The sequence below is a fragment of the Crotalus tigris genome, unplaced genomic scaffold (assembly GCF_016545835.1).
Source record: "Crotalus tigris isolate CLP2741 ecotype Arizona unplaced genomic scaffold, ASM1654583v1 scf7180000024359.8030256, whole genome shotgun sequence".
In the NCBI taxonomy this organism is placed as follows: Eukaryota; Metazoa; Chordata; class Lepidosauria; order Squamata; family Viperidae; genus Crotalus; species Crotalus tigris.
The window spans coordinates 5415712-5487800 of record NW_024100528.1 but is presented as its reverse complement, the minus strand read 5'-3'; positions in this window follow the sequence as shown (position 1 = coordinate 5487800).

Sequence of the window (72089 nt, the reverse complement as noted above, 5' to 3'; positions counted from 1 at the left end):
TGGACTGGCTGGGTAGATCAGTGCCCATGTCTGTGAGCGTAGCAGTCCCAGAAAGGCTGAGAAACAATTCCTCAAGCAAGTTCTGTTCTGTGGGCAAGGTCCCTCCAGTTAGTGGTGACCTAACCACGATTGAGTCGTCCTGCATATCTCTGTGAGTCTTGTTAGACCGAAGCGACTCAGACGCGCCACACCTGTCAGTCAGCTCCTAGCTCTCCTCTCTGTCGGCGGCCAGGGTCCGATTAGCCTGCCACCGATGCAATTGGTCAATGTGGCAGCACAACACATCTTCCAGGATCACTTCTTATGATAGTGGTCCTGACACCTTGCAAACCACAGCTACCATCCATGGTGTCCCTTGACCATAGTTCCTTGCCCAAACTCGGTCGCCCACTTGCAAATTCCTCGGGGGCTTGGGCTGTGCTGTCTCTGTTGCTCAATCTGGATGGAGACGGTCTAGCTTCATAGTCAGCCAATGTCTCCATCTCAGTTCCGCTGGGCTATAGCCCGTTGAAGTGCACGGAGTTGTGTGTTGGCAGAGCAAGAAGTCTGCCAACCGATGATGCCAATCGCCCTGTGTTATTCTTTTAAGCGCTTCCTTGGTTGTCCTGACCATCCATTCCACTTGACCATTAGAGGCTGGGTGAAAGGGGGCAGATGTAGCATGTCTAACCATGTTAGTCCTTAAGAAGGGCTGAAATTCAGCAGCAGTAAATTGTGCCCCATTATCTGATACAATTATATCAGTTAAGCAAAGATTGTGTGGCAAAGATTCTGCACAGTTCCTGGATGGTCCTGGCAGTAGTCATAGTAGGGACAGGTGCTACCTCAAGCCACTTGGAGTAACTGTCCACTACAATGAGGAACACCTGTCTTTGGAAGGGTCCTGCGTAGTCTATGTAAATCCTAGACCAGGGGGTTTGCGTAGTCTCCCAGCGATGTACTGGGACTTGAGGCATTTCAAGTCTGGTCTGCTGGCAAACCTAGCATCCTTTCACTTGAGCTTCTATATCCTTATCCAATCCTGGCCACCAGAGGTAGCTTCTCGTGAGTGCCTTCATCCTGACTATTCCAGAATGTCCCTCAGGCAGAGATTCTAAGACTCTTGCTCTTAATGTGTGTGGGACTATAACCCTACTTCCCCATAGAATGCATCCCTTGTATGCAGATAGCTCTGATGAAGCTGTGAAATTCTGTCCCAGGACTGGTTCCTGGCCACCCTCTCAGCACCCAGTTCAAAACACAACTGAGTGTTTTGTCAGTGGCTGTTTCAGCAGCCACATCCCCTGCATGAAGGGGAGATTCTGGCAGATCCTGGATTGACAGGATGCATGTAACAGGTGCAGGGTCTGGTTCTGAATTAGGCAGGGGCAACCTGCTGAGTGCGTCAGCATGGCTCATTTCCTTGCCCGGCTTATGGACTAACCTGTAATTGTAGGCTGCCATAAAGATTGACCACCTCAGCATCCCTGGAGAAAGGATCTGAGGAGTAAAGAGGCTTGTGGTCTGTAAAGACCGTAAATGGGCGACCATAAAGGAAATCATGGAATTTCTTTATTCTAGCTACTATGGCTAATGCCTCCTTATCAATTTGAGCATAATTTCTTTCCACAGGGGAAAGTGTCCTTGAATAATATGCTATGGGAGCTTGCCTCCCGTCAGCCATTAAATGGCTCAAAACTGCTCCTATCCCATATGATGAAGATCACATGCAATAGTGATAGGCAGTTTTTCGTTAAAGTGTGTTAACACAGAATCTGAAGGAAGCAGTGATTTGACTGCTTTGAAACTTTTTTCTTAGGTGCTAGTCCACTGCCATGGTGCCCTTTTATCCAACAGCCTATGCAGGAGCTCTGCTAATGCTGCCTTGTGAAGAAGGAAGGCATGGTAGAAATTTAGTAACCCTAAAAATGCTTGCAGCTCCCCCTTTGACTTAGGTCAGGGAGCCTGCAGAATAGTCTTAAGCTTTGAATCAGCGGGGTATATTTTGGCAGCATCAATTCAGAAACTGAGGAACTCTGTGGAGTTCACTCCTATTTGACATTTTTCTCTTTTGAGCTTCAGCCCCGCTTTGCAGAAGCGCTGAAGAACAGCCCTTAGACCAGTGGTTCTCAACCTTTTTAATGCTGCGACCCCAACCAGTCGTAAGTTGAGGACTACCCAACCGGTCGTAAGTCGAGGACTACCCAACTGGTAATAAGACGAGGACTACCCAACCGGTAGTAAGTCGAGGACTTTCCCTGCATGGGAGCACCACACATGCGTGGTGCCACTCCCTGCGCCGGCCGAGGCGTAGCTGGCAAGCGGCAAAGATGGAGCAGGCCGACCACTGGCTGGGCCACCAGCTGGCCCAGCCCAAGAGAGGTAAGGCACCCGCCGGTCCCCATGCACACCAGCAACCCTCCCTGCGCCCACCGGCCTCCCACCTCCCACCCCTGGCCCTCTTTTACTTACATTTTAAGTAGTTGCTTAGCAGGGAGGGGTGGAAACTTCCAGACAGCTCGCCTTCGCTACAGACAATTTGCAGCGTTTGCAGAATGGAACTTTTGGCAGGCTCAGCAGGGCAGAGACAGCCTGGACAATTCCTATTGGCTTTTGAAAGCCAATAGAATTAGACTCTATTTAAGAGAGTCTATTCTACTGGCTTTCAAAAGCCAATAGAATAAAAGGGAGTAGCACAGCTAAGGAAAAGGGGAAAAAAATGGCGGACTGCGTTGTTTGGCGACTCCCGTGAAATGGTCGTTCGACTCCAAATGGGGTTGCGACCCACAGGTTGAGAACCGCTGCCTTAGACATTCTGCTAGTATTTCTGCTGACTCCCCAGCAATTAGAATGTTGTCAAAATAAGGACACACACCTGGAATATTTTTGAGCATGCGTTTCATCACACTCTGAAAGAGCCCTGGGCTACACTGGCCTCAAACTGCAGGTGACGAACTTGAATGCCCCTCTATGAGTAACTATGTTTGTGCCTCAGCAGAGGCATCATCCACAGGCAGTTGCTGATATGCCTGTGCCAGGTCCAGCTTTGCAAATAAGCGACCTCCCTGTAATGATGCCAGGATGTGGCTAACTACAAGTATTGGATACGCATGCTGCTGAAGTGCCTTATTAATAGTGCACTTATAATCAGTGCAGATACGCACCTCTCCATTAGGCTTAACCGGTGTGACTATGGGGGTTTCCCACACACTGCTGTCAACAGGTTGCAACACTCAGTGTTGAACAAGCTTGTCTAACTCTGCATCTATCTTGGGTTTAAGGGCAAAAGGCACTCTATGAGGCTTTACCCTGATTGGGGTTACGGTTGGATCAAGGTGGAGAGCAATTGGTGTTCCTTTGTATTTTCCTAAGCTGGGGCTGATTACATCAGCAAATTCCTGGCAGAAAGCTGCCAAATCCACTGTTTGGGTTCTATTGATGCCAGTCACATGGATGCCCAGGGCATCAAACCAGTCTAAGCTGATGTTAAGGGGACCCTCAAACTCTTTGAACTTCACTTTTAAAATAGCTTCGCCTTTAACCGCTATGTGGGAATTTTGAAAATCTGTCAACATTAGATTTGATGGCTTGAGTCTGACTCGTTTCTCTCCATGTCTGCAGACGTAATTAAAAGTTTTGTAGGAAATTATAGACATAGTTGATCCAGTGTCCAGTTCCATAAAACATGGAACTCCTTGGAGCCTGACTTTGAATCTAAGCTTTTCTTTGAGGGGGCAATGGGCTCTTGTTCTAAGGATGCTCCTCCTTCCGGAGCAATATCCTACTCTGTTTTGCCCTGGGGCCCATTTACCTTTCCTAGGGAAGTCTTCTGGTGGAGATTCCCTCTGGCGACCTTTACAGATGATAGCAATGTGGCCCTGTTTGCTACATGCTCGGCACACAGCTGTATGAAACCTGCATTCAGAGCACTGGTGCCGTCCTCCGCAGCCAGGACAGCTAGGGAAGAAGGCTGCCTTGTCAAATGGCCACTGCCTTCTTCCTGGAAGCTTCTGCACCTGGTTGATCTCAATGTCCTCTTCTGGGTTGTCTGCTCTTTCTGAGTCTTCATGATGAATGGCTATCTGGCTGGAGGAATTCTTTCAGGGTCGTAAAGCCTTGACGACTCCACCTGTGGCCTCTTCTGCCATCACTTCTTTCAATGTGTCTTGGAACGTCAAGGTCTCCTTTGCAAACAGCCTCTGCTTCTCAGGCCGCATACCAGTCGGTCCCTGAGCCAATCCTCCAATCATGAAATTTGCAGAGCCTGGATGCCTGTCTCAGGGCAGCCATGAATTCAGCTGCTGTTCTCTCTGCTCGAACATGTGTCTCCATGCGATGATGGACAGTCTTGGTTCGAAGTGTTCTTTGAGTCTTCTTTTCAAGTCAGTGAACTGACTCCAAAGTAGCAGGAGCAACTAGATTCTCTGCTATATCAAAAGTTGCTTGGCCGCATACGCACAAGGTTGCAGCTTATAAACCACATTCCCTGACCTGGTTCGCTCTAAGGTAGTTTTTGACCCTGGAGATATACAAACTCCATTGTTCTGGGTCGAATTCAGATAGCTTGCCTACTTTGGCCATGGCTGGTTGTTATTGCGTCTCCAATGCCTTATGCTGCTAAGGGCTTCTGTGTGAATCCCAGGGACAGATCCCTTAGGATTGTGATGCCTCAAGCGTTGCTTGCTGGCAGGCAGAAGGGGGGAAAGCTTGTTCCTATCAGGGCACTGATGCCTGGTCTTACCCGTTAGTGAATCTTAGCTCTTAGTCCTCCAGCTCTTTCTTCCTTAGCAGCATAATCCCACCTTCATCGCCACTGTTGTGTAGTGAGAACGGTGAGGCATTGAAGACACAGGAGTGAAAGTAACAGCTCGTTTATTCAATCCACACAGAAGCAGATCTAGCAGCCACTTGACTCATATTTATACGGACCGCCACTAGGCGGCAGTCAATGATTTTAAAGCATACATTCCCACCTAAAACACAGGCTTGCAATATATACAGACAGACAGCTAAGGATTTAAATTGACCCACTTAGTTAACCGTTTTTATAACAGACCTTATGAAATTGGGTTAATATACAACAAGGACCATCAAACACATGACACCAATTAGATTAGAGAAAATGTTTAAAAATGTATCAGATATGTGTTGGAAATGTAAACAACAACCAGACACTTATTACCATCTCTGGTGGATATGTCCTAATGTTAAAAAGTTTTGGTTTAAGATCCATATGTGGCTAGAAGAGATTATCAAAATACAGATAGAATTTAAACCAGAACTCTGTTTGTTAGGGATATTAGGTTTGAATTATGGAAAAGAGAATGAGTATTTAATATTGCATGTGCTGACAGCCGCAAGAATAATATTTGCCCAATTTTGGAAAAATGAAAATTTACCATCTGACCAGGCTATAATAACAAAAATACTCGAATGTGCAGAAATGGATAGACTGACTTTAGAAATAAAAGAGAAAGAAGACACAATTTACTTTAAAACATGGGTAAAATTTTATTATTGGTTAGAAACACGCTAGAGTGAGAAAAGGTTATGAAATTTAAAGAGATAATTGATAATTTGTATTTATATTCCATGATTATTTGTATGAATTTGTTCTTATTTCTTCTTCTTCCTCTTTGTATATTTGTGATCTTAAATAATATGGTAAACTATAATTAATATGTAATATATTATTATTTTAAAGTGATTATAATTAATTAATATTAAGCATTGTTAAGTAGTGAAATGAATGAGATTTATTGACTAATTTGTTATTTACATGATTATATGGAAAGTTGTTTAATAATAGAGTAATTATTAAGATTTAATATGTAAACCCGGACTGGTAGATTTGCTGAAGCTATGTTATTTTGTGGGATTAATCCCACTTTTGTGTTACCCCTTTCCCCTGGTCTAACTTTTTGTATGTTTCCCGTTGTCTTATCCTTTTTGACCCTATCCCTTTATTACCTTTAAAAAACTCAATAAAATATTTATTAAAAACAACAACAACAACAAGGACCATCAAAGAGCAGACTAACCACTTTTTTTTCTTACCTCTTTTTATTGCCAAAAAATTGCAGAGGAATAAAAGTAGTAATAAAAGTAAAGGAGGACCATATTGAAATGGATTGTGGCATCAATTAATTTTAATTTTGATTTTATTATAGCACTTTCTATTCCCTCCCCCCCTTTTCTTGCTGGCATTGTTTGAATTGCTGTATATCAAGATGTAATGTAATTCCAAAGGTCTTGTTGAGAAAATTTATGATGTCACACTTCTCACCTAAGTGATTACTATAGATTTTCTGGCAGTTTTAAACCAACACTTAATTTTCCTTTTCTTTTTCTCTGTAGTCCCACAGCTGAGAGTGACAGTTGCAACTGATATGTTACAATGCTATAATCAGTTTCCATCTGTAGTAGATCTAAAGGCACCTTTGTACCACTTGAATGCAAAGGTAGAATTTTACTTTGTGACTTAAGCCTTTTCAGTCTGTAGAGATTCTAACAATAGCCATGCTAGTTTAGGAAGTTGAAATCCACATAACTGGAAAATTGTTCTTGTTTGGGATAACTTACGCAAATCATATTCTGTGCCTAATTTTAATTCTTGACAAAGTGGTCTCTTAGCTTAAATGGTTTGCAAAGGTGCATCATGTGTTGCACATTAATAATCCAAAGTAAATCTATCCTGTTGTTGTTATTATGATCATGATAATTAGTCAAACTTATGACTGCACCTCAGGGAAAAGGAGTCCTGGGCTGTGTACTTTCCATAGGAAATGATGTCTAAATACACATTTCCCAAGACACCTAATATCCAAAGTCATCTGTTTCAACCTTGAAGGTAGCAAAGGACAGATGCTTTACAGAGATTCCCTTCAACTCTTACTACAGTCACAGAATTTTCCCTTGCACCTAAACAGAAAACAAAATGGTCTTGGCAAGTGTTTTTTTCTGCCTTGTCACATGTTATTGCATTATTTTTGTCCCCTGCTCATTGGTGAGACAGTTCTTAGTTGCTGTCCTTAATCATCACAGTGTTGGGCTATTTTTCCCCTTAATCTGTTGATATTAAAAAGCAGCTGAGGGGTGAATCACATTCCTTAGGTTCTGCAGGGATTTGGAACACAGGCAAGGGGGCTAGAAAGATAATACAATGGGACAGAAACCTTCATGCTGACATTGTTTTCTGTTTACTGAAGAATGAGTTGAGAACAGTTGAACTCAGTAATCAGAAAGCCCGATTAGGCATCTGAATTTGGGGAAAAGAAAAAAATGGCAGTAGAACATTGTGACAGCACATTGTACATAGGTATAAACTTCTGGGTTTCATTGCCATCATCAACTCACATGGATTAAGATATTTCCAATATATACATAAAACATGTAGACTTAAACTAAACCAAACCTTTTAGATGAATCAGACAAGAATTCAGATTATGAATGCACAACTTTTCACTCTCTGCTTTGGCCTTCTATTATACTATGACTTTATTTACAATCTCCCTTTTATCACTTTCCTAAATGTAAATGATATCATCATTTTTTGTTTTTAATTGCATATGTTACCTTAACACAGAATGTATATCTTTGTGATTAATTATAGAGTTAGAGAAAGATAGAAAATCTATAACAGGCAATTTCTTTTTTAAAATCAGCTCGATGTGCAGTGAATATAGTGACAATGAATAACATTATTTCTTAGATTACATTATCTCCATTACACTTTATAATATTTATCAACATTCTAAAAATAGAAGTCCCAGTGCAGAAAATCTAACCTAATGTAAAAGTCTGAGATAATTTTTTAAAACTACAATACAAAAATATTTATTTTTTCAGTTTATGTCGTATCTACTTATTTTTTTAATAATATTTTTTTATTTTTCCAAACTCTCCCCCATACATATACCGTGATATTTATCAGATGTTAACATACATTCTTTTTACATTCATATATAAGATACTTCTAATAAAATGAAATAAATACATACACATGACTTTTGGTGTTGCTTGCCCATTTCCCCTTTCACTGTATCCACACTCCTTCTTCTCTGCCTTCTTTCTCCCTTTCTTCTCTTCCCTACTTCCCTCTTCTTTCTCTCCTCTTCTCTTTCCTTCACCATTCTCCTCCCCTTTCTCCCCATTTCTCCTCTTCTCCTCCAACCTTCCTACTTCCTTCTCCTCTCTTTTACTCTTTTCTCTCTCCTCTCCTTTCTTTCCTCTCATCCCTCTTCAGATATAATTCAGGGGTAATGTCCGAGCAACTTATAATAATAATAGTAAAGTTGGAAGGGACCTTGGAGGTCATCTAGTCCAACCCCCTGCTCGGGCAGGAAACCCTACACCATTTCGGACAAATGGCTGTCCAGTCTCTTCTTAAAAACTTCCAGTGTTGGAGCATTTAATGCTTCTGGAGGCAAGCTGTTCCACTGATTAATTGTTCTCACTGTCAGGAAGTTTCTCCTTAGTTCTAGGTTGCTTCTCTCCTTGATTAGTTTCAACCCGTTGCTTCTTGTCCTGCCTTCAGGTGCTTTGGAAAATAGCTTAATTCCATCTTCTTTATGGCAGCCCCTGAGATATTGGAATACTGCTATCATGTCCCCCCTTGTCCTTCTCTTCGTTAAACTAGACATACCCAATTCTCGCAACCGTTACTTATATGTTTTAGCCTCCAGTCCCATAATCATCTTTGTTGCTCTTCTCTGTACTCTTTCTAGAGTCTCAACATCTTTTTTACATCGTGGTGACCAAAACTGGATGCAGTATTCCAAGTGTGGCCTTACCAAGGCATTGAAGAGTGGTATTAATACTTCGCGTGATCTTGATTCTATCCCTCTGTTAATGCAGCCTAGTACTGTGTTGGCCTTTTTGGCAGCTGCTTCTCTCTCCAAATTTCCCTATCTGTATTATATACAATAAGATTAATTTTATCTTACATTAATAGTTCTATTTATCTAACCTTCTTGATATATACTTCTATAAATATTTATACAACCTCCAGTTATTCAATACTGTGTCGCCTGGGTCTCCCTCCTTATCTGCTCCTTCTTCTTCCATCTAAATTGATGTTAACTATCTTTTAACCGTATTCTCTTTTCAGCCAATCATAAAAAGTTCCCCAGATTCCATAGTAGTCTTACTCTGTCTTATCTTTAATTGTCATTGTTAGCCTATTCATTTCTGCACATTCCAGTATTTTCCCAATCACCTCTCCTCTGGGGGGGCTTTCAGTGCTTTCCAATTTTGTGCAAACACAATCCTGGCTGCTGTAATTATATGCATAATTAAATATGTTTTCTCTTTATTGTATTTCCCTGGTAGAATACCCAACAGGAATATTTCTGGTCTTAGTTCTATACGTTGTTGTATCATCTTTTCTAACCATGTTCTACTTATATTCCAATAAGTTTTAGCTTCTACACACGTCCACCACATATGGTAGAAGGAACCTGGTATCTGATGATATTTCCAACATTTCATAGACCTGTCCTTAAACATTTTAGCTAATCTTTCTGGAGACATGTGCCATCTGTAAAACATTTTGTACATATTTTCTTTATACGCAGTTGCCATTGTCAATTTATAGTTTCTTTCCCATAGTTGCTGCCATCTATCTAATTCAATTGTGTATCCAAAATTCCTTGTCCATTTTATCATTGTCTCTTTCACTTGTTCCTTCTCTAACTCCATATGTAGTAGATAACTGTACATTTTTAAATCCATTTTTCTTCCATTCCTGTGAGTATTTCATTTAACTCTGTTGTCCCCAAATTAACACCATCTATTTTAACATCTTTTTCATATCTAGATTGTATTTGCATTCTCATGTACCAATCCATCTTTATTCCTTGTTCCTCTAATTGTTGTTTGGTTTTCAACTCCCCCATATCTGTTAGTAAGTCTTTATATCTTATAATGTTTTTGTAATTGTCCAGGCTGTCTCTGCCCTGCTGAGCCTGCCAAAAATCCCATTCTGCAAACGGTGCTGCACCAGCTGAGTAGTCCTCGACTTATGACCGGTTGAGTAGTCCTCGACTTACAACTGGTTGGGGGTCGCAGCATTAAAAAGGTTGAGAACCACTGCATTAGAAGTATTAAATAGATGTATAAGACAGAATAAAGACATAAAAGGGATGAAAATTAAGAGGAAAGAATATAAGCTACAAGCATTCGCAGACAATTTAGTATTTATTTTGGAGGAACCATTAGAGACAGGACCTGTATTAATAGAACAAATAGAAAAATATGGCGAGGTAGCTGGGTTGAAAATTAATAAAGATAAAACCAAAATATTAGTGAAAAATATTACTGAAAAACAAAAAAAAAGAACTGGTGGGAAAATTAGATATATAGATTGCAAAGAAGGTAAAATATTTAAGGATCCACCTGACAGCAAGATGCACAACAATTAAAGAGGATAATTTTCATAAATTGAAAAGACAAATTGAAGTAGATTTGGATAAATGGAAAAATGTACAACTATCATTAATGGGAAGGATTGCGATAATCAAAATGAATATACTACCATGATTATTGTTTTTGTTTTCAACAATACCAATAAGATTAGATAAGAAATATTTTGAGGGGCTTAATAAAATAATCTTGAAATATATTTGGCAGAGAAAAAAGGCAAGGATTAATCTAAAAAGGTTAGTCACTTGAGTACTTAAAGCTTCTAGAACAAATTTAAAAACAATTTAACACCTAGATTAAGACGAAGAAAATTGGATATGATTGAAATCTTTACCTTTTTTTTCTTGTAAAAATTTTTATTTTCAATTTTACAATACATAACGATCTTACAAATACTTCAGATAAAAAACAAAACAAATTGACACATACCACATTCGGTCTTGCCCGCCCATTTCCCCCCAAACCGCATCCCACCTCAAACCAACTTACTTCTTTCCCTCTTTTTCTTCACTCACCCCCTCTCCTCCTTCACCTCAACCTTCCTACATACTTCTCACCTTCTTCTCCTCCCTCTTGATGCGGTCCAGGGGAAATGCCCGAGCAATTCCTCTCTCAAAATTAAAACATTAATATTATATACAATAAAACTATTTCTACTTTATCTGAACCACTTAAACTTCACCCATCCACCCCCACCCCCCTCCCCCCACCCCCCTCCCGCCCCCGACTTCCCAGAGCAAAATACAGGATTATACAAACATATTAAACATAATCTATTTAAGTTTACTAATTATACAATAAACAAAATCATAAAAACCCTTAACTCTCTTCAAATTTTGACATCATAAGTTTATAAACAAAATCATTACTCATAGAATAAGTGAAACTTTGTAGTTCCATATTTCTTCTGAACATATTCTATCCATCTTCTCCATACATTAAAATATCTCTCTTGTGAATGGTCCTTTAAATAAGCAGAAATTTTAGCCATTTCTGCTAAATTAGAAACCTTAAATACCCATTCTTCTAAAGAAGGCAGAGTATCCATCTTCCAATATTGACCCACCAGTAATCTTGCTGCTGAAATCTTTACCTTTATTACTTATTTTTGCTCATTAGTGGCAAAGAACAAATGCTTTTTATGTATTACTTAATTTTTTCAAAACAAAATAATTAGAATAATATATGGTTCGAGGTGGGCAGCTTGGAGTGAGATGCAGTGTTGTACACTGATGTTTAATAGTATATTCTGTGGTACAAAATGTCTGTGAGAAATTAATTAAGAATTTATTTAGATATTCTTCAAGTTCTACTGGGCTTTAATTCATTTTGTAATTTTACTTTAAAAAATTTTAGAAGTGGGCACCAATGACTTTCTGAAAATTTCCACCAATGTTTGCAGATTGGGTAGATTTTTCTTTTTCTGAATTTCTACATTTTGAGAAATATTGTAAAGTTTCTCAATGGCAGGACTCACTTTATTAGTGAATGGACAGTTGAAAAAAACCAAAGAGAGAACTCATGAAAATTTTGATTTAATTGCAATGTAGGAAGTTTAGATAAGTAATGGACAACAAAGGCAACAAAGTACACATATATCACGCTGCTCTTTTAATGTGCATGAACATCTCAATGTACCACTGGTATTTTTTCAATATTTTCTTCTGCTTTAAAAATGATGTAAAAATCATTTTCACCGAAATCAATAAGAATTATTAAAGAAAAAAATATAGTAGAACTTTTCTGCCTGGTGTTTTGGTCCTCAACAATTGATGCTCTGAATGCCCTTCCCTCAGACCTTTTAGTTGTTTTCACAGTGGCATGGCGAGTGGTATGAAGGACAGGATCTTCTTTTCCCCAGTATGCTGCTATGTTGGACACCGGGTTGTAAGTGCAATGTACTTAGTCATCCTAGTGTGGAAAATATATGTCTTTAAGGAATACCATTAGACAATCTAATTTTGAATTCAGACTTAATACATAATTTAGTCCAAAATGGTAGAAATATACTGGAAAATTCTAGATCATTTTATCTGAGTAATGGTCTCAATGGAGCAGAGATGTTTTGTCATTGCTTGGGCTTACATAACTACAATTGTTAAGCATCTTTGGTTCACTGTGATTGCCCTCTAACAAATTATTTTTCATCATATTGACAGAGCAGGAACAGAAATGCAGGGGGAAAAAAGACCTACAGTAGCTTTCATTGCAAAATTCTCAACATTCTTAAAGCATCAAAAGCTATGATTGACCATAGGCAAGTTAGTACACATTTTGCATCTGGATGGGAAGAGAGATATGAGTATCCATATAAATTCATTTTTTACTATCCATGTTTAAAAGAAAATAGTAATATCCATTTTATTCAATTAAGTAATTATATGTCATCTAGTTGGTGTTAATTGCTAGTGACAACACTGATAGACTTTTCCCAGGATGGCTTATCCCCTACCTTGACATTTGGGTTTTCCATCATCAATATAATCAAGTTTACCCCTCTTTTGCTAGTTGGCTGGTTTTTTCTTCTTCTTCATGTTATCGTTTTCAGCATTATAGACTTCTCAAGAGAACAAGGTCTTTGTGTAATGTATTCAAATATAATAATTTGATGTCCCTCCAATCAAAATTATGCATTTATTTATTTATATTCTAGCTATCTACTGTTCAAAAGCATCAATATTTTATCCTTCATATTTTTCTTTCATACAGTATCACAGGAAAAAAATCATTTGATCTTTTTTTCTAGACAGATTCTATCTAAATATATAAATCTTTTTCAAGGACTCCATTGCTGTCCTACTAATGGCTAGTCTTCAATGTCTTTGATTGCTGATTCCTTTATAGTTGGTAATTGTTTTTGAAAGACAGAAGCTGTACACTACTTCATGTCTCATTGTCACTTTAAGGCTGATTGTTATACCTGTTGTTATTAGTTTGATCTTCTCTGTATTTAATTGTAGTGAAATATATTTTAAACATGCATGTTAACTTTCATTATAGAGTTTACAGACATTTGTATTTTCAGGTAACAGTAGTATCATCAGCATATTATAGATTATTCATACCCCAATTTTGAAAGTGTAACCATCTTATTCCAATCCAATATTACTTAATATGTATTCAGCATATAGTTTTAATAAATGGGAGAGTTTATACAGCTTGGCATCACTTATATACCCATGTTCTGACCAGGCTATGGATTCCTATCATGTATACAGATTGACATAGTCAATCAATCTAAGGCCTTTCTATAAACCACATATTGACTTCTTTTTGTTTATTGACTTTTCTTAATTATATCATCAATAATGTATTTTCTTCCTGCAGCTTTTCTAAAATCAGCTCCAACATCTGGCATCATCTACCCATGTAGGCAGTGGTGGAATGTAAATACCTGAACAACCAGTTCTCTTATTTGATGCAAGCCTGGGCCTCCGAGGCCTAGAACGGACTTCTGGAAATGGCATCCACACACTTCTGGTGCACAGTTCTAGGCCTGGGAGGCCTCCTTTGGGCCTCTGAGGCCTAGACTGGACTTCTGGAAGCCAGCCCGTTCTTCAAATGCAGCAAAATTTAGCTACCAGTTCTACTGAACCGGTGCAAACCGGCTGAATACCACCATTGCATGTAGGGCTCTAATATGTTTGATTATCCTAAGCACTATTTTTCTTGTACAAAAATTAAGAATATTTTATAATAACTTGTATACTCCACTAGTCATCTTTTTTTTTTAATTGGCAATTTTCATATTTATTCTGACCTAGTTTTCTTCTAGGTCTTCTTTCTAGGTCTTTGGCAGTCTTTTTCCACATTCATCCTTAAAAAAAATTATTTGATTTTATTCTACAATTTCTTAGATTACTTATCAATACGGTTTAGAACTTCAAAGCAATTCCTGATATTCTTTTTCATAATGGTGGTATACAAGATCATACCATGTAAACTGGTTTTCTTCTTTAGCTCAAACTGGAGCCTGCACATGATCTAGTCCACTGTCAGTCCTTGACATGTCTTTACTGTTGTAACTGAGCTCTTCTATGTCCAATCATGCTATTAATTTGATTCTGAGTATCAGTGTAGTGATGTGCAAGTATATATATATGTGTGTGTCCATATTTTGATTGTCTGAATAGCTTGTTAACAATGAAGAAAACACTGGCTTGGCAGAAATTAATGTTAGTCCCCTACTACATTCAGTGTTCAGCCACAAACAACACATCTTTGCATGTTCTATAAATTTTAGATTGAGCTTGATGACAAAACACATCAATTCATTTTCTTCTGCATCAGTAGTTGCAACATAAACTTGGCTATTCATCACATTAAAAGTTATCTACAAAGTCTGATTAATATTGTTGGATTATTGGCTGCATTATATCCTGTATTCTTTATATTTTGCTTGATTATGAAAGCAGAAGCATTCCTTCTTTGTTTCTCACGTTCTGAGTAGTAAATAATATTATCTTCTGATTAAAAGTGTCTAATTCCAGTCCATTTCAATTCTCTGATGCCCCAAATCCCTGTTTATAATCATTTAATTTCATCTTTCATGTGTTGCTTGTGTTTCTTAGATTCCAGGTTGCCATTGTAATTCCTTCTTTGCAGCTTTGGACTTTCTTTTCCTGCATAGCAGCATAAAGTAACTAGATATCTTGAAGGCTTTAATCTGGCTATATTATAGACATGATACTATTCCAAAAATACCTCAGCTTTTCCTCTGTAGTACATTGAATGTCACCCAATGTGAAAGATCCATATCTGTTGTCAATCACTTTATACTGTCTGTTCATGTGGTTTTCTTGCTAAAATATAGTAGTGGTTTACCACTGCCTTCTCCCGGCACAGTGTTAATGGATGCCTTTGCTATTGTAACTAAAGTGATCATCTATCTTCAGCATTTTCCTTTATTGCTACTGCCTGAAATGTGTTGGGATAACCTTCATGTCTTAGATGACCCAGCTGAATGTACAGATTTTTGGCATAGGCTACTGATGTTCCTCACTTATTCTTCCAGGGAGAGTTCCTGCCAGAATTCTGCAATATTGTTGGGCCTGAGAAGTATCTTGTTTAAAAGTTTCATAAAAGCAAAATAAAACAAAAACTTTTTAAAATCTAGATCCAATTTTACTTTCCCAAACCTGTGAGACATGGCTTTCCCTAATGTTTTTCCCTTGTGTAAATTCCCCCAAATTTGTTTTTAATAACATGTAGAAAAAATAATGGTAGTAAAAAATTGATTGTTGTGATCAATATCTTTGCTGTAGTAGATTCTATTTTGGTGAATCTTTCAGATATGTTCCCATTTGATTCCATGCTTTTCTAGATATCTATGATCATGCTCCCACAGATGACCTAGGGAAGGCTAGAAGACAGACAGAGGTCAAAAGCCAGAAGATCAAGTAAGGAATAATTGGTCCTTGTTAGTGGGAAACCTGAAGCTCTAGATTGTAAGTGAAACTCCTTTTCAGAACCCATTTCTATTTCATTTCTATCTATCTCCTCTGATCTAAAAACAAATCTCACTTTTCCCTGGGTTCTGCCATACTCCCAAGAGGAAGGGGGGATATGCCTGGGAGCTTCCTCTATTTGCTACAATGTAACCTTTTGCTTTGTTTATTGCTTCTGTGTCCACTGATCACTACAATATAACAATTTGCTTCCTACACTGCATCTCTCTCTGAACTTTCTTCTCCCTAACCTGTCAGCTAGGAAAAGGGGGGGGGGGAGAAAGAAATACAACCTCCAGAGCCTGGCCTATTTCTATAGTCTCAAAAGGAGGTGTGAAGAGCTGCTTGAACAGCATGCTACGACTGGAGCCAGACCAATGTTATCGCCCTTTTCCACGGTGGACTTAACACCTGGGGATTGGCCGGTCTGAACCGTCCAGATGAACTGTGGGGTGGGGTTTGCTTGGAGACACTTTAAAGTATCGATCTGTAAAGGAATCCCTCAGATCCTGTCTATTATGCCTGCTATCAACTACTTTTAATAAAAGTTCCTGTTGGAGGAAATTGTCTCCAAGAGTTCTGCTTTCTTAAGATGTGGGATTGAAGTGGGTCCTTACACTCCTATGAGCATCCTTCAGATCCCTAAGAACAATGCAATAATACATCAAGACTCAGAAGTCTGAGACTACTGAAGTTTGAAATGGCAGAATATGGGAATAACATTAGGAAATTTCTGTTCCTCCTGAATAGACCTGCATTCTGAACTGAAAAAATGCAATCCAGCGAGGTTATAATAAAGGTTTTAAAACCCGGTACATTTAGCTTACAGTTTGGAAATGAACCACATTGGAAATATTATTTTCATTTTGTAAGCCATGATCTGGCTCTTAACTTACTTTGCTCTTATCTTTTATCCTATGATATTCAAACACTCTTATATTTTGCCTGAAGCCAGAATTATTATTAAACCTTGTCTCAATTTGCTAATATTCTTTCCTATTTGGCTAGAAAGAAGACTCAATATAAGTGAGCCCTATTTGTCTGCCAAGACTCCTGTGATAGAATACTTCTATGTAAGGCCACTTACTCACCACTAAATTATATTCAAATGCTACATCCAGTCATTCAACATTTCCAAAATTATTAGTCAAGTATTTGCTGTTTTTTTAGTACAGGAAAAGCATAGCCCATGTTCAATGTTCGATACATTTTATGTCTTGGAAAATATTTACAAAATGTGAGCTTGACATCTGAAGGCCACATCACAGGCCTCTGAACTGGGACTTCTACTATCGCAACCCAATTTGAATTTGACAATTCAAATTATATAAATTGACTTGTTGCTTCAATTGTAGAATTACTACAATAAGTGGAATCCATTCCAAGGACAAATGCCTCCTTAGAGTGACAGAGCACAGCAATCAGAAGCAGCAGGCTTCAAATAGCCAGCCACATTGCATGAAAGGCAAAGAAAACAGAATTGGTTAGGGGTTTTTTTTTTTTTTTGATAATGAAGTGAAACTATTTAACAAGGCAAAATCATCTTCTGAAGCTTTATTAATAAGTCTGAGACACCCATCTGCACATTTAGAAACAGTGCATCAAGAGACCCACTTAACATATTGCTCCATCTGGTCTTGTATATGGGATTCCAGCCATGTTTCTGAACCATGCCAAAGCCTTGGACAAATTCAGAGTTATTGCATATCTTAGGGATATAGCTAATGCCTCTTGGTCCTATCTATGCTATGAGCCAAAGCTGCCCTAACTAGATTTTCTGGTACATCTGCAAAGCAATGCACTGATATTATGAAGGAAGACACAAAGGTAGTTTCTCCAAGGGTGGAAAAAGGAAAACAACTGAGCCTTCTAACAGCTGGCATTGAAACAGTATTTTCTGAATCTTGCCAATTTTTTTAATTGCCAAAGAGTTTCAGGTTACTATTGGAATAAAATTTATTGCACCTAGGCTAAGAGTGTAACAACATTTTCAACTCTGTCATATATATATTCTGGGTGCCTTACTACTATCTCAGTAGAACTCCCTCCCAGCATTTAGAAAGGGAATAGAAACTCTCCACACTTTGCTGGTTGTTAAAAAGTGTCTCTTTTCTCCTTGTTTAGAAAGGTATATAAAGTGCACTTGGGGCCAGATGCTGTTTGAGAAACTGCTGGATTCCTCAAGGAGGGATCTATCCCTTTATGGAAACAGACCAGCTGATCAGGCTAGGGATGAAGATAATTACCCAGCTGAGAAGAATGATTGGATGCGGGAAGCAACCCTATGTTAATTGCTGAACTAGCAAGGAAGTTAGAAAGGAGAAGATACAGTTAACAAGAGGAAGCTTAAAGGTGGCTCTCTGAATATGCTAATTAACCTGGATGGCTTCTGGGAGGAGAAGATGCTGACTGGCATATATGCATATTAAACTATTAGAATCGTTGCAAGAAAAGGCTCTCTCAGGGAGGCAGCATGAGAAATTACTCCTTCGGCTTAAGTGGCTTGGAATAATGAGTCCTGTGCAGGCATTTAGTCTGCAGATGTGATAGCTAGTAGGGGGCAATAGTGTACATTCAATCCCTGCCCCATTAGCTACTTCCCTATCCTTCTTGTTCATTATACCATACTGAGCAGCAAATTCTAGATAGGAGTTATTTTTCCAAACGTTTAAATGTGAGCACAGTACAGTCATTATGAATTCTATGGAAAAGTCTATTTGGTTCAATGGTGAATAGGACAAGGCCAGCTTATGTGTGTGTGTGTGTATGGCTAGGTCTAAAGTATAAATGTGCCCCCATCTTGATTGTGTTACCTTTCTAGCACCTGCTGTAGAGGCAAAATGCCTGCAAATGGGTATTATTTCCAGAAAAGGGCTGTTCAAGCTCTCATGATGATATCTGACTAGGTTCCTTCATGATGATGATAGTAGGGTAAACAGATATTCTTGGTAACTGCTTGAAAATGCACAGCACAGTTATGTATGGTTTTTATCTTGAACGGGGCTAACCACAGAATTCTAGGAACTCTAGGCTAAACTGAGAAATAAAAAAAATCCTAAAATTTAATCTTTTTAAAACTACATGGATTAATCCTTTTTAAAATTGTCTATGAAAGAAAAATATGGTGAAACATTTCTGAGTTTTTAAAAACATATTTGGGCAACAGAACATCATAATTTCATGCCAACATAAGAATTATAATACCATATGCCCATAAGAATTATAATATATTAATCATCAATAATTTTTAAGTTATTTCAGGGAACTCTTCCATGTGGAACCCCTTCTCCCTGAAGGTATTTGCCCCTCTGCCCATCTTACTGAAAGAGATAAAAAGATCTCCTGCATTAAATGTTGCCCTCTGATGAGACCTTGGAGGCACACTTTCTTGGTGGCTGCCCTAGATCTTTGGAATAGTCACTGACCCTTTTACCCTTCCAAAATGCTGTGGACAACAGGCTGTCCTCTCAAACACTGGGCTAAGATGGGGATTGTATTATGAGGATATTTGGTCTGGTGTTTTGGGAAAAAGGTACCTTTGTTTTTAAACTATGTTTATGTATTGTTGTGAGCTGCCTAGAGTCACTGTATGAGATAGACAGCCATTTAAACCATTGGATAGGTGGTCATTTAAGTCCACTAACTAACTAACTAAAATCATTATTCAGCTATTCAAACCTATATTGGCTATGTGTACACAATGGTATTCTCTGGAAAATTTGGTGGTATACACCTTTTTTATATGAAGAAAATTATATGGCTGCTTATATTATAAAAAAAATAACATAGGTGGATGACAGACAAATACACAAATAATTAAATCTCTAATGTACTTCAAATTATGTAATTTTACATGTCAAATTCCACTGGTAAGAACAATGAGACTGACTGCCCTGTGATTGGTTTTGGTAATAATGGTTAATGACACATTATTTGAATATTCATCCCTTCTTTGCTCCGCACTTCCCCAAGTGGGACCATTTTCTATAGCCAGCATATTCTTGTTTCTGGTCTGGATTCTTTGTCTTACCTGATTATTAGTTCACCAATTCTGCATGAGTAATACCATTCAGATAAGCTGTATTCCAAGCCACTTTAAAGAATGCATTCAGAAAGACACTACTGAAAGTATGTGTTATATAATAGATGTTGAGTCCCCCCCCCCCAGGGATGACTAGCAATCAGTGAAAGAGCAGGAGAAATATTCAGGAATATCATTGTGTATGTCTTACAGATCATTCTATACTGTTTAGGCAATGCTGAAGAATGCTGTTACCTTGCAAGAGTTGGTTCTGATGACAATATGGTTGGATTTTTGTTTGTAATTTTTCCATTGAGAGGCAGCTTGGTGTAGTGGTTAAAGATACTAGTCTAGAAAATGGGATGCCATGAGTTCTAACCCTGCTTAAGCATGAAACCAGCTGGGTGACTTTGGCCCAGCCACTCTCTGCCAGGCATAATAAAGCAATGGAAACTGCTTCTGAAAAATATTGTCAAGAAAGCCATATAACCATAAAGTTCTCAGGAATCGTATTTGAACACACACAAAACATTGCCAATGGTCTTGTTGTGGCTTTGACCCCCAAAATTGTAAGTTCTAAGAGTATTAGAGAAATTGAAAATCAGTTTTATCATAGAACGGCTATTTCAGTTTTAAATTATTACAAAGTTGGTTTAATGAGGCACACATATCTATTTCTGAACAACACACTGGAGGCTGATGCATGAAAAGCATGACTTTTTATATGGAATTTCTGTTAGATTCTGCAGTTCCTTAATCTAGACATTGCCATGACCTGAGATGGTCAAATCTCTGTGTAAAATTATACTGAATAATATTCAGATCAAACTGGTTCACTTGTCACCATCTATTAAGAAATGCAATTCTCTCTTTTTCAGCGATGAAAGAGCTTATTTTATATAATTGATTTAAAAGAAAAGATTTATAATGTTTGTCCTTCCCTTGAATTCAAAGTATATTTACATTGTGCATAGATGTTTTGCTTTCAAATTTAGGAAGAAAGATTAGTGCAATCTTTTAGGTGCTCAGATAAACACCAAAATAGGTTTCCACTTTAGGTTTCCACTTTCTTTAAAAGGATTCTTAAAGTTTTGGATTTTTGAGAACTCTGGACAGAAGTGCTCTTGGGGGGGTGGGGAAATGTCTATTTTATAATCAGTTTATATATATGACTAGAAGATTATATCAATGATCAACTATTCTCTTCTGCAGAAGTCAATACTAGTATGATGCATTGAATATCTACCAGTTTCTTTCATTAATGATCTCTCTATTACAAAAAATGAGGTTTTAGGGTTTTAAAATATGGAGGATTTATCCTGATTATGAAGGGAATCAATCTTTAAAACATTTGTCTATTTCTTCAATATTTCTATTTATAAGATTCTCATAAGATTGCCCATAAGATTCTCTGCTCTATGTGATTTAAAAGATGGTGGTGGCTTTTAAAAATTAGGAAGTAGTAGTAAAGTGATATGCCACCAAATTGTTCTTTCACACTTTTTAACCTGCTTGTTTATAGGATTGCATTTTGAGCTTGTGTAGACCCCCATTGATATTTCTAAAAAATGAAAATTATGAGTAGCTTTGTTTGGAAGTCCCTTGTAGGACTGGGTCTGGAGAAGAAAATCAAAATTAAATTTGAATATTATAGCATCCCATGGAGATATCAGGGGTAAGATTAATGAATTTTATTGGTTTGTTTTACACCTAGTGGATGTTTTATCATTATACAAGCCCACAAAGACTGCTATTTTGCAAATATCTTTTTTGTACAAGGGACAGCTCAGGACATGTTATGAAAATTCCATAACTGTCAATTGAATATAGACAGTTGCATATGTTTGTTTGGTTCTGCATTAGAAAGAATACTATAGATCACTCTCAAACTCAGTTTGGAATGATATAACTGGAACCTAACAGCAAAAGGTATTGATAATCCCTCTTTTAAATTGAACTATAGAGGATCAATGAAATTGTTTACTGTTTTCCTTAATGAGAAAAAAATTATGATGTATTCTTTCTCTCTTCTCTATTTTTATAATAGCAAAAGTTTATTCTGGTAAATCAAAGCAAACTAAAAACATTGGAATAAAAAATAAAAATATATGACAATCAAAACCAAAGCCAAAAGAAAGAAAAAAGAAAAAGAAAAAATGTATTTATATGTGAATATCTACATTATAAAGACACATGCAGATATTTTAAACACACAATTTTTCTATTCTAAATTGACATTTGAGTAAACAAAAGCTTAATTTATCAATTAAAAGCTAACTGATTAGCAAAACCCTATTTGTGTAGTTAATGATGGAGATCAGATTTCAATGAAATTCTTTGTCAGTTTTTTCAGAATTCTTTGTTATATTAATTTCCAGCCAGAGCAATTTCCTATGCTTTTCAAAAATGTCAATTTAATGGAATATGTATTTTAGGTTCCCAGTATTTTGTGACAATAAAGTCCCAAATCTCTTAAGCCTACTATAACAAGAGATACAAGCATTACATTGATGCATTTACAAAGAAAGCCATTCAGAAGAAATGTTTACTCCTTTCCTGCAAAACTAATATGCCTAGCTATACAGCAAAGCCTAATAATTCAAAGTTTGAAAAAGAAGCATAATTTTAGGCAGCACAATGTGGGACTTCCTACTATTAACAGTAGTGTTTGGGATTGTTAAAGCAGAATATACAGATTCATGGTAGATAAAGTCATCAGTGGCTCCTTGATCTGAAAATATTACAGTATATTTATCTCTGATAATAGAGAAGACATGATGTCTTTCAATAGCAGCTGTTGGAAAGTGCAATTGCACTCATGATGCTTTTGCATGAACATTTGATAATAGAGAAGACATGATGTCTTTCAATAGCAGCTGTTGGAAAGTGCAATTGCACTCATGATCCTTTTGCATGAACATTTGATTAGACGAAAAGCCACTAAGTGATCCAGTGATCCAATTGCCCAAGGCTGAATGTCTTAATAGGTGACAGGTTATTCAAGTCTGTGACTGCTTTATATATGTTGTTGTTAATTGCGAAGTCGTGTCCGACCCATCGCGACCCCATGGACAACATTCCTCCAGGTCTTCCTGTCCTCTACCATCTTCTGGAGTCCATTTAAGTTCACACCTACTGCTTCAGTGACTCCATCCAGCCATCTCATTCTCTGTCGTCCCCTTCTTCTAATGCCCTCAATCTTTCCCAACATTAGGCTCTTCTCCAGTGAGTCCTTCCTTCTCATTAGGTGGCCAAAGTATTTGAGTTTCAACTTCAGGATCTGGCCTTCTAAAGAGCAGTCGGGTTGATCTATTCTAGGACTGACCGGTTTGAACGCCTTGCAGTCCAAGGGACGCGCAGGAGTCTTCTCCAGCACCATAGTTCAAAGGCCTCAATTCTTTGGCGCTTAGCCTTTCTTATGGTCCAACTTTCATAGCCATACATTGCAATTGGGAAAACCATGGCCTGGACTATACGCACTTTTGTTGGCAGGGTGATGTCTCTGCTTTTTAGTATGCTGTCTAGATTTGCCATAGCTTTCCTCCCCAGGAGCAAGCATCTTTTAATTTCTTGGCTGCAGTCCCCATATGAGGTGATCTTGGAGCCCAGAAAAATAAAATCTGTCACTACCTCCATTTCTTCCCCATCTATTTGCAGGAATTGAGAGGGCCGGATGCCATGATTTTGGTTTTCTTAATGTTGAGTTTCAAGCCTACTTTTGCACTCTCCTTCTTCACCCGCATCAAGAGGCTCTTTAGTTCCTCTTCACTTTCTGCCATTAGAGTGGTATCATCTGCATATCTTAGGTTGTTGATATTTCTCCCGGCAATCTTAATTCCAACTTTGATTCATCTAGCCCTGCCTTTCTCATGATGTGCTCTGCATATAAGTTAAATAGGCAGGGCGACAGTATACAGCCTTGCCGGACTCCTTTTCCAATTTTGAACCAATCAGTGGTTCCGTGTTCGGTTCTCACTGTTGCCTCTTGACCCACATATAGGTTTCTCAAGAGACAAATGAGATGGTCTGGTACTCCCATCTCTTTAAGAACTTGCCACAATTTGTTGTGATCCACACAATCAAAGGCTTTTGCATAGTAAATGAAGCAGAAGTAGATGTTTTTCTGGAACTCCCTAGCTTTCTCCATGATCCAGCGTATGTTGGCAATTTGATCTCTAGTTCCTCTGCCTCTTCAAAATCCTGCCTGTACTTCTGGTAGTTCTCGATCCACATAATGCTGGAGTCTAGCTTGTAGGATTTTAAGCATAACTTTACTAGCATGTGAAATGAGTGCAATGGTGCGATAGTTTGAACATTCTTTGGCATTGCCTTTCTTTGGAATTGGAATGTAAACTGACCTTTTCCAATCCTGTGGCCACTGTTGAGTTTTCCAAATTTGCTGGCAAATTGAGTGTAGCACTTTTACTGCATCTTCTTTTAAGATTTTGAGTAGCTCAGCTGGAATACTGTCACTTCCACTAGCTTTGTTGTTGATCAGATTTTCTAAGGCCCATTCCACTTCACATTCTAGGATGTCTGGTTCGAGGTCAATGACCATCTCATTGTGGTTATCTGGGATGTTAAGCTCATTCTTGTATAGTTCTTCTGTGTAGTTTTGCCATCTCTTCTTAATCTCTTCTGCCTCTGTTAGGTCTCTGCCATTTTGGTCCTTTATCATGCCCATCTTTGCATGAAACGTTCCCTTCATATCTCCAATTTTCTTGAAGAGATCTCTGGTCCTCCCTGTTCTGTTGTTTTCTTCTATTTCTTTGCACTGTTCATTTAAGAAGGCATTCTTATCTCTTCTAGCTACTCTCTGGAATTCTGCATTCAATTGGGTGTATATATATATATATATATATATATATATATATATATATATATATATTTAAAATTCTCCTCATATATCTCCATTAAGCCATTAGTTTGACAGTTTATTTAAGAGTTCTTGAAGTATATCATCAACATTTCCTTGATAGCAGTCTCTTATATACACAGCATCTATTTTTAAATTATTATGAGGCAAAATGTTTATTTTTAGTAAAATATAATTCTATCACAATTTTTTTAAAAGGGTATGTGCAAAGTAAGTATAAAAGTAATTTAGTATGTAGGATTTATAGAGTGAAATTATTAACAGATTTATGTACCAGGAGTTTTAAAGCATTTGCTTAATAGGTCAATCTGAGCTAAATATAATAAAAAAATTGCCCTATTCTTTGAAGCTAATGAAATAGATGAAATAGCTTCAACATGAATTTTTCTGTAGTATTTTTCCTGATGTAATATTTACTTATTTTTTCTTACTTCATATTTTCAACACAGAGAGTTAACTTGACATATGAACAACTTTTCTCCCAAATCATTGACTATTTTTGTCAATGATGTTTGATGGGTTTACATAGGTGAAATAATTGTCTTGCAGTACCTTCCTTAAGAATTTTTTGCTGCTAATTTCCAAAGAACTTTTTCTTCAAGGATCAAACAAGGAGTTTATCATTCTAATGCCCATTTTATGGTCATTTCTAGATGAGTATTACTTATATGGTAACAATGTTGCCACTTATAATGTCTGACAGATATTTAAAAAATGTAAATTTGCTCTATGTCAAATTAGCCCTTTGCAGATTCTGCCCAGAATTTTTTTCATATCTTTGGCCCATAACCAAACACTTTTTTCTTTAAGATTTTTCCCATTTAACTAATTTTCTCAGACAAATACACTATGCAGACAATGCTTCTTTTGCCATAGGTCTATTTGTGGTAGTTTCTGTCAGCATACAAACATTTCCACTGTTCTCAACCTTGTGTATTTTGGATTTATTAGAACAAAATGCCATCATATTCAGTTGGTCATGATAGATAGATAGATAACCTTTATTGTCATTTTTTTTACTTTGGCACATTGGCACACATTAAAAATGAAATTTAGTTGCTTCTTCTTGAAGTGTACAAATACATAACACATATTTAAACATGTTATAAACAACATATATATAAACCTACATCCTTACATATAAATAACATGTAAATATGAATCACTGTCCATCTTGAATACATAGCGGAAAGAGAAAACTTTGGAGTTCACAAGGTTAATACTGTAGGGAACAAAACTATGACTGAATCTGGAGTTCTGCTTCATATATCACAAAGCCTCCCCCCAGAAGGTAACAAAGAAAACAGATTGGGAAGAGGATGTGTAGTGTCTCAGACAATCTTGTGGACCCTGCTCAAGCAACGCTTATATGTTATGTCCTGGATGGAAGGGAGGGAACTGCCAATAATCTTTTCAGCTATCCTCACCACTCTCTGCACCTCTTTCCTGTCTGAAGTAGTGATGCTTCCAAACCAGATTGTAATGCTGTATGACAGATGTTCTTGATTGTCCCTCTGTAGAAAGTAATAAGGACAGGGGAAGGAAGATATACTTTTCTCATGCAATGCAGAAAATGCAGGCGCTGCTATGCTCGCTTCACCAGTTTCTCACTGTTGAGTGACTAAGCCAGCCAAGTCATGGCCATTGGGCAGATTTGTTATACATTATTGTATAGTAAATGATGATTTTAAATTATAGTCTTTTCATATAATGGATATTTATGTTTTATGATTGTAACTACAATAATCACTAATCCCATTTGCTGTGAAGATGCACACACATATATACATGGGTGTATGTATAATTTATATTGTAATTGTTCTCAGGAAGCTGAAGGCATAACAATTCTACGAAACAGCTTGGCTAAGAGATAGTTCTTCTTCAAGTTGAGTAGCACTTCCTGAGCCCACATATATGTAACTTCTGGGATACAGAGAAGAGCCAGTGCTAGAACTGATTAGTTCTTTGAATCATTTGCAAACATAATGAAAGGAAGACATAAGTCAGATGAACTACACTGTGGATAAAATTTAGAAGACAATATTAAATGGACCTTGTCAGGGATCAAGTGGATTTCATCATCAAAATAGCTATGCACGTATCATATAGTGTTTGTTCATCAGAATAAGTGTAGGTTTAAAGTATACATGCCAGGCTTGTCAAGAGATTATACAGTGGTATCATTTTCCTAAGAAAGATCATAGCTAAGCAAGATGACAAGTTGATTATATAGCTTTAGACAAGATTTTCATAGCTCACATTTTATGTCTTCTTAAAAAAAATTAGTCCGTACATCTTTCATATTCTCACATTGTCTTATTTTTTAATATTTGGCTTTATTTTTAAAACGTTTTAGTAATGTTTCCTAGTAATTTGAGTTTTAATCAATTTGATTTTAAAGAAAAATGTCAATTTATGTAATATTTTTTTTTAAAATTGAATATTTAAACATAGAAGCAACAAGTAGTACTCTTCTGTTTGTGCTCCTAAAATATGATGTGCATAACACAAAAAGATACATATATCATAACACTGGTAAAGGTAAAAACTTGCACATAAAACATCCATGCCAAAATAGATTGACCTTTTGAATGGCTTCAGATAGGACATTAAGTAGTATTGTAAAACTCCTGTCATAGATTCACCATATAGAGAAAGCTAGGAATAAGTTTCTGCTAATGAACCTGTAATTCTGGACAAGCTGGTTACTATTACTATTACAAATTTATGTTAAAAGAAATTTTCTTTCTGCCATAGAATGAGAATCTTTTCATGCAGCACTAGAGCAAAGTCAATAAATTCCATTAACAATGCCAGGAATCTATTACTAGATTTGAAAAGCTTCATTAAAGCAATTTAACATATCACATTCATTCCCTTAATCATACAAATTATACATATCATAAGACATTCCTCAATGGCTACCATGTTCCCCCCAAAATAAGACCCAGTCTCATTTTTTTGTCTCCAAAACAGGCACCAGGTCTTATTTTTGGGAGATGTCTTTTCCATGGTCTCACCTCATGGCGGCATCACCACCAGCCCACATTCTTTTGTGGCTGCTCTTGCGCATCACTCCCGGACTCCATTTTGTTGTCAGGGGCCTTCAGGAAATGCCTCTGCAGCTGAGAATGGAGCTCCGGATTGATGTGAGCAGTGCCCCATCCTCCATTTCTCCATCAGAAGCCTTCCAGAAAGGTCTCTGCAGCTGAGAACTGAGGTCCAGATTGATGTGCATGGTGCTCCCTGGCTTCATAATCTGGAGCTCAGTTCTCAGCCGGAAAGGCCTTTCCTGAAGGCCTCTTATGGTGAAATGGAAGATGGGGGTGAAGCACACATGCATGCAGTGATAAACAGCCCCAGAAGAAAGGAGCGAGGCAGGTGTCGGGGCATGGGAGGCCTAGCTGCAGCAGTAAGTGGGTGCGAGATGTGTGAGGTTGCTCCATCCCCCCACCCCTCCCTAGCTTGAGTTTTAGGCATGCACCTCACCCCAAAACTATGGCTTATTTTGAGGGTAGTACTTATATTAGGCCCACCCCCCAAAAAATCAAGTTAGGTTTTATTTTGGGGGTAGATCTTATTTTGGGGGAAACATGGTAGGTGAGCCCTCTGTGACAGTCTCCAATGGAATTGGAAATGGGACTTGACATTTCTCTTTCTCCAGGTCTCTTTTTAAAGCAATATTATTTCAGCTTGGCAGCTTGGACTGTAATTAATTGATGATTTCCTGATGTGGGTTTTTATTCTTCATCATTCTACAGAGGTCATCCACTTTTGTAAACATCATAAAGAGTTTGATGTTTCTTTTTTTATTGTTGAACATTCTAGGAGGAAAGAAAGTAACCCTTTAGAGCTCCCCCCTCAATTACAGAATGTTTGGCATCAAAAATCATGGGAATAAATGCCAAAATGGTTTGAATAAGAAATCTCAGTGGGAAAATAGCTTTTGAAGCTATTATAACTGGGGTCACATGTAAAATGAGGCTCTTGAAGGTCAGTCTTAGGATGATATGCAATAAATTTAAATGAACCTACTGAAGTACATTGAATAATAAGTTTGATATCTATTTTAGTGAATTATTATATTTTATACTGTATAATAATAGAAGTTTTTGAGCAGTCTGAAAAAAATAAAATTGTATATAAAACAATATAAACATGTTTTTGAGAAAAAAAAATAGAGAACATCATATATATAAGATGCAAATCAGAAGAGCTGTAATAAAAGCAACAAATGTAGCATAGTCATATAATGATTATATATGGTGAGAGAACAGATTCTTCAATACTGTTATTTCTGCAGTGGTCATATGTATTCATCCAGAAGAATAAATTGGGTGAAGTCTAACCAAACTTGACATACAGGAGCCAGATTACTATTTCTGGGCATCAGTTGTCACTTTTATTAAAGGATGTCCTCATCTTAAAAGGGTTGCTTTTCTTAACATCATTGTTTCTTAACTCTACAATTCTAGAGCACACAATAATTGTCAGTTACTGCAGCTCAGTTCAGCTGCATTCTTTTTCAGTAAATGGATAATAATTAGATAGACTAATAGTGGATTTTTTGTTTTACAAGATAGAGTTGCAGAGATTTTTTTTTTTTTAAATGTGGCTAGTTGTGCATTCCCAAGAAGTCCACAGGTTTGGGTGAAGAAGGGAGGCAAAAAGTCAAGTTGGTTTCTGTGATGATGCAACGGAAGTTACATCCAATTTTACATGCATCTCATGTAAAAAGTGGTGTGGCTTCAATTGTATTGTCACAACTTTTTTTATAGGTCCCTTCCCCATGCACACCCTGCCAATGGGTATTTTTAAATATGTCTCTGAATTTTTCCAGTGCAGTCTAGGCGGCTTTTGAGAAAAGTACTGTTTAAAGTAGTTTTGCCACTCTGACATTTGCCTGAGCTTCTGATATAATCTCTCTATATAGAATTAGCACCAAGCCATTTATACTGTCTGTTTAAAAAATAAAACAAGTTGCTGTGAAGGAAAAACAACAACACTGGGTGAATGAAGCAAATAAAAATGATCAAAAATGATGCAGAAATTTATTTTGTATTCCCTTCCCCATCTCAACCATATACTGAATCATGCAAGCATGAACAAGATGTATTGAGTCTCAAAGGGAAGAAAAGAAGTGGAAAATTAACTACAAATGAAAATACCCTTAACGTACCCCTGAATTCCTGCATATTAATAATCTCTCCCCTTCCCTACTTGGAGTGATATAGAAAAATGGTCAGGCGTGACTACTTCAGAATGTGGTAAGAACAGAAATAAATTGTTAAAGGGGGCAAGAAAAAGAAGCAAATAAAAAATGAAAAAGAAGAAGCAGTTTCCAGGCAGGACTTCATGTCTGCATCTACAATAAGCAAAATGCAAGCAATATATTATCATTCCTTCCTCCTTGAGCAGCAGGTGGAATTCCAGCAAATCTGATAAGCAATCAAAATGTAAGTATGAACATTGGTTGAATCTTACTAAGATCACTTCAAGACAGAGAACCTCAAAGTATGACCTTCTCATTCAGTTCTGCTTCAGATTCCTGCATAAATCCTAGTCTGTGCTCTACAGCACAAGGTGGGAAGCTGCCTGAGAACTGGTTCCAGATCAGACCCTGCTCCTTTATGTCTGTCTATTATTCTGGCTAAATAACAATCATCAGAAACTTCAATTCAGTTCTAGAATGTGTGAGCTGCCATCTCAGTAACCAATTATGTCATCATCAGCCATGTTTTCCAATTGCATGGAAAGGATTTACATTTGGAAAGCAGTTTACATTTCTAGAATGCAGAGTAAAAATATTCCCTATGTGCCATTTGTGTTCAGTGATTACTTGCTTTAAAACTATTTTAAGTTTCAAAAGTAGGAATTACTGAATTTGATTTGCTGAAGTAAAATTTCCAGTGCTGCTATCACTCTATTTCAGTGGTTCTCAACCTTTCTAATGCCGCGACCCCATAATACAGTTCCCCATGTTGTGGTGACCCCCAGCCACTTATACATCACCGGGTGCCAGGGGCATGGCCAAAGAAAAGGGGAAAAAATGGCGGACAGCCTTGTTTGGCGACCCCCGTGAAATGGTCGTTCGACCCCAAATGGGGTCCCGACCCACAGGTTGAGAACCACTGCTCTATTTATTACCACTAGTACTAAAGTGATTGGTTTGGAATATATTTCTATTATTCATATTGCAGGGCAGACTCTTTGCTATCATCACACTCCTACCTTGTTTTCTGTTTATTTCTTCATATAAAAATGACTCATCATTTTTTCTGAAGAACATTTATTCTAGAGTTGTACAATGCACAAAACATGAACAAAGCATCTTTCATTGAATATTAAAGCAGCTACAAGGTTTATACAGCCGCTTGCTGACTATTCACATACACGGTAGTATTAATGAAAATAGCAAAGTGAAGGAATCAATAAGCAATGATGGAACACTTCAGGGTAGTTAGAAGTTAGCTGTAAGTGAAAAGCAACTGGATAGTTCCAAGCCAAAAAGGAGAAAAGGTCATAAACTTGGCATCTAGCTTCTCACATGATAGTGTAGAGAAGAAACGTTTGGTGGAAAGTTAGATTCTTTTTAGTGATAGTCATCAGCACATATTTGTAGGTGGTTTTACAATTTTTTATGCTACAGAATAGACATATTCTAGCATCAATTTTCTTATTTTTAGAATAAAATAAACCTGATAGTAAAAACAGGAAAAAAATATTATCCTAACCTGGCACAGAATGAAAATGGTAAACAAATGTTCATGATTCTTGTGATTTCTATGAACTACACAATATTGTGTTCTCTTGTGTGCTCGCTCGTGTGCGTCCACTTTATTGGGAACAATCCCGCTGCTGTGCCTCCGCTTTCTTCAACTCGATGGAGCCGCTGGTGGCCGCTTGACTGGGGAGGACGAGCTTTGCTGCTGCTGCTGGGTCACACTTGGGCTACGCCCTGCCGCTGCCTCCCAAATTCCACCTTTGCTACTGGATGTGAGCAGTGGTGGGGCACGCCATCCTGGGGGGAAAGCAGCAGTGGCCTAACTCAAACCTCTGCCCTGCCCCCTGCCTCGCCTCACTTCACCCTGCAGGACGAGCCTCCTGCCCACTGTCCCACCCGCCAGAGACCCTCTGGATCTCCCCCAAACCTGCCTGCCCCCCACAGGCTTCCCTCCCCACAAGCAACATCGAGGTGGCCATGCCCACCCTGGCCATGCCTACCCAGTCTGCCATGACCACTGCAGCCATGCCCACCCAGTGGGTCATGCCCACCCAGCACCCAGTGATAAATAAGTTGGTTTCGGGTTGCAGTTTGGGCACTCAGTCTCTAAAAGGTTCACTGTCTTAAATGATATCTTTTGGTGCTAAAGAAGTTATTTTAATGAGAAATGGATGGGGTCTTTTGATTACACAAGCGAGTCCATTGTTACATTGCACATTTAATGCTAGACACCAAACAGAAAGCCAAATTTATTCAAGTTTACTTCATGAATTCTCAATATAGGATAGAATTGAGAATGGATGTACTCTTCAGTGATGGAATTCAATATAATATTGGTGAATTATTGGAAGGAGAAGGAAGGAGGGAAGGAAGGAAGGAAGGAAGGAAGGAAGGAAGGAAGGAAGGAAGGAAGGAAGGAAGGAAGGAAGGAAGGAAGGAAGTTCTCTCTGCTTTTTTGCCCATTGTTGGTCATTCTTTTTCTCTGTTTAGGTAATAAATTTTGTCTGAAATAATGACCCAATAGTGCACAATAGGAGCCGTGGTGGCGCAGTGGTTAGAACCCAGTACTGCAGGCTACTTCTGCTGTCTGCTTGCAGTTCAGGAGTTCGATTCTCACCGGCTCAAGGTTAACTCAGCATTCTATCCTTCCGAGGCTGGTAAAATGATAATCCAAAGTTTGGGTGTCTTGGTGTTCTGATTTGCTCCTTCTAAGCAAATAAATAAATTCATTATAAGCATGTTCATTCCACATTTCTGATAATGCTTAATCATTGGCACTAATTCTGAGACCAATGTACCAAAGAAAGTTGCTGCTCTCATTTTTAAAGTAAAAACATTTAAACTTTATTTATTAGTATCCTGTCTTTATTATTTTTACAAATATCTTAAGGTTGTGAACATATCCAACGCATGTTCCTTCTCCTATTTTTATCACAAAACAACACTATAAGATGAGTTGTGTTGAATGAGACTGGCACAAAGTCACCCAGCTAGCTTTCATGGCTAAGTGGGACTAGAACTCATGGTCTCCCATTTTCTAGGTTGATAACTTAAACATTAGACCAAACTGGCTTGGTGAATTAAAATTGAATTTTATTCTAATTCTTGCATGTTCAAAAGTTTCACATGGACAATTTATTCAGTTATTTCAAACTACACTAATAAGGAGAACAGAGACTAACCTTTCAGCAGACATGATTCAGAACTCCAGCAACATGTACTAATATGTTAAAGGAATACTCTTATTAGGATTTAAGAAGATTTTTTTAATCACTCAGGAAATACTAGTAGAGAAATATATAATACATAAGTTAAACAAGTCCAGCAAATTATTAAGTTTCTTGATTTGTATAATTTCATTCCAAAACAGAGAAGATCTATTTTATGAAATACAAAAGGCAAAGCATAGTGTCCTGCTTAGCAATGCATTAGCAATAGGTTTATTTGGAAAGCCTATAATTATTGCCTGTTAATAAAACACCAAACAGATTGAAGATTACAAATGATTTATATTAAGCAAGAGAAAGCTCAAAGAATGGTTGCATAAATTGATTGCAAGATGATTTAAAGAAGGAACAGCATAAAACATGTTGAAATGCATGCATAAATATCTCTTCCTTTGTTTTCTGTGGAGTAGGGGAACTTCTCATCCTTCTTATTACTAGACGGTATCCTGCAAGGTATAGGCTTTAAAATTCCTCAAAGTTTTGGAGAGATACTTTAAAATGGTAAAGTTTTGAATGAAGCACCCCTTCAAAGCTATTTCATGAAGCATGCTTGTGATCCCCTCAATCCACAAAGCAAACGTGTTGCTTCTCCTTACTCCACTTCAGATGCCTCTTTAATATTCTCTTCTACTGTTTTCATAATTAGAGAATGCTCAAGGGAGACTTGTTTATTGAGAGTATTTGGAGAAGGTTCGTTCTTCTTCAGCACTGGCTACCCAACGCTGGTGCATGCTTCAGTCATTCTGCACTGAAGTTGCCCAGTCTGAAGCTTCTCAATGCCACTGGCCAAAAGCTTAGTTGAGCACTTTGGAAGAGAATAGGAGTGCATCATTCAAAACTTAGGCCTGAAGCACAGCATTGTGGATGACTTGTGGCCTGAACTGCTTTGTTGAAGTGAATTAGTATTAACAGAGGTTTAATAATCTATGACTAATAAGTAATATTTATGGTACATATGTGTATAGTTGCTGAATACAGTAGTTGATAATGTCTAGCTCTATTACTGAAATGTGATTCTCAACACTGTTATTATATTTCTAGTTATTCTGTGTCAAAATTTATACTTAGTACTTTTCTATGAGACACTGGTCACAGCAGTTTTCAAAAATATAATTGCTGCTCAGAAGGCATATGGTGAATAGAATAAGACAATATCTGCTGTGTTTAGAGCATGGGCATAAGGCACATATCTCACAGCTTAAGTTGTATGCAACATGTGTTTTATTTTTATTTTTTATTAAAGTAAATTTGTATCTGCAAGTTGGTACAGGTTTAAAGCATTGTTCCTTTATTAGTATTTGAAATAGCATTTTTTTTCATCCATTCCCCTCCTACCAAACCCTTGGGGAAATACAAATGCCCTTCTCTTTTATTGTTAGCTGGGCTCTCTGCCCATTCTCTAATCAATTTCACAATTGGATTTCAAAGGGAAAACCAATCTAGTTAATTTCATAGCTTCTCAGATTCACAATGTCAACAGAAAACTCCACTGTTCAAGGAGGTAGGACTATTTCCCCCAGATGTATTCCACAGATAAAGTTGAAAGTACTGCAGCTGTCAAGCACATCAAGCGATGTAATGCAGAATTAAGACAGGAATGCCCTGTATTCAAATCCATCCCCAGCTGCAACACAGGGTTGGAGGAAAGATTATTATATAAATACTTCAAATCCTTGAGTGAAGATAGGGTATAAGTCCCAAAAAATATTTATTTGCACAGAGCAATATGGCTTGAAAGTCCTAAGAGCAATCAGGATTAAAAATGGCCTTCTGGGGGAAAAAAAGTTATCAGGAGGCAGAGTTGGAAGAAATGTTCAGTTAACATACTGATCTGATATAATGCCTATGTAGGTATACCCAAGATATTTGCATGCATTATATTTAAATATCTCAGGAGGTTGCAATTCTGAGTGACTGAAAAACATTGTAACTAGAACACGGTGAGGAAGGAAATGGAGCAGGGGCCTGCATCATCATGTAATCACTCAAAATTGCAGCCAATTTAATGGGAAAAATGCTAGAAAAAAAATAGAAATAAAATAATTATTTCTACGCAGTGCATATAACTTAATGTATTGGCTTTCAATCATTTTCCACAAAGTCTCATTTGAAAATGAATTTTATCTCCAAAAGCAGAATGATACCAAAGCTATAGATTTAAGAGAAAAAAAAATTAAATGTGCTGGCCTAATTTTATGATGCAATACATATGGATTGAGATCCTTTAAAATATAGGGGCCCTATTTATTATCCTTTTAGGAGAAAAATATTCAATGTATCCATTGGGAAATGGAATTCAATCCATGGGTATAATTTATTCAGTGTGCTATAAAAATAAACACCCACACTCACAAAATGAAAGGAAAATAATAAAAGGGGAAAAAAAACAAATGAGGTTAAATCATAAAAGCCGATTTCCCCCACTATAGGGGATATAAGCATAGTTTATGGAAGCAAGAGCATTATTCATTTATCCTTCTCAACCTCTCTTTCCAGCCACAAGTTGTACAAGAGGTCAGGTAAGATAAATATCCCTTTGGAATCTTCCTATCACAGCACAGATGTAAACATCTCTGCAGATGGCAGGGCCAGGTTTGTCAAGGTAGATGAGAGAGAAAGAAAGAGACGATCTGTCTCCTTCTTCCAGGCTTCTTTCATCCATTCAGTCTGAATCCTGGTGCAGGGACTACATTGACTGGCACTTATTTGGCGGATGTTGGGGGTGAAATAAACTTACCCAGTATTTTATGGTCCTTGCTGATTTACAGCCAGTTCAGCATTTTTGTAAATGGCCATAAATTGGACTAAAGTGATAAATCATAGCCAAAGAGAGGCTCTGAGCCCTTGTTCCAGTTCAGCTTACATTTATGAAAATAACCACAAGTATACTTCTTATCCAAGCCCTTAAAGACCTATAGTAATCTACAGGTATTATTTTGATGGTAACTACATTCTAATGGGATCTGACTTTCAACAGCCAAGAGAATATCTTCCTGGGAGATATTTACATTTGATTGCCTCCCTGAACTTACAAATCCTAGTTTTGCACAATAAATGCACAACAAAACTGGAATCCCCAAAACAATTCAAGACATACAGTATGTGTATCTATTATATGCATTTTTGCTAAAGCTATTGGTCTAGGTTAGGATTTTTTCTTTCCAGTTTTGAAATTTTCATTCAACTTTCAATTCTTATAAAAATAAAAGAATACAATTTTTTAAACACACACATTCCTCTTGACCAACAATATTTATAAATTTATTATTCTTGTAACTGAACCCATGTATTAGCATTTAGTTAAAACTAAAATCTTTTCAGTGTACATGAACCAATTTGAAATTAAATTACAACATTCATTATATGAAAATAGCACTTTCTGGTCCTTCTAAAGTTCAAAGTCATAAGTCATTTCAAAAGAGCAGATAAAATCTGTTTCAGCTTGCTAATTTTATTTATGATTGATATTGATTTCATGAAACTTATACTCACATCCATTTAAAATAAGTACCTTTGCCTAGCTATAGGGCCTTGCTGTGACAATTCTTAAATATGAGTCAATGGCCAATTCTCAGCTTAAAGACATTTTGATACAAGAGCGTGGAATCCAAAGAATCTGAATTTAAGGTCTGATTATTAGTGTGTGTGTGTGTGTGTGTGTGTGTGTGTGTGTGTGAGAGAGAGAGAGAGAGAGAGAGAGAGAGAGAGAGAGAGAGAGAGAGAGAGAGAGAGAGAGAGAGAAGGAGGAGGAGGAGGAGGAGGAGGAGGAGGAGGAGGAGGAGGAGAAGAAGAAGAAGAAGAAGAAGAAGAAGAAGAAGAAGAAGAGGAGGAGGAGGAGGAGGAGGAGGAGGAGGAAGAGGAAGAGGAAGAGGAGGAGAAGGAGGAAGAGGAAGAGGAAGAGGAGGAAGAATGAACTGGAGACAAGGTGGGATTACTCAGTATTTTTTTTCTACCTAATATCTTACTTTTCTTGGTTTCAGTTTTGCTAATAACAAAAATAGGCTTGCATTTGTCTTGTTCTTTTCTTACATTTCAGATTTTGGGAGATATTTTTATTAGGTTAGAATAATTGATTATAGAACTTATGCTATACTTTTCATCTATTCCTCAGAATGATAGATGTCTATGGACATTCTCAATTATCCAGGTCATGGTTGTCCCAAAGGTGCTTTTTCAAGAGGCACCTGGATTTGTTTTTCTTTGAAGATGTTTTGCTTCTCATCCAAGAAACTTTTTCAACTCTGACTGGATGGGGTGGCCATGCATTTATGAAGTGGTTGTTTTCTTTCCCTAATGTACAGATATGTACAATGTCTCACTGCATTGTACTGCATATACCACATTGCTTAGTTTGTGTTTGGGTGTTTTATCCTTGGGGTAGACAAGCTTCTGCCTTAGTGTATTTTTGGGTTTAAAGTGTGCATGTATATTGTGTTGGCTGAAGATCCTCTTGAGCTTTTCAGATATTCCTGCAATGAATGGAATGCAACATAATGTCAAATAGATTAATGCTTCATATGAAATAATGAGTTGCTATTGTGTACATTTTTTCTGTCCCAAAGTATTCCACCCCTGCAATATTGTAGTAAATTGGCAAAGCTTCTGATTCTGAACTGCTTAAGGAAAAAATACCTTCTTAAAATAAATTAGGCATTAGACTTCACATCTGTATTCATCAATTGATGTGGATATTTGAATTCAGTTTATTCCTATCTCTAACTCACAAAGTGAAGCAAATAATGGGTTCTGCCTTGGAATCCAACATGTTATTTATCAGTCATTTTTGCATAACTTTCAGACTTTCAAAAAACTTCTAAATATATCTTGTTATACAATAAACTATTGCCATCCATTTAGTAATGGTGAAAATAAGAGCATTCTACATTGTACCTACCTATTCTGGCTAGGTAAGAGTTAGTGATTGAGAAAAATAGCAACATAGATGCAGTACAGGAACCCTGATTTCAAAAGAGGAAACTTTTAGTCTTCTCTTTTCAAGACTAAACATTGCCATTTCCTTTAATCTCTCTTTATAAGTGTCAGATCCCCATAGATCCCTATCAGGATGCTGCCATTCTGGGAGGAACTTTGGGGCTTTTCTATGATGTATCTATTTGCTTTGTTCCTCTTTTGCTTTGATGTATTTTCCTGAGAACTGGAGGGAGGGGGGGATGAGCCTGGGGTCATCTCTTTGTCTCATCTCTGGAGAATCAAGGTTGCGGCCCCTGGGAATGACTTGTTATCACCTTCTCAGCCAGGAGTTCCCACAACATCTTTGCACCTTTGGCTTGTCTCTCTATGGACTGGGCACTTGGGAGGGGTTTTGAACAATGGGGTTTAACCTAACGCTTTTGCGTGGGAACTTTAGATCCTGCCTACTCTCTCTGCAATCACTTTCTCTCAATAAAAGATCCTTTTGAAATGCTGCCTGCTTCAAGAGTCCTATTTTCTTGAGGGAATAGCTGAGGCGAGATCTTACAATAGTATTCATTTCTAGTTCTGATCAATCTTGTTGCTTTCTCTATTCCAGTTGGACTAAGTTGTTCTAAAGTATGGTGACCATAAAATAATATTTGATGTGGGGTCTGAGCATAGCTTAAACCAGCAGTTCTCAACCTGTGGGTCGCGACCCCATTTGAGGTCAAACAACCATTTCACAGGGGTCACCAAACAACGCAGTCCGCCATTTTTTTCCCTTTTCCTTAGCTGTGCTACTCCCTTTTATTCTATTGGCTTTTGAAAGCCAATAGAATAGACTCTCTTGAATAGAGTCTAATTCTATTGGCTTTCAAAAGCCAATAGGAATTGTCCAGGCTGTCTCTGCCCTGCTGAACCCGCCAAAAGCCCCAGTCTGCAAACGGTGCTGCAAGTTGTCTGCAGCGAAGGCGAGCTGTCTGGAAGCTTTCACCCCTCCCTGCTGAGCAACTACTAAAAATGTAAGTAAAAGAGGGCCATGGGTGGGAGGTGGGAGGCTGGCGGTGCAGGGAGGGTTGCTGGTGTGTGTTGGGCCCGGCAGGTGCCTTACCTCCCTTGGGCTGGGCAAGCTGGTGGCCCAGCCAGTGGTTGCCTTGCGCCATCGCTGCCCCTTGCCAGCTACGCTTCGGTCAGCACAGGGGGTGACACCACGCATGCGCGGTGCTCTTGGGCAGGGAAAGTCCTCAACGTACGTCCGGTTGGGTAGTCCTTGACTTATGACCAGTTGGGTAGTCCTCGACTTACGACCGGTTGGGGTTGCGGCATTAAAAAGGTTGAGAACCACTGGCTTAAACAAAATAGATGAGTTACATTTCTACATCTGATTTTTCTTTTAGTTTCCAAGAAGTCCTCTTTGCCCTTGTTAAATATTGGCCTATAATTTTCAGTTTATACCTCCAGCCTGCTATGACTGAATTTAATTTTACCTTCAAAATATTAATACTTTCTAATTTTATGCCATCTGTAACTTATAAGAATTTCCTCCATCTCCTCATTCAAGTAATGAATAAAGATCTTGAAAAGTAAAGGACTGACATTTGAACCATTGAATACTCCAGCTGATGTCTTCATTTTGTTCTTTAGGAACAGCTGATAACTAATTTTTATGTTTTTTTTAGCTAACTAGTTATCTACTGTCAAGCTATCTAGTTGTCAAGCTATCTAGCCAAAATGTAACCAGCCACAAATCAGGCTGTAGGTTTCTGAGTATAAAATGCTTCATTAAAATAAAAATAAATGACATTTACGACACTCCCACAACCAATTAAGGAATATACCTTTTTAATAAAATCCTCAATTAAAAATGATATAAGATTAGCCTGGCAAGACTTGACAAATCCTTCTGGTTTATAATTACAACACTGTTGTCAAAGTGTTTGCAGTTTAATTACTTTATGATCAGCTCCAGATTTTTTTCACATACCACTTGATCTGATTCTCCTTTTTGGAATAGAGATGATATTTACCATTCTTCATTTTTAAGACACTTCAACCTTTCTCTATGCATTCTAAAAAAATAATACATAAAAACAATTACATGCAGTTTATCAGCAAATGCTTGAAATGTAATTTATCTAACCCTGGAAATTTACACTTTTTCAAAGTAAATTTATATTCTCTGGCCAAATTTTCTTTTCAATGTCAGATTTCAGTCTTTTCTGTTCCATATGCTTCTTTTATTCATTTTTTTTTACATATTCTGGTGAAGCACTTGTTGAAAATCACTGAACCAAATAGTTAAGCAATTCTGTCTTTTCTTTGATGCCTCTTAGCATTTTGCTACTTTCACAAAGTTGCTTATATATCAATTCTCTTTTCCTTTAATTTAACATCTTGAATGTAGTCTATAGGAATTTCATTTCATTGACCAAAAACTCCATCTTACAGTCTGCCAATTTTGAGTGTTTCTGTTCGGTGTTGCCAATCACACCCACACAGAGCCAGTTTCTGGTACAAACACAAGGTATTTTATTGCAGTTGTAAATCCTTAACTGTAATAACATAAACACTTTGCAAATTACAAGTTTGACTTAGAGAATGAAAATATGAAAGCCTACTTTTTAGAGAGTTGAAAGTCCAAAAAAACAAACACCCACACACTAGCTATGATTCCCAGAATGGTCAGGGCCCAGTGCAAGGTTTAAGTGAATATTCCAAAGAAGTATGCAGATAGGATTGAATACATACAGTATATACAATAGGAATAGAACATTAATCATTACAAACAATCTATCAAGCTACAGTTCCTTTTCTTTAGCCCTTATTAATAGCTAGACTAGTTTCCTGAGTCACACTTTTTTTCTTTCAAGTAGATGCTTTGAGTTTGTTTGATTTTCTTTTCTTCATTTCCTTGATTTTGGGTTTTGTCTAGCTCAGATTGTAGATCAATCTGCAGCTGTGTCTCCTCAGGTGTCTTCTTTCCAGCTAATTCCTGGGGTGTCACCTGATACTCAGTCTGGTGAAGTTATTCAGATTCTGAAACTAAAGACTCCCTAATACTTCACTACTGTAATTGGGTAACTGCAGTGGTGGGATTCAGCCAGTTCACACCAGTTTGGTAGAACCGGTAGCTAATTTTTTGCTGACTTTAGTGAACCGGCTGATGCCCTAGCCCTTTTTTTCAAGGCTCAGAATGGCTCACCGGAAGTGCATGGATGCCATTTCCAAAAGTCTGTTCTGAGCTGGGAAGGCTTTCTAGGCCCAGAACGGTTTGCAGGAAGTGTGTGGACACCACTTCTGGAAGTCCATTCTGAGCTATGGAGGCCTCCCAGGACCAGAATGGCCCACCAGAAGTGCGTGGACATTATTTCCAGAAGTGGCATCCACACATTTCCGGTAGGTCGTTCTGGGCCTGGGAGGCCTCCACGGCTCAGAACAGACTTCTGGAAGTGGTGCCCATGCAGAGAACTGGTTGCTCAGGTATTTGAATCATACCACTGTGTGTCTGGCACTATCTTCTTCAGGCTAGTTAAGATGATCTGTAGTGTGGCAATAGAATACCTGGACTTCTTGTCCTTGCTGAAGTTGCCCAGTGAATAACTCAGGATTTCATGCCCATAATAATCACTATGGATCTGTCCTAACAGGAACCACATTTTGTTGGATTTAGTATTCTGATCAACTGGACTTGGGAATCAGAAAGCAAAGGAGCTTTGTTCATTCTATTAATTCTAATAATTGTTAATGCAAAAACAATCTTTATGCCCTCTCGTGTTGGAAGACCCAACTATGTTTAATCCCAAATGCTGTAAACAAACCAGCAAGCAATATAATGGAAGTGATCTGAGTGGCCAACACTTTCTATACATAATGGGCTATCCATGCTTTTACATTTTATAAGGCATTTTTTTTCCATCACAATGTTGGAAAATGTATGAAAGAGAAGCGTTCCATGAACAATTCACTATTCTTTTCAAAGCCAATTATATTCATTTTAATTTGGCCTCCAGTATATCATAGGAAAGTAGTTTTGAATTCCTGGATTTGTTATAGTTTGTAGATCTCATGGATATGGTCAAAGTATCTAAAGAGATGAAGGCCAAATCTTTGCCTTTCTCACATGAATCAGTCAGGTTAGAACTGGCCCCATGGTTAAGAGAAACAACTAGTATTTCTTTGAATGTGGTAACTATATCCAGCCCTGCCTCCCTCTATTTAAAATGATAGTTATAAGATCCTTATTGAAAAACTCTCCCTTAATATGGAAGAACTGTGTAATTATAGGTTGGTCTCAGATATTCTATAGTAGAGAAATAGCAGCATCACAGATCCAAATACTCTACATTTGGTTGAAACTGCTTATCTGGATCTATTCTAATTATAATTTTATTTGAAATATGGTACTGGGATTGATTTGTTTGCCTTGATGAGTAGCCATCCTCATAGATAGCCAGTAACTAGATGGGGAGCATTTAATCTCTTAGTTCTTTTGATGTTCTCAGAATTTTTCCAGTATCATAAAACATGGTATGCCTATGGGCCGTCTGGAAGTACCAAGTTTTAATGATACTGTATTACAGTGGTTCAAGTCAGTGCTTTCAGGACATGGCCAGAATATGGTCTTGGGGGACAACTGTTTGACACTTAGATAACTAACAGCGTCCCACAGGATTCTGTCTTGACTCTATGTTGTTTAACTTCTACTGAAACAGAGAAAAACATTCATCAATTTGGAGTAGGTTTCCATTAGTATGCTGATGATATCCAGTTGTAATGCTGTGTATCATCTGACTTCAAAGTAGCAAAGCATAAATACCTTTGAATGCTGTTTAAACTTTATAATAGCCTGGATGAGGGAAAAAACATTGAAGATAAATCTTCACAGAACTGAAGTGCTGCTTGTAAGAATAAAACTGAGTAAGGATTTAGGTAAAGCCTTTCTGGGATATGATTGTATTTTACAAAAAGAGCAACCTTGCAGTTTAAAAGTGCTTGTTGACCTCTCACCTATTTCAAGAGTTGCTCTGATGGATGTGGCATTTGTATGATTACAGCTGGTGTACCAGAAACATCATATTGGGCAAGGCTATTCATATCTTGATTTTAATTCTCTTATCAATTGCAATTAGTTCTATGGGGCCTACACTTGAAAAGTGTTTGCAAATTGGCTCAAAATTTGGTTGCCAAGCTACAAACTATATAGTGCAGTTTACAGGAATTACATGATTCTTGTATTAAAAGATTTTATTTTTTTAATATATTTTATTGATTTTTTATGATAACAATCTTTAGTGCTTAGTAAACAGCATGTTTTCTGGGTTCATATATTTAAAAACAATCAAGAGTGATTAATTGCCATAATTCCATAATAATATATTAATTAATAATGTATTTCCTTGATTTCCTTGCATTAAAAGATTTTAACTGGTTGTATTTTCACATACAATGTAAGGGTTTGTATTCATGGATCCAATCTGGGTCAGTCACCAGGACCAAAGTTTATTCTTCTGAGCTTTCAGACTCATGCTGGAGCCCATCCTCAGAGAAAGGAAGGATTTCTCTCACCGGCTTTTGCTCCAGCACACTTTATTTATTTATTTATGAGACTTATATACTGCTTTAAGTGCAAGCACTCTCTAAGCGGTGTACACCAGTAAGCAATGTATATATATATTTACATTGCCCCCCAACAATCTGGGTCCTCATTTTACCTACCTCGGAAGGATGGAAGGCTGAGTCAACCTTGAGCCGGTGAGATTTGAACCGCTGACCTGCTGAACACAGTCAGCTAAAGTGGCCTGCAGTACTGCACTCTAACTGCTGTGCCACCTCGGCTCTTCTGAAAGCTTGGAAGACTAAACTTCTGGTCCCCGTGACCGACCCAGATTGGATCCTGCAAGATTATCCTGGGACATGTGCAGTATGTTTACCTTATCAAAGTTTTAAACAAATAATAATAATAATAATAATAATAATAATAATAATAATAATAATAAAAAGTTGGAAGGGACCTTGGAGGTCATCAAGTCCAACCCCCTGCTCAGGCAGGAAACCCTATACCATTTTGGACAAATGGCTGTCCAGTCTCTTCTTAAAAACTTCCAGTGTTGGAGCATTCACCGCTTCTGGAGGCAGGTTGTTCCACTGGTTAATTGTTCTAACTGTCAGGAAGTTTCTCCTTAGTTCTAGGTTGCTTCTTTCCTTGATTAGTTTCCATCCAAGTTGCTTCTTGTCCTGCCCTCAGGCGCTTTGGAGAATAGCGTGACTCCCTCTTCTTTGTGGCTTTGGAATTGGATTGGAAGCTTTAAATCAAAATGATTACTCTAAAAACATGGACAGAGAAATGAATAGTCCTATGTGAAAATGAATTCTCAATATTTTCTGCCCTAATTTGGGCATAGGGCTCGAGAATCAGTGAATATATATCCACATCAAAGATAGGTTTTCCAAAAGTAGAGTATACTTTTATTCACAGCAAGAGTACAATTTGTTGGTTACTCCTTTTTCTTTCTTTTTTAAGTGTAACTCTTTTATTTTTAGAAATAACTGCTGCAACTTAGTTAGGAAGTTGACTACCATGCTTTTGATAAATTTGGGTTTTGGAGTTAGAAATGATGTTATCAGAAAAGGAGATGATTCTGTTGGAAACATGAAAGTGGTATTGTTTTTAAATGGGTAAGACACAAAAATACAAAAATTGTACAGAGAAAACAGTTCTCAGAACTAACATTACCACATTTCAGAGATAACTACAAACAGGACAGACTATTCAGCCATAGTTATAGATAGATATATCATAAGCTGTACTCCTTTCTTTATCAAATTATAATTTTTATTTTCTAAATAGATGGAATCATCTGACACTTTTGTGACATAGAGCTTCATTATATATCTTCTAATCTTTAGTCATTGTCCTTTCTTTTCTTTCTAGATCCTTATGCCATTTTTTCACCCTTCCTCAAAATGTTGTTTATAAGAATTTCTTCTGCTTTCTTTAATGAGCTTTACAGATTTATCCTTTTTAATCTTCCCTTATAAATCAATCCCTTCAACTTCCTGATAATTTTGGTTGCACTCTGAGCAGCTTTGGTTTTGTCAATACTTTCTTAATAGATGTCCCTTCCTTATGGAAGGAAAAAAAGTGTGGTAATTCTGCAAATACTATTGTGTGCTATATATAAGGACTTTCACAATTCATATGTGAATTAACAGGAAAAAGACAAAATATTAGGCAATTATGACATTATGTCAGTTATTCAAATACTCTTTCTTGATTGGTAAGTGATGAGGGGTGTACAACATTATTAATAAAAGACTGAAACTTTCATTAAATCTAAAAATCGTTTCAAATAAAATTGGGGCTGAAATTGCAAGCATTTTTTTTTTTAAAAAGAGTTTAACAAAGGAAGGTAAGAAATGAATCATGAAGATTTAAACTTAACAATATTCCTTCCATACTTTTTTATTTCCACAACCATATTCAATTCTGTGTTTAAATAGTTCAGCAATTTATTAATATCCTCCTGAGCTCTAAAAATGGCTGAAGTGGCCTCAATAGAAGGATGAAAGAGGTAGAGGTGATGGATGGATGGATGAGAGGATGAGTGAGTGGATTAGGGGAGTCAGTTTTGAGTCCAGGCAACTACTTGGACAGGTCCTTGCAATTTTCTTGGCAATATTTTGTGGTTTGCCATTAAGTTTCTGGTTCTCATATCTTATAGCAGGGAACTCATAAAGCAAGTAATTGCTATCTTGTTCCCTGGTGAAACAGCTGTTCCTTGTGCTGGGATGCTCAATTCTCATATTGCTCTTCAAAACATCAAGCCGAGTTCCATTGGAACAGGTAAATTTAACTTAGGGAGTTCTTAGCAGAAAATATATGAAGTTCAGGGTTGAGTTATTAGTTCTTGATGTTGTGTGATTTTGGTTTTCTTCTTGCAGACATTTCATTAACCAGACTAGGTAAGATCATCAGCATTCTGACCTGGGAGGCATCATGCCCACTCATACAATGTTGGTAGGACAAGCTGCTATATATCAACTGGAATATACTATGAAAAATGGAGAGTACACAAGAGTTGTAAATATGGAAGACTTGTAATAGAATATGATAAGAAATTAAATGATAACCAGATGGTAATTTATGGAGGATACTGAATAAAGTAGGTGAGCAACCAACAGAGCTATGCAATGTATCATTAAAACCTTGTATCCTGAGAATTCAAGAATAGTGAATACTATCTCTGTCTCTGCCTCTCTAAAGAGTGAACCAGGAAATTATAAAGGAAGGAGACTTAACTCAGCAAGAAAAAAATGATTGGGGCGTGGAGAAAATAATTAAGAAGAAATACTAAAAAGCTCCTTGATTAGTGTAATAAAGTAAGCATACAGAAAGGCTTCTTTTATTTCTTTGAACCTTGTCTTGGAGTAACCCAGTAGAAATCTGTTAAAGAGAAAGAATGCATGCAGGTTTCAAAGAAAGTATAATATAATTTATTGAGACTTTATAAAGCCTTTTTAATGTAATATTTCACTAAACCCTATTAAGAGTATACATTACCCAAGAGGTGGGAGGTAAAGTCCAGATACGAATTTAAAAATAGATAAGACAAAATATAGAATTGGAATAAATGGCTAATTTTCCATACAAAAAGAAGTTAATAGTAGGGTACTTTGGAGATCATTGCAAGGAGCAGAAGTGTTCAATATATTCATTAATGATCATAACAGAATTATAGCACACAGCATTTTGCTAAAGAATCCTTTAAAACAGCACCTTTTTGAAAAAAATGATCGAGAATGGAAAATCTTGTTTACTGAAATTGTTTTCCCACAATCCACAAATGCATTTACTGAAAGTGGCAAATATTCCCATTTTTCCACAAAACCCTATGAAACAGTCCTATTGATCTGTTTCTTTAAACAATCTAATTTGAATGCTCATGGCATGCAACCCAAAACCCTGAAAAAGTTGCAAATGAACTGTATTGTGAATTTAATGTGACAAATAAAATGTTATTAAGTATATTAGTTTTAATTATATTAATTTTGTTTAAATAATCTTAATACACAGTGGCATGCAAAGGTTTAGGTAACCCTGGTCAAATTTTATGTTTCAGTGAATCCCTGAGTGAACAGGTGCTGACACAACTGCTGCATGGTACAAAATTAAATATGACATTTTTTTTGTAAATTGAATGCAAAATCAATAATTATATTGTTTACAGTTTCAAAATAAGAGAACAGTGAATATGGCAGGAGCATAAATTTGGACAACCTTTCAATCAGCACTTTGTAACATTTGCTTTGCCCCAAAACATATCTTCCAAATGTTTGTTGTAACACCTACAGTAAGTGTCTTTCTCTTCTTGCTTTTGAATCCACCCAGTCTTCCTTCCAAATCTCTTCTGACTCTAGTCTTCTTCTGTTCTTCCACTATTCTGTTTCCTGTTTTAACAAAATCCATAAGAACTCTTCCAGATCAGAAATGTTTCTCTATTTATTTCATTTTTATTTTATTTATATTGTGCCTTTGTATTTTTTATAAATAACTTGTCAGAGACGAGTAGGCAGAGTGGGATGTGGGGGTGGAGTTAAACATGTCATTACCTTAGAGTTATTATATTGCAACAAATGATACAAGTCTAGCCCCTTTGAATTCCTCTGACTCTTATCTGGTGCCGATTCATATTTGAACCTTAGTTGACTAGATTCTTGTTTATAGGCTTGAGTAATAAATCCTTCTGAATTACAACTTAATGCATGTTCCTGATCCTTTGCACCTGACATTACTCTTCCTATTTTTCCCAGAACAACAACAACCCTGTGAGGTTGGTTGGACTGAGAGAAAAAGTGACTGGCCCAAACATACCTACAGTAGCTGGTTTTCATGCCTAAGGTGAGACTAGAACTCATAGTCTGCTGATTTCTAGCTAGACCAAACATTCTTGAGATCCTTAGGTAGGATGAGAAGATCTAATGAGGGACTATATGTTGGAAATTAAAATTTGGTGCCAGGTTTTTAATGTTTATGGTTTTAATAGATTCATTATTTTATTATGTTATTTTAATTATTGATTAAAATTGTTTAAACTATTAATTGGGAGCCCCTCAGAGTTAAATATGATGAATTCAGGGTGGCTATATAAATATTTTAAATACAAAATTAAAAAAATAAAATCTTTCTACTTTCTATTGATTTTTCAGCAGGATTCAAACATAAGAACTGTGAAGACATTCCACAATCTTTATCTTTTTTTCTTCTAAATATTGTATGCCTGACTTGTAGGTTTGCTTTAGATTTTTGTCTTATTGAAACAACCAACCTTTTTCTAGCTCCAGTTCTTACTCTTAAGGAATCACAAATGGAAAATAAAAAGATTTAATCAAATGAGAGTTAAACAATAGTACATTAAAAAAAGGAAATAAATTGGAGCTGCTAACAAATTGCTGTATGTATTCCCAACTACAGTGCCTCCAAAAAAATCAAAGAGCTAAAAGTAGAAAAAGATGAAATTATAGTTTCATTCAATGTCACAGCACCCTTTACCTTTGTTGATCCAGAACTAGCAAAGAATCAGTGACAACAGTACTAAACAACATATCCAACCTTACTAAATATACAAAGATCAAAATACCCTGAATCATAGACCTCATCATTCTCTGCCTCACTACCTACTTTCAGTCTGATGGACAAACATACCAACAAATTATATCCACATCCACATTTCCAGATGCTTCTTTTAGCATCCAATGATTTGTTATGTGGGCTGGTGGATTTTTGAATGGAGAAAACATCTTGCTAGCATTTTCCATTCAACATCGACTTCTTTCTTATAGGAGAATCCATTCTGGTACATATTTAATATTTAAAATTTATTTTCAAATTTCTATGTCTCCTTGTCATATGGTTCTGGGTGATTTACAATAATTAAAAACAGATAAAACCATAAAACAAATAATTATAGTAAAAATAAAGTTAATCAAGCAGCTACTAAAATACAATAGAATAGATTACATATTTAGTTCCAGAAATATCCATACAATAGTATCTTTAAAAAAAAAGTTGAGAAGCTTGTACAGAAACTAAGAATACTTAAATGTTCTCTCCCATATATTTAATTCCCAAACTGTTTTTCTGTTTATGTGGTAACAACAGGTTGTCTCTTTTATTTAAGCCTGCATAATAGGATGTTGGGTTTATATTAACAGATTCCATATTATACTGTAGTCTTTTCAGTGCCTGGGAGGGAAGAGTGTTGTTTGGAAAATATTGCCAAAAATATTGCAAGACCAAAACATCTGTAGATGTTTCATTATCAGGAAAATGGATACCTCCTGTTCATCCCTGTGGTTATCAGAGAATGAATAACATTTTATCCCTACCCCAATGAACTCTGAAATATATCAGATTCAGAAAAATCAAAGCATTCAGTTACTGTAACTTAATATCTTTTTTTCTCTTAATAAGTCTGGTTAGACAATCCTCTATGAAAATCTTGTTTTGGTGTACTCTGCTGTTAAAAGTTTGATGCTTAGGGATCATATGTCCAGGGAGGGAGGAAATAAATTTCTGGTGTTACCTAGTCCAGACTGGTATATAGAGGGTTTACTTAAAAGAAGGGCAATAAAGTCAGTTGTACATACTAACTGCAGTGTAGACATTCAATTAAAGCCATTGTGATACCATATGCACTTCAGAATAGATAGAGGATACAGGAAATACAACAATCCAATAATGGAAGAACAATGATCATTTTCAAGTGATTAACAATAATGAGCATATTAACACAATTAAATACTTATTTCTCAGGGGAAGGCCATAATTATTCTTTCTCCAGATACTATGCACAAATCTATTGTGCAGAAGAAACTATACAGCTTGAGTCTGATTTGGCAAAGGCCCTAGTGTTGGTATTCCTGTTGGGAAAGTTTGAAAGACATGTTAATGAAAATCTGAAAGAATGGACTTTCACTAATCTTATATTATGCATTATTTAATGACAGAATTTGAAGGTTACTATAATCCCAAAAGAACAAATGGATATTGAGATAAAATTGGAGCATTAGTGGAGAATGTTGATTTCCATTCTATATTAGTTTTTTCATATATTAATGTATTAGTCTGTTCCTACCTTCCCTGATATGTAGAATATCAATTCATATATTTTCCCAATATAGCTTTGAAAATCGAAATCCTAGACATCTACAAACCTGAATCATGCTATATTACGACTATATTAAATTAAATTTTAAGACAGGCAAAAAGCATGAATAACACCTTTTTGAAAATATTAATGTTTAAACTTTGCCTCTGAGTTTGTTCTTATGTACACATTCTTCTATGATTTTTTTAATCTGTGAAAAATGATACAGAACTATCGTCTTTCTTTCTCTGTGTACATACATGATTTGATCTGTATGTGTGTGTCCATACACACATGTGCATATATTGCCACTGGCTTTCTACCAGTCTTTATTTTTTTTCCTTTACTTTCTTGACCAATCATAGCAATGGTATTCCCTTGTAGTCCTCCATAACCCTACAGAGCTTTCTTATGTAGATAAGAAATGAAACAAACATTTTTTCTATCATTTATTAACAAATAAATGCAGTTTGGAGGTTCTGTGGCTGGATCATAGGAAGCTAAGATGTCAATAATTAGGAGTTATGTATTGTAAGTTACCTTGAAAATAAGGAAGACAAGATGGGTAGTTGTTGGTTGGTTTGGTGTAGAAGTTACAAAGCTTTTGTACAAAGACTGTAAGGTGATGACATTTTTGAACCTGACTGGTAATTCATATGAATCCTAACTGGAATGAATGCAAATTATTTAAATTGTTTTGTAAATTACTTACAGAAATCTGCTTAGAATTTTCTACTATCATATCTATCTACTATTATTTTTATGTATGTATGTATGTATGTATATGTATGTACACACACACACACACACACACACACACACACTGATAGAAAATCCTCAAACTCTGGGAAGGATATAAACCAGCTGTTTATTGTTAAAAAACTAAAACAATAAAAACAACTATTTACAATACTAAAAAGTAAGCTTTTGCTGGTTTTTATTTTACATGGGAGAAAACCCGAATAACCAAAGACCTACACACACACACACACACACACACACATATATATTCGTAGATTTTCACGGGTATAGGTATGCATGTCTTGGCGTATTTGGGTCTTTTCCTGTGTAAGATTGAGAGTATCTTGGTGACGTTTTGACGAGGTCCCACTCGTCATCTTCAGGCTGGTGTCTTCGGCTTCATGCTTGTGTGAACAAAGTGTGATCAGAACTGCCGTCTCTCTATAAATATTGGTGGGGGGGGTGTAGAATGCTGGCTTAGTTGCTGTAGGAGGGTTGGTTGGCTGTGTTGGAGTTATTGTTTGTGGATTGTTCAGCTGTTTCGTAACATCCTAAGTAGCTGAGGTGCTGGCTGTGTGCCCATTAGTCTTTTGTGTTGCAACAACCTGGGTAATGGGTTGTGTGATGACATCCTGAGATCTAGGGTAGTGATATCCTGAGTTCTGTGTTGCAGCATCCTGGGTGGTTGGCTGTGTTGTAACATCCTCAGCTTTAGCATTGTAACCTCCTGAATTCTGTGGTGTGATGTCCAGGGCAGAAGGCTGTGAAGTAACATACAGGGCTTTTGTTTGGCTCTGAGTTTGCGGTCTACCTCTGTGTTCATGGAGTGTGTCCATTTGCTTTGTGTGGGGTTGGAGGGAGGTGCAGGAGCTGGTGATGTCATCATGGTTTGGCTTCTGGATGGTGGTTGCATTTCATCTGCAACCATCCCATTTCGCCCAAACCCATCCCTCAGACGAAATGCAACCACCATCCAGAAGGATGTCATCACATAATGTCATCACACAACCCATTACCCAGATCATTACAACACAAAAGATCTTGGAACCAGACATTATGTTCCAAGATTGTGCTTCCCAAGGACCCACTCCCCAACATGGAGAAGTCTGCAGTAGTGTATAAGATCGATTGGGATTAAGATATGGTGGAATATTCAAAGAATTTTTAAAAGGAGGGTAAAATTTACTCCGCAATTATTTTTACTAGGTATTGTTATTGACTGTGATGCTAAGGAGGTTATATTGATGTTAAATTTGATTACAGCCGCTAGGTTGTTAATAGGACAATATTGGAAGAAGGAATCTTTGCCTACTTTACAAGAATGGTTTCATAAAGTTTCGTATTTGGCAGAAATGGCAAAGATTTCGGCTTTCTTAAAGGAGCAATCTCAAGAAAAATTTTTTGCGGTATGGGAAAAATGGATAAATTTTATACAACATAATTTGGATATGGAAAAATATTATTTAGCCTTTTTATAATTTGTAATGATTGTTTTTTCTTTCTTTCTTTCTTCTTTTTCTTTTTTATATATATACATTTTTTACGTATTATTATTCATATATATTTTTTTTTTATATATATATGCTTTATTCTTCGTCTACTTTCTTCTTTCTTCTTTCTCTCTCTCTCTTCTTTTCTTATTTCTTTTTTTTCTTTTTTAGTATATATTATTCATTTTAAAGTTTATGTTATGTATATTATTATTATATATATTATTACTGTGATTTTTATTATTATTATTAATTATTTTATAAATTGCAAATGTTATTTTTAAAATATTTGCTAAATAATCCTATATTCAGTTCTGGGAAGTCGGGGGGGGGGTGGGGTGGTTGGGGAGGGGGGGGTGGATTCTTATTTGTAAAACTTTTGAAAAATTTCAATAAAAAAAAAAAAAAAAGATCGATTGTGAGAACTGCCACAGTAATTATGTGGAAGAGACTTCTAAGAGATTGAAAACTTGGCTCCATGAGCATAAATTGGCTATTAAAAGGGGTGAACAGTATTCGCAAATATGGACGCACATGGCTGAATTTGGCCACTAGTTTGATTTTGACAAAGTGCATATTCTGTCTGGTGATATCACGAAAGGGGGCCGGCTACTTAAAGAAGCATGGCTCTCTGGTGAGGATTCAATCAATTGACACATTGATCTCTGCTGGGCGCACCAGACATTGAGGACGTGGAATATGCATCGCCATCCAACCCAATGAAGGCAATCGGGCGGGGTGCCGTACAATCGAGAAAATGAGACCGTAGTAGGAAAAACTATCCCTTGGCAGCCCCCAGACATTTTATTGGTGACCGACCGACAGCTGATGAGTTCTCTGCCCCCCAGAGATAAGTATGCGTCTCCGGAGAACCAGGAGGCTATCAGACAATGAAAGAATGATGCCCAGCATGGTGGGGGATTCTTTATGTTCCCCATCATGTCCCGAGGAAACACCACCCTCTGATAAGGGGAGGGGGACTGGGGCATGCCAGCAACCCCCTGTGATGGAGAATCTAGGTTGTCGGGTGAATAGCATCCAGGACATCTGTATGGACACTGTGTCGCTGAGACCCAGAGACAGGAACGGCGCCAAGGAGAGATCGCTCGGATGCAGAACTGGAGGCTCCACAATGACAGCCCATTGGCACCCGGGAAAGGAGGGAATTGCTCTACCGGCCCATTTTGCAAGCATGCGCAGGACCACGGACAAAAAGTGTTTGCACCTGCATACACAATATGATGACCCCCCTTTGGAAGGCAAACGTGAACGTCTAATGTTAAGTGAGAGTGGTAGACACCAACAAAAGTCACGGGGTGGTGCCGAAGGAGATGACATGGGTGTAGGAAACAATGGGAAAGGAGAGAAAGGGATAGAAATCGGGGGAGATAATACGTACATAGAGGCTGTTGGTGTAAAGGGTGAGAGGAGAACGAAAGACACAGAACAGGGAGAAATGTCCAATTTACAGCTGAATGGGGCAGGAGGAGCTGATCGGAGTCAGAACGAGGTGCGCAATAGGAGGAAGGAAGGAATGGGCAAGCAATATTAGAGAACCCCTGGTGAGGACAACAATGTGAGGGGGAATTGGGGAGATACGGAGGTAATGATCATCCAAAAAAAGGGGGGAAAGTTCCGCTAGCCTAAGAACTTGTGATGAGGGGACAAACAATGATGCACATATAGGAAAGGGAAGCAGGAAGAGGATGAATATTGTTGCTGAGGATACGTCCAGAATGCAGCCCAATCAGCTAGGACCAGTAACAAGGTCCAGGAGCTGGATGCAAGCAGTGATTAATTCTATATAAGTTTCTCACATTGACTAGCATTGAACCCTGACGATGTCAATAGTTTTTCGATAAAAGCTTGGTAATTTATTAAATTTTTCTAGTATTGTATTCTTCCTGGTGTTTATGTTTTGTTTGTCTTTGTGGTATATATATATATATATACCACAAAGACCACAAAGACATATATATATACACAAAGCGTACGCTCAGCCACTTGGCCAATTCAGAGGTGGGCGTGCCCCTAAATGCAACAATAGGACGGAGGGGGACGTTGGATTTGTGTATCTTGGGTAAGCCATAAAATCTGGCAAGAGCTGAATCGCCAGGGCGTACCCTTCTCAACAGACGAACTTATGGTGTCTTTTGATGTGGTCTCCTTATTCACCTCAGTATTAAGAGACCGGTTGAATCAAGGAGAACAGGAACAACATCAGGACTCCCTCCAGACAGAAGACCTTATAAAACTGGTGGGAGTCTGCTTAAAGACCTACCTCACCTTTCAGGGCACTATATTTGAGCAGATCAAGGGAACACCAATGGGGTCTCCGATCTCAAGTGTAATTGCAGAGGTGGTGCTCTAACGTTTGGAACACATAGCGATGGCCCAGTACCAACCAAAATTTTGGGCCCGCTATGTGGACGATACGTTTGTAGTCATCAAGAAGCAACACAAGACTGACTTTATGGGCATTTTGAATTCGGTATACCCGGACATCCAGTTCACCATGGAAGAGGAAAATCAGGGCGCACTAGCATTTCTAGACGTATTGGTACAACGCCAACTGGATGGATTTTTGACCACCAGGGTATACCGAAAAGCAACTTGCACGGATAGGATCCTCCATTTTGAGAGCAACCATCCGATAGCCCATAAAGTCAGTTGTGTTAAGACTCTATTCAAATGGGTGGAGTCACATTGCAGCACTGTCAAAGCTAAGAGGGAGGAAAGAAGTGTGTAAGCGCAATGGGTACACGGCAAGATTCATCAACCGGTTTAGTATACCGTCTGAACCCCGGAGTAACCCCACACCTAATGAGTTGACACCACAGACAACACGTATTACCCTCCCCTACATCTGCAATGTATCAGAGGCTATGGCGAGAATTTTGGCACCATATAATATACAGGTAGCACATAGACCCAGCCAAACGCTACGGGCAGCCATTATGCACCCCAAGGACCCGCTCCCCAACATGGAGAGATCGGCAGCCATATATAAGATCGAATATATGGACTGTCCGTGCAACTATGTTGGGGAGACTTCCAAATGAGTGAAGACCAGGGTCCACGAACACAGACTAGCTGTGAAAAGGGGCGAACAGCACTCCCAGATATGGACTCATATGGCGGAATTGGGCCACCGCTTTAATTTTAATGAAGTAGACGTCTTGGCAAGTGACAGTACTAAGGGAGGCCGACTGCTTAAGGAAGCATGGCTATCCAATGGCAGCTCTATCAACCGGCATATTGACCTCTGTCCGGCACACTTAGCACTTAGATCATGGAGTGCGACCAACCACCCATCTCGCTACCACTGGCCCCGATAGTAAATCCAGTGAGAGAACCATAGGGGATGTGCCAACCCCCCAACCAACTCGATGCAATTCAGAAGAGGAGGGACAACGATTGAGAATTCCCACTACCCCCGCAATGTTAACACGCTTGCAAAAAACTAAGAGAGCGATAGAAATTAAAGCCCAGAACGCCTGCATCACGAACATCGGAGATATCCCAATTGGCGTGCAAGGAGATATGATAGACAAAGATGGGGAGAGATCATTAGACCTGACACCTCACCGACGCTCAGAAAGAAACAGGATGACTCATTTGAGGGGAAAGAAGCGATCCCCCCACTCCGCATCGTCAGAGAAGGCCAAAGATAATTATAACCATTAGATCACCCCCATAGAAAAACAATCCATTGAGCCACCCCAGCCAGTCTGGAACATTGTGCACAACCATTCTAATGACAGTTGGGCACGAGGGAGGGGCATTAAGGATGAAAAGAAAGATACTCCTAGAGAAAGTGACTGGGTGAAGCGTGATTGGAGAAAGGAAAAGGACAAATACAAACTACCACTCGAACCCGAAAGGGGGAATGGATTGAGGGATAGAGACAATCGAAGAGACAAGGGGTTTACACCACCTGCCTTAGAATCCAAAGAAAAGAAGGTAGATGAAGATACACACGCAGCTAGGAAGGACAGAAGAAACGAACCACCGGAGCACAATTTAACCAATTGGGTCCGGTGACGAGATCGAGGAGCCGAGTGCAGACTCCGGCCTACCTATAAAATGACTCTCTCACACCCTGGCGGTCCAGCCCTGATGATGCTGGCAGGTATTTTTTTACAGAAATAAGCACTAACAGGACAAAGCTTTCTAGCAGCAAAGGAGCTCCTATTGTGCTCATCTATAAACAGAAATTCAATATTGTACTGTATTTTCTGGCCTATAAGATGACTTTCTAAAGCCTGAAAATCTTCTCAAAAGTTGGGAGTCGTCTTATACGCCCAGTCGTCTTATACTATATATATATATATATATATATATATATATATATATATATATATATATAGTATAAGACGACTGGGCGTCTTATACTATATCATTGTCAAAATAATGATCACCAAGAGAATATCTATCAAAAATAGAATTTAATCCACCAAGCTTTCGTCAAATACATTTGACATCGTCAGGGTTAAAAGGCAAACGTCGGGGGAAGTCTTATATACAGTTGTTTAATGCCTGTTTCCGGCTCTTGGAGCGTGTCATCGGCCCCAGCTGATCGAGTTGAGTCTCAAATTCTATTTTTGATAGATATTCTCTTGGTGATCATTATTTTGACAATATGAATACCCCCAAGAGTCGCATTTTTGTTTTTATTTCTAAATATATATATATATATATACATATACATATACATATACATATACATATACATATATATATATATATATATATATATATATATATATATATACATAAAATAGAACTTTACATGAATGAATGAATGAATGAATGAATGAATGAATGAATGAATGAATGAATAAAACAGCACATCTTGCTTGAATATTGCTTGGATATTCTGTTAATATCAGACTGTTAATATCTGTTAATATCAGACTGAACTTGATCATAAAACTCATCAAGCTCTTCTACATTAGTAGTTGAAGCATAAAGTTGAATTAAATATTTGTCCATGAAGTGATTAGATAAAGTTGTATTGTTAAACATATAACATAACATTATGCAACATATATTTAAGAAGTTTAATGCATCTTGAAAGCTACATTTCAATCTATTATATGAGAAGTTAACTGATAGCTCTGAGAATGATTCCCTGTAGGACACTGGGCAATAGACTCCTATCTATCTATCTATCTATCTATCTATCTATCTATCTATCTATCTATCTATCTATCTATCTATCTATCTATCTATCTATCTATCTATCTACCTACCTACCTACCTACCTACCTACCTACCTACCTACCTACCTACCTACCTACCTACCTATCTATCTATCTATCTATCTATCTATCTATCTATCTATCTATCTATCTATCTATCATTACATTTAGAAAGCCACCATCTCATTCAGAGAGGAATGCTGTGTGGTGTACATATAAAATGATGAAACATAAAACTGAATGAAAATATTTTAAAAAATTCTTTCTTACTGGATGACCCAGGAAGGAGCAAAATATACTCTCTTAAGTTTGCTGGCTTGTGCAACAAATCACTAGAAAAAGGAGAAAGACTCTTTCAGGTAATATTGGGGGGATCTTTTCAGGAATAAGAAAGAGAATATTTCAGGAAATATTGGAGTAGGATAGGGTGCATCAGGGCTTCAACTCAGGATCAATTTCTGTGTAACAGCAAATGCTACTTAAATATTATAAAAACATATTCTTAGTGTTGAAATTAAGAATTTCTCTCATCTTCATTAAATGCAATGTGACCAGCATAATTCTAAGACTATGTGAAATAGCCTGAAGATGATGATTCTAAGAAAAAAAATAAGTAAAATGAGAGAAATATTAACATTAAATAGAGTAGAATAATAACGAATGAAATCACATTTTTCTACAATACATGTCATTGTACGTATGGTAAATAGACAGAACAAGCCTATCCACACACTGAAATGAAAATAAAATGAAAAAAAAAAAGCTGTTACAATACTATTGTCCTGGTCACTGCAATAGCTCTATATGTGCAGTCACCTCACACATTTTTCAGGAACAACCAAGCATAGCCACTCTGAGTTGGGTGTTCTAAATCATTTTAACCTTTCACAATGTTTTAAATTTGTTACTTGGGGAAAAATAATCTATTTCTAGCTTTGATTTTCTACCTCTACACTCTGGTGCTTTCTTCAAAGAAATAGGTAAGTTGGTCTCTTTTGTCTCATATGGACACAAATAAGAAAAGAGATATATAGCTGGGGATAAAAAAGATAAAGATAAAAAAATAACTGTCATAATTGTCACACCCCAGCGGGCTTGACATAAATGGGCGGGGGCCGGGAATGGCATGCGGGGCGGTGAAGGAGACCAGTGGCCGGCGCCGACAGCCGTTCTCACTCTACCTGGTAGCATGGGTGTCGGCTCCGTGGTCATCCTGACAGACAGCTGAGCGGCTCTGTCTTCGGGCCACCGAACAGCTGAGGAGTGCGAGAACGCGACAGAGAGCCAAGAGCCGACAGCACAAATGGCACAGGGATGCTCACGGGACTAAGAGGCTGCAGCGCGTCTTGCCTGGCTTTTTTAAGACCATGCATATCGGATGCTGGTTAGGCTGGCGGGGGGGTGGGGCCGGTTGGAGGATGTGTATGTAAGGCACTGGGAGGCTGGGAGCACTGATTTTGATAGTTGTTTACTTGCCTAAACGCATACCAGCAATTCCTTGATTAAAGCCAGCCACCTGTGAACTTGTCGACTCATGTCTTCTTGCCAGGGATGTGGTAAGGATTTCTGACAGTAATCTTGCCTGATTAGAAATCTTGCTTAATTAAGGTTCCTATAAATTTACTTATCTTCATATTCCCTTATCAGTTTTATCTTCCTAAATCTATCTATCTCTATCTATCTATCTACCTACCTACCTACCTACCTACCTACCTATCCATATCTGTCTGTTTGTCTGTCTGTCTGTCTATCTATCATCTTAAATAATCCTGTATTCTTCTCTCCTCTCAACATTTTTAAGCTTGGTTGGAATTCATTCTGTTCAAATCAGGTCAACTGACTAGAATAGACTTCTGAATTTTACACTGGGATTAATGATGAATTCTGGAAAATCCCCATACCGATTTACTTTGCTATATATTTATTTCCTTTTGTGCTTCCTTCCTTTCTGGAAATAATATATGATCTTTTTTATTTAGAAAGTTATTTATTTAGGTATTCATGGGAATAATTACAGATCCTACACTTTGGAAAGACACTGTCCAAAATATGTTTTAAGTTTAGAACAATGTGATTCAATAGCTTATTCATAACAGTAAAATTTCCATATCTGGATATTCTCACGCACTGCTATTTTCTGGGTCATTGATTTCAATGGACCGAAAACAACAGAGAAAACAATAATACTGACATACTTCTGAGTGAAAATGTATTTTTCATAATACAACAAAACAAAACAAAACTGCTGCACCACAACACTAAGAAAAACAGAAGAAAAATGGCTACTTGACATCTTTTTCTGTAACCGCTATCCAAAAAAAATTGTATTTCAACACACAGTACCCAAACCACAACACACCACATAGCTGACCGCCACACAAAAACTAACTCTACCATACACAAAAGGGGTGTCGGAAATGACAGCCAGAATTCTCCAAACTCTAGGAATAGCAATAGCCCACAGCTACACTCCACCAAGAATTATCCAGAACAAAAGACAAGACACAGAAGGATGAAAGAAACAATGTAATCTATAAAATTAACTGTAATGACTGCAACCAATTCTATGTGGGATAAACATTATGTCAATTAAAAATTAGAATCCACAAACACTGCCAGTCAAACACTACAATCTCAAATTCTTAATCCTTACCCACACCGACACCAAACAACACCAATTTGATTGGAGCAACACTAAAATCATTGGCCATGCTACTGTTATGCTCGTGAGTTCATCAAAGCCTGGCACACCACAAACAATTCCATCATCAGTCACACTGACCTACAACCCCAGCCTACAAACCCCTCAGATTTCAAATCAACTACACAGCCAATCAGAGACAGCATCAATCCTCAACCAACCCATGCAAGCCTCCTCTCCCCCCAGTTCACCTTCCAATGAACCTGACCTGATGTAACTTCCCCATCACAAGACCCATCACAAGCCTCTCACTGACTCATATCTGACCCATCACAAGACCCTCACTTGGCACATCCACACCCTTGTAAACAGAAGAGCACTGACACAGACATCCCCTAAATGCTGCTGAAGATGTTACCTAGCCTGGTAATGAAATGTTCAGAAACCAACCCACAAGCTTAGAGAATGAACCTTCACCCTTATCCTACACCCAAGCTACAGATATTCGCCGCTATTGCAAACTTTTTTCCTCTAGGGCAGACATGTCAAACTCAAGCCATCACGTGATGTCACACGATGTATTGGAACTTTTTCCCCATTGCCGGCAATGGGGTTGGCGCGGTTTCCTCGTGACGGATCTGGCCCACAGGCCAGCAGTTTGACACCCTGCTCTAGGGGCATATTAAAACAGTAGTTGTTACTCTGTAATTTCATTGTTTTGCAGTAAACATATCTCATAGCCTAAATGTACTTAGAATTGCAAGTTGGCCAATGGATGTATTTATCAAAAGTGGAATATGATTTTTCTCCCGTATGAAACTTATCAAAACTTATCAAAGTGGTTCCAAGACACTTTGACTTTCTGTCTTACAATAGTTTAAAGAGCCCCTGTCTGACAGTGACTCTTTAAAGACTTTTCACATTGTCTACTACATAAACTATTTTTTCAAAAAAAAAAAAAGAAATGTTATTAAAACATTTTGCAATGAAAACATATGCCTTATAATCTTTTACTAATAAAAGAAAATGGCAGTCATTTACATCAGGTTTGTCCTCCAACAGGAGTTGGAAAGATAAAGAAGACTAATAGAAGGGAATATATGTAGCACTATATGTAACTGAGGGTTGAACTATGGAATCCTTGGACCTTTCAAAGCTTAGTAACAATCATGCTCAGAGCACCAGGGACCCCATCAAAGAAATATAGATTAGAGTTATGTAATGGCAAGTCAATACTATTAAACATGTGTCAGTTTATGAAAATATCACAAAAGCATTGCTCTGAGAGGTTGTGAGCTGAGACCCCACTCAAATCCCTAAGCTACATGCAATTATACTTCAGTATAAGAGAGTATTTCAAAAGTCAAAAAATATTCTTCACAATATTATTTCTGTACTTATTTATACATATTCTTATGTACTATTTCTTTTAAGGGGATTTACATGTAAACTAACAAAGCCAAACAGTTTTTAAAAACAAAAGAAAACACTTGCTATATTAAGTGTCCAAATGCTCTAAAAAAAGGAAGATATTTGATACTTTTTTTATACACACACACACATACATAAACACATACATACATAAATGGTTTTCATTGAACTGAATTCTACATCAAATTTGCTTTTTAAATATAAGGTAAATAAAGTATGCTACTATAGCTTATTTATCTACAGTATTATTCTAAAGAAAAAATCAAATCCTTTAATATAAGAAGTGTATAATACCCTTGGTGCATTTAGCATATAGAAAGCTAGTTCGTTATATGATGAAGGAATGTAATTTAGTAAAATTTATAAAAATATCATATATTGCAGAGATAATTCAACTTTTAAAATTTGCTTCATTGTCATATGAACCATTTTTGAAAGCTTACAGCATTTCCACCAAATGTGACAAAATGATTCTAACTGCTGACTGAATTTCCAACACATTTTAGAAAATGACTCATTCCTTTTTGTGATCAAAACTGGAATAATATACCAACAATAGAACACCTTGCAATAATTTTATAAAAGTATAATATGCAATAGTATTTAGTATATTTCTTTCATTGAAATTCTCATTGTTGCATGTTTATTACTTCATTCAAATTCTGCAGCCATTTACTTATACAATCTTGATCTGATTCTGAGTTTACATTCACTAGGAGTTTATAAATTAAACCCAGTCCAGGTATTGAGTATGAGAATAACATATAGAACAAGGAATATAAAATAATAGGATTGAAAGTGACTTTGTAGGATTTCAGGTCCAAATTCTTGCTCAAGCAGGAAACCCTATACCATTCTGGACAAATCGTCCAGTCTCTTCTTGAAAATATCTAATTATGGAGGACCCACAATTTCTGGATGTTCCACTGATTAATTTTTCTCACTGTCAGGAAATTTATCCTTAGTTATAGGCTTTATTTCTCTTTAATGATCTTCCACCTGTTACTTTTTGTTCTGCCCTCAAGTGCTTTGGAGAATAGGTTGACCTCCTCTTCTCTGTGTCAACCCCTCAAATACTGGACAACTATTACTATATCACCCCTTGTCCTTCTCTTGGTTAGACTACACATATCTAGTTCCATCAATCATACAGTTAACCTCCAGACATCTTATCATCTTTGTTGCTCTTCTCTGCACTCTTTCTAGGGCCTCAACATCATTTTTGTGTTATGGTGACCAGAACTAGATGCTGTATTTCAAGTATGGTCTTACCAGTGCAGTATAACACAGTACTACCACTTCTCATGATCTTGAAACTATCCCTCTGTTGTTGCAGCCTAGGACCATATTGACTTTTTTGGCAGCTGCAACACAGTCTGGCTCATCCTTAAGTGATTGTCCTCTAGGACTCCTAGATCCCTCTCATAGTTAGTATTCTTTATCTGTGCATTTGATTTCTCCTGTCTATGTGTATGATCTTACTTTTCTCACCACTGAATTGCACATTGTTAGATATTGCCCAGTGCTCAAGTCTGTCAACATCCTTATGAATCTAGAATCTTTGAGTTCCCCTTCTATCTCTTCATCTAGATAATTTAGGAAGATGTTGAAGAATATTGGTCCCAAAACAGAACCTTGGATCCTGGAGTTATTCTGTCACTTGCAGATTTTGCCTGCCTAGTAATAAAAACCTATGGTGCCATTCTTAGGGTCCCAAAGATTTCTTTCAATTAAGTTTAGGTAGAGGATAAAACCTCTGTGATTTGGCTAAAGCTGAAGTCTTACAGTTAAGGCTTATTTATGTAAATGAGTTCAAGAAGCAGCTTTCCACCAAATGATTTGCTGTATATGCCTGCTCAGAATTAAAATCTCTCCTCCTCCTCTGTGCTGTAGGGGATTGCATTATGGATTCAGTCCATGGTTAGCTGAATCCCAAATGGCTTCCTGAGGAGTTTAAACTACTTGGGATACCAGCCAAGTTTTCCTATGGATTTATACAGATTTGCACTCTTTAGGGGCTCCCAATTTTCTCTTCACCTTATTGGTGCATAATTGATCTATCTAGTTAATACATATCTATCTATGTGATAGTTGTTTTGGAATGTGTACATATTACTAAGTGTGCATTGATAAAATACTATCTTTTCCCTGAGCCATTTAAAAATATGCTTTCTATAAACTTTTATATCTAACTAACTCAATTGTGTGAATGTTTTGGGGAAACTAATGAATAAATATGTGGAAGAAAAAGAGTATTAACTTTGCTTAAAGTAAGTAAAAATAAAACAAAGCAATCTGTTTATCCTTCTATGGTTTCTTTGATATGGCAAGTACACATAAAGAAATGTGTACATTACCTATTTAATTTTTTTTTGTGATGAGACCATTTAATTGTATACCTCACAGAAGAGGAGAAATCTCCTAAACTATCCCCTCAGAGGAAGTGGGTTAGTTATGGAATATCTTCCTCCCCACCCCCAATGCTGTTTCAAGGAGAAATTTTCTACTCTTCTGGAAATGGAGCCTGTTCTACTCACCCACATATGCATCTCAAACAAAATTCCACTAAGTGTTTTTTTTTTTCTTTCAGTTAATTTCTCAGGGTAAAATGAGGTTCCTGAAAAAATGTCTTCCCGTTTCTATCCAGCAATAATTTGAAAAGTATAGATAATGCTTATATCTTACTTGAAACTTGAGTGCAGAAATATGGATATTGAAAAGTTTCATCTTGATATCTCAAGTATTAAACTTTATACTAAAAAGTATGAATATTAAGGCATCTAGGAGAGTGGCTATCAGTGACTACTGGTCATGATGGCTTCAGTATTGAGATTGTAAGGTTCTTTGTACCAGTTTTTAGAAAGCCAGGGTTGAGTATTGCTTAAGATGTTATGTTAGACAAGAACTGGGGACATCCAGAATCAAATCTATCATCAACTAAGAAAACTCACTGAGTGAGTTACTCACTGTGTCAGCAAACTGCCGTATAGAGTTGTTATTGAGGGGAAAAGAATGCAAATCTCTACGGAAAGACCGTCTAAATACTGGATTCAATTGTAACAAGTGAATATCTTGCATTCATGTGTTTCTCATGTATTTCCAGCATGAATCTGGTTGATCACTGTTAGAAGAGTATCCTGGAGTATGTGAACTTTGATCCTTCATGATCCTTTTTCTGTCCAAATGTACTTCTTAGCCCAATCTTGAGATTGGCAGGGAGCATGGATATCTATGGGCTAAATGGCCTTTGTCTAAACTTTTGATAGACGTATATACTGCATGGAAATAAGGCACCACTAGACAAAGCCAAAAACAAATCCCATGTCACCAGCTCACCATGCTGCTACCCCCAAATGTTGCCATTCTTCTTCAGTATTGTATGTGTATAATTCCAAATCTATTTCTACTTTGAAATCAAACTTTTTTTTGTCAGAGCTCTTTTCTTTCTTCCACATATCCTGCTGTTCAAAGAGATTACATGTGAGAGTTTATGAGTAGTTTGGGAGGCAGAAAGTCACTGCCTAAGGCAGTCTATGAGAATCAGCCCTCTTATTCTCAATTGGAGCACCTTACAGCTTTTGTCATACATTCCACTCTCCCCATCTTTTACAGAGCCTCAGGCACAGCACTAGTAAAAACAGCATTTTCCTGGAAAGGAAAGAAAAATGATGGGGGAAATTGGAAGGAAAGATTGGGAGAAACAGAGAAGGGAGGATTGTTGTGTCTGATCAAGAAATCTCTTGGGAGTCTATTGGGCAGGCTGAGAAATGAGAGAGCCACAATGAATGACAAAGCAGTTGATTCCCCTATGGAATATTTATTCCAGGGAGGATATTTTTAAGCATTTTTGTACCCATCAACCTGAAACTGTGGTACATGTGTCTCTGTATGTGTTTGTTTTAAGTTTTACAGTGGGCTTAAGAATAGAGCACAAGTAACCATTTGCATTTCTCAGAGGATTGTTCTCTATGAACTTTCTCTTCCTATTTATTTTCTTTCTTCTTTTTTCCAGACTCCACAGCAGATACTTGAATGAACAAAGTAAAGGCATCTTCCACAATCTTTCTTTAAATAAAATTCAAAAGGAATTTGGGGAAGAAATAGTTGTTTATAAATGTTGTCCAGTTTCATTGATAAAATAATGACACTATTTATTTTGCAGACAGGGTGGGGATACTGTAATTTTCTTTCTTAATACATGTAAACAATATTCTTGCTTTGAGTACATGTGTTTAATAAATGTGATGCTTGTACTATATATATATATATTGGTATAGTCTTATAAACAAGAATACAATGTGTGTAGCATGATCCTGCAGTTGTTATTGTTTTTATATTAAGCATTTTTCATTTCTGGAAAGATAGAATTTTTCAAGTGTATTGAAATACAAAAAAGAAAGCAAATTGTCTCACCCAATTTCACCTTCTGTTTATTCATATTCATTTCAAAAACTGAATATGTACAACATGCAACATATTCTGTTTGTGTGATAAAAAAAAAACTTGGAAAAGATTTTGGAAAAATAGATTCATTAGGAAATTCAATCCAGCTCAGGAAAATGGGGATTATGAATTTAAGTTTCAATTTTATTTACACTCAAAGATCAACTTTAAAATATTATATTTGATATAATATAATAATATAAGAAAAGAACAGTAATTTAAAATAGAAATAGAAAATATGTATTTTTTAAAACAAAGTGCCAGATGGATTTAGAATTCTTTTCATATATAAATGGTGTTTAAGCAAAATTTCCCTTGATACACATGGACACTGATCAAACAATAATAAATTCATATATTCTGATTCCTAGACGTAGCTAGATTTATAGCAATCAGCAGTTGTATTAAATCATTTCAAAACCCTATACAAAATGGACAATTAAATGGAATGTAGCTTATTGCTTTCATTTCCTTTAATCTACATGGGCATATTTACTCTGTCTTAGAATTTAATGATATCTTTTCTCTCATAACATGAGATCTGGCTAGAACCTTGGTTAGAATGCAGTATTATAGGCTAATTCTGCTGACTGCCAGCAGTTCGATCCTTACTGGCTCAAGGTTGACTCAGCCTTCCATCCTTCAGAGATCAGTAAAATGAGGACCCAGATTGTCGGCCACTATATGCTGATTCTGTAAACTACTTAGACAGGTCTGTAAATGACTATGAAACGAACATAAGTCTAAGTGCTATTGCTATTGCTAGATGAGAGAAGGATCTTCAAAGCTTATAATAAGTGGTGTTTATCAGACAGTTTGCAGCAATAGTTTGTAAAAATAGTTGGGGAAAACCTATGTCTTTTTGATCATTTACACCCAACACTTTCAGCTTTTGTTTTATCTAGATTCATTATTGATGAAATAAATGAGAACTGAGAATTTAGTTGTTTTAAGGAATTTTGGTGATCATTTTCAGTTTTTTTTTCTGTTCTCACAATTACAAATCTATGAAACACACAACACCAGCGTATTCATTTTAGCTCTGAAAATCATACAGTAGGTAGTAAATAGATGCCGCTCTTTAGGGAGATAAGCTTAAGCCAACATTTTGCATCAGTAAGGAAATTTGGCCTTAATAAGATACATTTTATTATCTCTCTAGATAATGAACATCTAACTTTCATGAGAGGTTAGAAACTTCTGAATTTTCAAACTGTGGTGCTTTTCATACATTAACCAAGTCCCACTTTTATTATTAATATTAATATATTATCCACATTATGTACTGTATGTGAATGACTGAAAGAGGAATATCTCTCTCTCTCTCACTCTCTCTCTCTCTCTCTCTCTCTCTCTCTCTCTCTCTCTCTCTCTCTCTCTCTCTGTGTGTGTGTGTGTGTATGTATGTCTGGAGAATATAATGCTTTTGTTAAGCAAAACACAAAATCTAGGTTCTACCAATTTCCAGGGCAATTAGAGAAAACTTTCCCACAATTTATTTGTAAGATATAACCTCTCCTCTATTTTTATTAAAGCAGGATGTGGTCACTGGCATATATCATACTATAGATCCTACTGGTACTTTTTTTACTTCTCTGCATTGAGAGAACTAGAACTTAAAGAAAAAAAAAAGGAGTCTCAGTGGGTCTCTGCATTTTCACATATACACATAACAGTTTGATTCTTCTGCCCTATGATGCTGTAAATTAAGGCTACATTTGATTCACTGAATATGAATATCTAATTATATTTAATATATTAAATTATACTAATCATAAGCTTTTGTCAGGGGCCTGTGTAGTTCTTTGTTCTGGCGATCTCCAGTATTTGTTAAAATTAATATGATCCTCGAAAACCAGGTGTAACCCTCCACTTAAATAAGTTATGCATCCACCACCCACCACTCCCATTTTATATGCTGGTGGTTCGGTATTGATACTCTTTAGTGTAGATCAGACAAGCAATCTACCATCATGTAGATCAGTACTATTTTATTGTAAAGCTATCATAGCTGAATTTTGTAGCAATAGCAATAGCACTTAGATTTCAATACCACTTCACAGTGCTTTACAGCCCTTTCTGAGTGGTTTATAAAGTCAGCATATTTTTGCCCAACAATCTGGGTCCTTATTTTACCGACCTCAGAAGTATGGAAGGCTGAATCAACCTTGAGCTGGTGAGGATCAAACTCCTGGAAGTTAGCTGATTTAGTCTGCAATACTACATTCTAACCACTGCACCATCACAGCTCTATAAGTCATATAAGTCTGTAAGTCTGAATGTCCCTTCCCTCCCTTTAATTGAGAATTAAGGAGGGGTTCTCTAAGACATTTACTCATTTATTTTCTTGCTCTAGGCACAAATATCTTTTATCTTATTGTTGTTGTCTTGGTAGCAGAGCCATTCCCTCTGCTATTTGTATGTACTTTCCTTGGCATTTCTGCACTCTGTTATAACTACTTGTTCTTTTTGGATTAGTGTACACGCACTTGTCATACATGATCAAAAAATGACTTTGAAAAGACAGCTGATCACAAAAAAAGGGCAAATTGAGGATCATTTCCATCTTTAGGTCACCAGAATGCTCCTGAACCACCCCAGTTAATCTTTGGTGTTGTTGTTTTTTCTTGTCAGACTATACCATAGTCCAAATTTTAATCTCTGTTGGAATACCTATAGTATCCACATGGAGCCCAGAGAATAAAGATATTGATTAAAGCTTGTCTTTTTTAAAAAAAATAAATCAGTAATTTTGTTCCCCAACCCTGCTTTTCCCAAAGGAATGTTAGTTTCCAAAAGGAATGTGCCTGATGGTATAGGATATCCCTAGAACAGATGGAGTTATACTTTTTGTTTTAATTTTAGATGAGTGGGGGGAGGCATATGTGCACATAAAATGTATTCTGACAGGTAAAGCTAATGCATTTATTTCAGATGTTTAAATTGGAGAGAGAGAGAGAAAGAGAGAGAGAGAGAGAGAGGGAGGGAGGGAGGAAGGGAGGGAGGGAGGGAGAACAACTTGGAAGAATAAAATTATCAAATTTTCTGAATTTCACCAAATAAACCTTGGAGGGCTCTCAGGAGGCTGAAAAAACTGGGGCTGAAGTCCACAAATAGTCAATTTATTCTGTGTAGAATATCAGTTTTCCATTTAAATTTATTTCCATTTCCTTTTTTATCTCTCTTTTTTTAAATAGTTGCATTTAATAAAAACTTTATTAACACTAAGGGATGATTGTTCAGCTAAGTGCATAATCTGTAATTATGAGTATCATGTTTGGAACCTAGTATCATATAATTTGATATGTGGTTACTCTGTAGAAAAGTTAGTGGTCCATGTGGGATAGGATTAAAATGGGGTCATTGTGTGGAGGAATTTAGTTAACTTTTCTCTTTTACTGAATTAATATTTCCTGCTGTTGTGTTCCATGTTTCTTCTTGAATTCCAATGATTTTTTTTTTACTGTTCAATACAGAAAATTAGTTGTTGCTTTGCAATATTTTTGCTGCTGAGAGAATTCAGTTGGTAGACAGCCTCTCAACTGATGTATTTTTCAAGATGCTCTGCCAATTGGAGTGGGATAATTTGGAACAGATTGTTGCTTTCTGGAACAGAGAGGATAGATTGGGTGCATTCAAAATATGAATCAAGCTTCAGTTTTGATCTGATCCTCTGGTATTATATTGGTAGGATCAGTTGTGGCATGACAGTTATAACAAAAACAAGGGGAAACATCCATTGTTAGGTAAAATGCTATGGTGAAAATGGAGGAAAGAACAATATTGGAATCAGTTTGTCTTCGGATAGAGTGACTCATGCAACTGAATCATGTTCAAGTCATCATCAGTCATTAGAAATCACAGCATTTTTAATATTTGACTAGCCAAGATTGTATGAATGGAGGACAGAAAAACCCTTAGTTTTATCATTCACTTAATGACATCTCATTATTGTCCAGTTTCTCATACTTATCAACAATGTATTTATCTAAAGGAAAAGAATTTTAAGTTTCTTTATACAATACCTACAATCTCTAATGATTTGCTTCACTGCTTCAGAAATGATTGGATCAGTTGGGTTCTTCAAGTGGACCAACTGTTCTCAAATTCCAATATATATTCCATCTAGCAAAGACCAATGCATTTTTTAAAATTGCTGGGATTTATCATTTGTATAGTCCCCAGTAGAAGAACTGTAAAAGAAGGACTTTTTTATATCAGAAAGAAGGGAACTATATTGGCATAAAGGTCATTCCCAATAATCAATATAGTGTCTTTTTTTTTTAGTAATGTCAGAGAGGAGAAGACTTGGTTCTTCAATTGTATTGTTTCATTATATCTTGTTTGGCATCACGTCTCCCTTTTTTCCGTCATTTATGTGCCTCTGAGAAAGTGAGATAATGGAGTATGACAGGATTCTGGGCAGAGATAATACCAGACTGTGAGCTGTCTTTTTTGCAAGCAAATTAGCAATAAAAATCTCCAGATTCCTATCCAGGAATTGTTGCTTAGAAGCACAAAGGTAACACAATAGTAGTTACTGAGACTATATGAAGAATAATTTTTTATTCTTGGTTTATTTCATTAGCATTTTTATCCAGTTTGCATAATTTATATTGATTTTTGGACCCCAGTGTTCCTTATCTTATTAGCTGTGAGCTACCAAGTGCAGCAGGTCAGGCCACACTGTTCAGTGTTATTGCATTAAGTTACCTTCTTACCAATTATTTCCAAATTCAGCTCTAGGATATAGTTAAAATAATTCCTCTAAATAATTGGTTTCAATCTTTTTAGAATTATACAGCACAGATATGCTACTCAGTTCATAATTACACCAATTTTTATTTAAAAAACAAAAACAAAATAATTATATTGTCAGAATAAATGAACTTGATTTTGTCTTTAAGGGCAAAACATGCCAAGATAAAGGTTCAGATACTTTCAGATGCAGGTGGATTTGAAGCTGATTTTGTTGTGACAGATAATCTGGTCCATTATTGATTCTGTGTTAATGGCAGACTAACAGAGAGCCCGTTTGGCTAAGGAGCTGGTCCAGAAACTAAGAGACTGTGAGTTCTAGTCCTGCCTTTGGCATGAAAGTTCGCTGAGTGACCTTTGGATCAGTTACTCTCTCTTAGCCCAACCCACCTAACAAGGTTGTTGTCAGGGGAAAAAGGAGGAGGAAAGAATGTCTTGTATATTTGCTGCCTTGAGTTACTTATAAAGTAATAAGGGCAGGATAAAAGTCTAATGAATAAATAAAAGAAAATTACAGTGTTTCTCTAGAGCTCCAACAAGAGTCTTTTCAAAAAGTTTTGCACAAAACTTCCTCAAGATTATTGTCAAAATATGAATTGGGATCTTTACAACAAAAGATGAACCCTCATGGATATCATCATCATCATCATCATCATCATCATCATCAACATCAACATCATCATGATCTTAAATGGGTATGCTGCCAGAATTTCAATGATTCTGGGTGACTCACAACTATTCATAAAACAGATAAATTATAGTCAACTCAAATACAAGATAAAGGAAAAAATGGCAAGCATGAGAGACCAGATGGAATGAAACAAGAAATCTCACTCTCTCTTGCCAAAGGCCTGAATGAAAAGCCATATTTTCACGGCTCTTTTAGTTAATAGTAGAGTCGGGCCAGCCAGATCTCAGGGGAACCTTATTCCAGAGGGCAGGCACTGCTGTAGAGAAGGTGCATTTCTGGGGTCCCAATAGATAACATTGTTTAATTAAATGAACCTGTAGTATGCCAACCCTGAAGAAAATATAGGTCAATATATAATTTCACATGATGGCTAAATGGATACTTATGGCAAGCTTATTCCCAGAGCCCAGAAACAATATATTTGCCTTGGTGTT